This window comes from Panthera tigris, chromosome B1, assembly GCF_018350195.1.
Source record: "Panthera tigris isolate Pti1 chromosome B1, P.tigris_Pti1_mat1.1, whole genome shotgun sequence".
NCBI lineage: Eukaryota > Metazoa > Chordata > Mammalia > Carnivora > Felidae > Panthera > Panthera tigris.
In genome coordinates this window covers 12,478,333-12,550,421 of record NC_056663.1, presented here as the reverse complement: position 1 = coordinate 12,550,421, position 72,089 = coordinate 12,478,333, and positions in this window count along the sequence as shown.

The window sequence follows — 72,089 nt, the reverse complement described above, 5'->3', positions numbered from 1 at the left end:
AAATTGATAAGCTTTTTGTTTTTTGTTTTTTTTTTCCTAAATATCTTCATCCATATGGTGAATGTAGTAACAGTGTCTACCTCACAGAGCTGTTGTGAAGATTAGAAGAATTCTTACAAGTGTAGTATTTAAACCTGTGTGTGGCACCTCATAAGCACCCTCAAAATGTTACCTAGTAGTCGTAGCAATGAGGAGACATTGCTTCCAAATTTTACCAATTGGTTTCTTTTTCTTTTTTTTTTTTTTTCCCTATGACGATCCAACAGGATATCTTGAGATATCTTGCTACTTGGTAAGACTCTTCATGTGACTAGGCACTAGACAACGTGAACTACCCTTGCTAAACCCTTAGCCAGGCATGAGTCAGACAGGGATGAAGCTTAGAAAAGACAGAGCTGTTTAATCTGGAGCTTTACATGATGTTCAGAACAGATTTTACTACTTAGCATGGTTTGACAAGCGGGATAGAACGATCCAGTGCCATGTGTGGAAGCAGACTTCTGCAGAAGCAGAGTTCACAGTGTGCCCGAATTCTTTATTTAAAGTATCCACAGACAGTAAAAAGACACACCCATTTGAAAATCCTAGATTTACAAATCTATTCCCAATCAGAGTACAGGGTTTGTGTATTTCAAACTCAGTGTTGTAACTATTCCCTGGGTGTTCTGACAACCGGTTGGACTTCATCTAAACCCTCTCCCTCAGGTCAAGTTCCAGCCCAGCTCGTTTCAGATGCTCTCTGACTCCTGCAGACCAAACATCCTCCTTGATATAAATAGATTATTAGCTTTCTTTGTTTGCAGGTAATCAAATACTATATGGAGTGAAAGAAATGTGCTAAAGACAGATAATCAGCTAATTGAAGCTTTCTTCACCAAATAATAGAAGAAATTCAAAGAATATTGATAGAGGGAAAGAAAGGAGGGGAAGTGAACAAGTACTTTATTGGAATTAGAATTCTCCATTTGAAGGCGATTGTAAGAACATTATCAACTTGTTTTTGGATCAGCTGCACTTCTTGCCAAAATCAGAGATAATTGAGAGGACTCTATGGAATTCTCACTCAGGCATTAATGTGAATTTTTATGTTCTTTGCAAGTCTCCTTTGAGCTGCAGTCAACTCCTCCAAGATAGAAACCCACAAACTACCTCTTGCCCCCTGTTGATTTTTCTACTTCACCATCTAGTCCATCACTAAAGAAAATAATGCCTTTCATCTACTAAATGAATTTGATGAAACCATTGAGAGCTTTGCTGTTACCACTGTCAGCCATGGGTCTTTTTAATTGCCTAAAGTACTGACAGCACAAAGAAGAAGAGAAACACATTCTGAAAGCTGGAAAGAAAGAGTAAAGGAAAATCAAAGCAAGAACAGATATGCAAGGGAAGAGGGCCTGGGAGAGAGGGGTGAGGGTGGGGGAAGCTGGACACATTGCTATCTCCAAATCTGAATACATTCAGTCAACACTAATCCTTGCTGAAGAATAAGAATAAAGGACTCCTCCTTCCTGCCCCAACAGCAGATTTCACCCATACAGCACTATGGCCAACTGTTAAAGTTATAATGGCCATTCTATTTGTATGCATGTATAAATAACTATTCAATTCTTTTGACAAATCTACAAGGTAGGTACTATTCTTGCCCCATTCTACTACAGATTAGGAAACTGAGACACAGAACAGTTAAATAATTGGCCAAAGTCATGTCATCCACCTAGGGTAATAACCTCTTAACCATACTTTAGAGTCTTCATAAGAGTTATACCACACTATGAATTCAGGCAGTGGTATTTGAGTATTCACTATGTATGTGATCACTTAGAGTGGCTGCTGCAAAATACATACACACACACACACACACACACACACACACACACACACACACACACAAGCATACATACAAATAAACCCCTCCACCCCCACCCTGAAGACAACAGCCTTATTATCTCAGATGGAAATGTTGTAGGTAAACATGAGAGGAAATGAGAACCATCACAAAGTAACATATGAACAGTATGAACAGATTTCATATCATGTCACCATAAGAAAAGCAATACACAGCAACAGGTTGATTATGTGGAAATTACCGGAGGAGGTAAATTTTACATTAAAATCTTGAAAATATTCTAAAAGAAGTAGTGATCTTTAGAAAGTTAAAGCAGAGGAACTGGAAATTCACAGATAGAAGAGAGACCATATTTCAGGTGTAATCCTAGGAGAAATTCTCATATATTAGCCAGCTTTCTCTCTTTTAATTATTTAAATTTACATAAATAGGTTAACATTTCTGAACCTCAGCTTCCTCATCCATAACATGAAAATCCACATTGCAGATATGATCATACTTTATACACAGAGTTTGTTGTAGGGATTCGGTGGTAGACATAAAGCCCTTAGAATCTCACCAGGTAAAGCAGCTCAATAAAAGGAAATGCCACAGTTACCAAAGGAAGAAAAAAGTGGGCTTGAGTCACACGGGTTCATCTTCCTAAAACATGAAATGTACTGGTCTGGAATACTTTGAAACACAAATTTATAGCATGTGTGGCAACAAATAAACACAAGGATCACCTACTCCAACCATCCATCTGAGCTGTGAGTCCTGTCCTCTCTTCAGCAAGATTTCACCTAACAAGGTACCTTCACTCGTTCATTTAACAAACATTAATGGAGCGCCCTCTATCTTTTCAACCAGGTCCTGTCCTGGAAGTTTAGGATGCAAAGGCAGGAAAGACCAAATAGTTATCTGCCTTCATAGGCTTACAATCTAGGTACCTGCAAGCCAGACATTTAAAAAGTAACTCTGGGGCACCTGGGTGGCTCAGTTGGTTAAGAGTCTGACTCTTGTTTTTACTCAGGTCATGATCTCAGCGTTTGTGAGTTCAAGCCCCGCTGACAGCATGGAGCTTGCTTCAGATTCTCTCTCTCCCTCTTTCTCTGTCCTTCCCCTGCTCATGCTCTCTGTCCTTCTCAAAATAAATAAATAAAGTTTTAAAAAAAAAGTAATTCCTGTTGTGCCAAGTTAGTGAAGGAGACTTAGTGTATATTAGCATCCTAATGAGACAAACCTAACCAAATCCTGGAAGACTTTCTTCAGGAAAAGAATTGTCTACTGAGACCTGAATGATTGTGAAGGTTTTAATGAGGAAAAGTATGTTTCAGGCTGAAGAAACAACACAATAATGTGGGAGGGTGAATATCTTAGAACTGCTGAGCAACTGGAAGGAGACCAGCAAATCTGAATGAAAGTGAACACAGAGGAAAAATGGCGAAAGATGAGACCAGAGAAATTATTGAGGGATCACCCATTCAAGGCTCTCTAGGAATAGTGACCATATGTCTTAGATAGGTTGGGACATGCCTAAGTTATACTAGCTGTCGTGGTATAGTAAAAATTACTCCTTTTACTCTCCAATGTGTCCGGGAATGAGTGATAAATGATATGATTACCCTAACTCAAGAGCATGTTAAAGGCTTGGGACTTAGTTATCCTAAGGTACTAAAGTATTCTCTGGAGATTCTAAGGCTTGACTTATGAAAGAACCACGTTAGGGCACCTGGGTGGATGAGTCACTTAAGTGTCTGACTTTACCTCAGGTCATGATTTCATGGTTTCTGGGATCCTGCCCAGCATTGGGCTCTGAGTTGACAGTGTGGAGTGTGCTTGGGATTCTGTCTCCCTCCCTTTCTCTCTACCCCTCTCCTGCTTGCACTTTCTCTCTTCTTCAAAATAAATAAATAAATAAACTTAAAAAATAAAAAAAAGATCACTTAGGGTTGCAATGTGGCAAAAAAAAAAAATTGGGCAGAGGCAGGAGTGGATGAAGGAAAGAACAGGCTTAAAAACGATTTCTGACATTCATGGGGCTTAGTGGGTGATTAGAGAGATAGAAGAAATTTTTTGTTTCACATTTTAGCTACCAACTGTGCTACCTGCCCATAGTAGAAATATGAGGAGAGGAACAGGTTTGTGATAAGATCCATGAGCCTGACTCTGGCCATGTGCATGAACTGCCAATAAAGCCGTTTATTCCCTCAGACTGGAGATACAGATTATACATATTTTCTATATGCCCAATACACAAAGGAGGTATCTGTGGAAAGTTGTAGATATACACTGAAGGGTCAACATAAAAATGCTAACTGAAGTCGTGGGAATGAAGGAAATAACCCAAGTGGAGAATAAAGAATGAGACAGAAAGATGATTAGGACAGGGTCTGAGGAATACGTACATTTCATAAAGTACTTAAAGGTAGAGTTACACAAGGAGATTGAGGTCAAGGGTCCAGAGGAGGGAAAGAAAAATGCGATAACATGGAAAACCAGGGTGTCAAGGAGGGAGTGGTCAAAGGTGAATGTCCAAATACAAGGACAAAATATGAACAGAGAAGCATCATGGGACATTCCATGTAATGGTAGAAGCGGAGGCTGAGTGGGATGGTGTGAGCACAGGGTACAAGGTGAGGGCAAGGAACACACTCAACTCTATAGAAGAGAATGGTGGGGAAAAAAAATCCAAACAGAATGTTATTTGCATGGAGACTTAGGTCAAGTGAAGACCTTCTGATAGGTCGTTTATGATTAAGTGCAAATGGAAAAATGCCCTAGAAAGGCAAAAGCTGAAGATGCACAGAGGAGATGGGATCACTGAGGGTGCCCATTTATTGAGACAGTGGGTGCGCAAAAATGGGGTGGGGGAACCTTGACCCCTGAAGCAGTGCCTCCTGCACTGTACCAGCAGAGAGGGAAGGAAGGACAGTGCATCAGGATGGTGCACTTGGTGCTTGGGATTTGAAGCCATTTTTTTGTAGGCCTCCACTCCCAGGAAAAATGCTTTCTCCTGAAGCAGAATAATTGATCACAAGAAACAAAACCACCACAATGAAGTCGCTTTGAGTGTCAGTCAGAAAGGGGCCGCGTGCCCTCTGACAGAGCCCGTGCCAAGCAGTGAGCAACTTGAGAGGAGATGTTTCATGTCACCCGTCTTTAGGATCTAGCTCAGTGCCCTGCACACAGTAGGGCTTGGAGGGATTGGTGGCGATGAGCACTAAGAGCCCTGATCATTGACATTCAGTTTGCAGAGGATCCTGGAAGGTCCAAAGATCAGAATTCTTGAAGGAACCAGGCAATTTACAAAGGGTTAGTGGAGAGCCTTTGGCCTTCTAGCTCTAAGCCAACCAGGCTCGGTTCCCAAGGCACTCAGGTATGTTCTCAGAAAGCTTCAACATACCTCCCGTAGCTGTCACCCCATACCACGATTACCAGTTTGCCTGCCCATCACCCTTTCGTGTCCCCAGACTGAGCACCTTGAAAGCAGGGACTTTCCTTGGTGCCATGAATGATACTCATAACTACAATGACCTAATTTAATTCTCTCAACAACATTATAGGTACTAAATTATCCCCATTAAACCCATGAGGGCACGAAGACTCTTATGAAGACATTAAGTAACTAGATCTAAACTCACACAACTTATAAATGAGGGTGTTTGAATTCTAATCCAGGGCTAACTTCAAATTTTGTTGGTCTCTATCAATTACCAGCCCTTATAGTCTTTTGTTATTTTTTTTTCTTTCTTGTTCTTTGTTCATTTTCAGTTTTTTTGGTAAGTTCAATAACTAGCAGCGTCTGGCACAAATGTGACATGGTGACATTACTACATATTTGATAAAACAACAACCAAATAAAGGATGTTCAAGACAGAATCCACCCTGGCCCTCCCTAGGCTCTCACGAACCTCCCCGTCCCCCCAACAGACAATACACAGTAATGATCCAGGAATGTACCATTTAAAACATTTAAAAAATCCAATCAAACTGCATTTCTTTCTACAATGACATGCATTTGGCATAGACGGATCTTTTCAGGTAAGATTCTAGGGATCGATTTTAAAGAGCTAGGTTTTTATACCTAGTGACATGAAAAACATAAAGTAAAGAGCATTACCAGCCTTCTTGGTATTCCTTCCATTGCTGATATTGATAGCAGAACCCGAGCCCTTGCTGGTAATAATTCCCAATAATGGAATGCATAGCCGAAGCTTAAAAAAAAACACCTTTTCTTAAAAATGAGAGACAGAGCAGGATACTGAAATATCACTGCATGATCTTAGGCTTTCGTTCACACTTCTCTCCATTTAATTTATGAAGAGAAAAATTACTGTGATAGATATAAGTTGGCAGTTGTGATCATTAACAGCGAGCTATTGCCCATGGGTATGCAATAAAATGTAGTACATATTGATTCCTTTTAACGCTAACTATTTTGAGGTTGTGATTGAAAATTACTGTTGAATTGCAGATAGCACTAACTGTGCTCCACAAACAATAAATATTGTAAACTGGTTATAAAAGCAGTTAAGGTATTATTATGTTTGTGTCATTAGATTTACTTTACTGACATAAACAGTTCAAAACAACACACATTTATATGTAATGTAAGTACTATCTATTCAACGTACTTTAACAGATAGCACCATGCACAGAGCTTCATGCAAATGAAAGAATGCAGGCTTCTTTCAACTTGACTGAACAACCTCGCTCCTCTGTGAAACTACTTTTCGTATTATTTCGGGGCCACACTTTCAAAATTAACTTCATCGTGCGTTAGAGGAATTGGTCCTCCAAAGAGGGGAAAGAGAGAGAGAGAGAGAGAGAGAGAGAGAGAGAGAGAGGGAGAGAGAAAGCAAAAAGAAGGTGAAAGAAAGGTAGGTTTATTGCCTTTATATACTGTGAAACAGTATAAATTCAGAGTCAAGCATCAAAATGCTTCCAAGCAGACGAGGTCTCTTTAGCAATAGGATGAAATCTACACGAAAGTCGTCCCAACAGCTGTTGGCTAGGCAGCATCAGTCATAACAAGATGGCCCATGGGAGACTCTCAGAGCAGTCATCTTGAGAGGAGCACTCTGGGCCAGGGTCCAGCTCTGCCTGCCACACCCTGTGAGGTTGTGGGGCAAGATCAGAGGCCAGCTTTGTTGTGAACAGCATCTCTGCTAGGAAGATTTCATGGGGAAAATATTCTTTCAGGTGCAGCCTTTCCGGACATCTACAAAGATGCTAAATTCTCAAGTGCACGGAGACAGGGAGAAAGGCTTCCTCAGCGTTTGTTAAAAGTCAACCTATATCCTGAGCTCACATTTAACCCTTCACCTATAAAGACATGCAGTGTTGTTCATCCCACACTCCCGACGGCACTTGAGATACTATCTTAGTCCTCTGCTCTCCTCTGGGCAAAATTCATAACAGGGTGATTTGGGACCAAAATCTTCTCCTTGAGCAGCCTTGCCACGAGGTAGCTTGGGTACCTCCCAAACTGGATTCCCATTTGATATGCCAACATGTCATTCATTTAGCATAACAAACCCCGAAAGTTGTTGACGATTTAAGGGGTGGTACAGCCTTCTTCATTTGAGCAGGGGGATTGATGATGAACATCTCCCTCAGTGAGAAAATACACGTCTCCCCCTACAGAACCCCTCAATTGCCTTAGAGCTTGCCTCTTAAAAATGCAGAAGTGGAAAATTTGGACTCTTATGAACGAACAGAAATGGTAATGTGTGGATGTAATCCATAATTAAAGCTCTCTGAAAGGAAATGCTGGGAAATGATGAAAACATTTGCATAGATAGAACAGCAACACTGATGTATTTTTCCAGTCAGAAGAAGATACTCTACTGAATTAGTCAGGAACTCAAATATAAGCTCCTCAAGTACAAGATCTGGGCTCTGTGCTCTTCATGGCTACACCTCCAACGCCTAGCATTGGACACATAGTGCCAAACACGTAGCAGAGATTTGGAAAAAAGATATTCAAGGAAAAAAAAAACACAGTGTTTTCTAATTTTAGAGGGGAAAAAAAACCCTCAGCACTAAATAATTGTCACCTTTTCCATATGAAATTTGTTGTTTACGGGTATCGCCGCGAAAGCTGATTTGTAGTATGAAGCTCATTTGAGCTGGGTGCCCGTGCATTTTGATATACAGCTTATGAAGACCCCGAGGTCTTCATGTAGGCTGCTCCCTTACCAGCGCCATGTTTTTCCTCAATGAGAATTACTCAATCCCCATTTGCTTCCTGCCAGCTGTTCCATGCTGCTTGACTTCTGAGCTAATGCTGGCTTTCCCACGTTATTACAAAGTATGTTCACTACGTCCTTGAAGCATTTCTTTTGTCCCTATTCAGTCAGAATGCCCATCTTCAGTTGCCCACTTGGAAATTGCTTTGATAACCTGCTGTCAGCCATTCTCTTTACACAACCAACCTATTGAAACTGAATTACCATAAGTATGACTTTCCTACTAGTGTACCGACAGTGCTCTGGGCCCTCATTAATGCAGATCATTTTGCCATTTAATTTAAATATAGCATATGGGGAGAATTGCCTAGGAACTGGATATCATATCAATGACAGGCCTGACCAGAGCTCAAAGAAGTAGAATCCTCTGCAGTCTGCCATGCCCTGAGTTCTCAATTAGAATTTCATGGAAGAAACCAGAATGGTTCCTACCACTGCCAGTCCCTCCTTTTCTCTCTGCTGGTGTTTTTCTAACATATTCTACCCTCTCTAAAACCCTTCTGTCCCCGCTGTCACTTTAACATCCAACAGAGAAGAAGACGGACATGAAACTTAAAAATGCTCAGCATTACAGGTGGTTCTGTAATCAGTCTTCATTCAGTCTTCAGCTGCCCTAGCTTCTTACACTCGAAGAGAAGAGTAAAAGGATCTCATGACCCTTCGAAGTCAAAGTACTCAGCCTGTGCACATTGCTTATGACAATAATTTTACTTCTCATCTCTATTAATTCAGCCATCTATAGATCTTACTTTTATCTCCTTATGTATTTTTTGTGTTATGGTATATGACAAGTTGGGGAAGAGAGTCATAGGATAACATTTAATGCACTAAATATAATATTTAGGGGTGCCTGGGTGGCTCAGGCTGTTAAATGTCTGACTTTGGCTCAGGTCATGATCTCACGGGTCATGGGTCTGAGTTCTGCATTGGACTCTATGTTGAGAGCTCAGAGCTTGGAGCCTGCTTCAGATTCTGGGTCTCCCTCTCTCTCTGCCCTTCCCTCGCTTATGCTCTGTCTGTCTGTCTGTCTCTCTCTCAAAAATAAATGATAAACATTAAAAATTATGTATTTAAGTAGATGCAGAGAGAGAGAGAGAAATTAATGGCAAAGCAATGGATCAGGATTCTGTTGGGAATCAGGGGAGAGAAAAATTAGAGAGGAGGAAAGAAAAGCATATGGTTTCCTGATGTCCACAATCACCTGCTAACCTGTAATAGCAGCCTTCTGGTCTTATTAAGAAGTTAAAGGTGAAAATAACAAATAAAATGAAGATGATCTTGCCTCTTCTCAAATGGGACAGTGTGAAACCCCAGATCAGAGATGTAGATCCTCAGGAATTTTAAATGAAATGTAACACTTTAAACAAAACTTAGACAAAAACCATGGCTATCTAGCATCAGTGGAGAATGTCATTCTACATAAAAACTTGTCACATAATTGAAGGTAAGCATCTTTAAAGCACAACCATTCTTTTCCTTTTAACTGCCTGTGATGGAAATCTTCTTAAAGTGCATGGACATGTCCCAATCTTCTTAAGCAGAGAACACTGAACATAATTTAACCTTTCCTTGCTGCCCTGGGGTTATCACTATGAACATCAGCTACTGCATTTTGCTGTAATATGATGATGCCCTTAGAGACTGAGGAGTGCACATACAAATGTCCAACTTGACACAGAGTGAGTCCGGACTCCTGATCTTTTCGAATTTTAATTTGATTTCATTTTTTAAAAATTATTTCAGGCTTCTAGATATTATTTGCTAGCATCATCAAATGGACTCCAGCTCCAGAAATGCCTTCCACTTGCAATTTGCTGTGGATGGTAAGCCCTACCATCAGACTACGTGTGTATGTATGAACTTAAACACACATAGCACATTTAATGTGTATATATATATATATCTACATGTACATTTACATCTATATCTATATTTATATCTATATTTATATTTATATAAAACTTGGCTCTTCGAGACAGCCTAAAGGGCTCTTATATTCATAATTCCACAGCCTTTAGCATGTGGTTTTGTGGTATATACTTACTCTACTCAGAAAACCTGTTATTTTCTCTACTCTTTCTGATTCTTAACTGTGTTCCACATCATGACTTCTCAAATTTAAAGGAGCACGAGAATCATCTAGGAAATCCTGCTAAAAATCCAGACTCTGACCCCATCAGCCTGGGAGGGGACCCAAGATTCTGTGTTTCTAATAAGCTCCCACGATGGCACTTTGAGTAGCAAGATTTGAGATTTTTTTAGGTAATTAGATAAAGGATCTAGATCAGGATTCAGCAAACTACTGCCCTCAGCCAAATCCAGCCTACCATGCATTTTTATACAGCCTGTGAGCTAAGAATATTTTTCCCATTTTTACATGTTTTGGAAAAAATGAAGAGAAGAATGATAGTTTGTGACACATGACAATTCTACGGATTTCAAGTTTTAGAGTCCACAAATGAAGTTTTATTGGAACACTTTATTGGAATGTGGCCACACTCGTTTGTTTAGATATCATGTGTGGCTTCTGCTTCTAAAGCTGCTACCACACAGCTGAGCAGTTGCAGCAGAGATGGTGTTGCCTGAAGAGCCTAAAATATTGATTCTCTAGCCCTTTCCAGAAACAGTTTGCAACCCATCATCTGGATGATGGCACCTCATATTTGAAAAATACTTACATTTACAGGTGTTTTTGTTTTCTTTGGTCCTGTTAGTAGGTGCTAGAGATTCTATTAATGCAGGACGGCCCTGTACAGTTGAGCAGATTGCTTCCTGCTCAATGATGCCCAGGGGGGAGGAGACTTCTTTAAAATCACACAAGGTAGCATAGAGGCTACAAAAGGCCCATCAGCGATGACAAATAACTCGCTCCAATTGACATGGCTGATAAGACACACCCGGCTAGAGCATAAAGTCAAGCCTCTTTCAACTATTACAAAGGTAATGTGCTAGCAGAATTTCTGTAGTGATATTTCCAATTTTTCCCTTCAATTGTTTTTTTTTTTCAAAATTACTGCCACTCTAATCATTTAGATATAAATGATGTCCTCTTATTCTAATGGCAAAAACATTTTTTTAAAATAATAAAGTAGACCCTAAACCATCTCAACTAATATTTTCTGCCAAAGTTTTAAAATACAAATAAAAATGGAAACAGCAGAATTCACACTTGTTGAGAAACATCTATTCATCTTTTAGATTCAAATAAGATTTATTGCCTTTCTCTCAAATGCTTATTTGATATAAAACAGATTCTATTAAAACCCTAAACCCTGCTTCTTGGATTTAAAGGGCAGCTTTCAAAATAATAGTAAATCTTGGGCTCATCACTTGTTATTGTTAGTATGAAAGAGATTTCAGATCAATTGAAAATATTTGTTTAAATTAGTTTTTAATTATTTAAAAATATTTCTTAACAGTTTATATGGTCTAATAGAATATTTTCTCTTCCATTCTGTGATTTATATAATTTAAACACTATGGTTTTACAAATAAGAATGAACCATGGGAATAACATCATTTCTTTATTAAATTTATGGAAGTAGTTCTGACTTTATGTCAGCCAGGAATGTTCTGGAATTAGTTTCTTTCATTTCCCACTAGCAGAACTAAGAAAACAAGGGAATCCTCAGCTTCAGAAAGGAAGTATGTAGGCAATGCAAATCCTCTCTTATTTCATGCAAATCTCTCTACTCTCCTTTAAAGTTTCATATCAGCTTTACCCTCCTTTTGGATGACACGTTAAAATTTATTTGAAATGTGAATATAAAGAAAGCTAAAATCAGAGCACAGAGAGGCTAAAGGTCTGGCCAATCAAAACGTATTTTAAAAAGTACACTATTGGCAATGTGTTGACAGCCAAATTATTTGTTAGTGAAAATTTTTGTTGTTGGAAATGAGCTGGAAATGTTTCCAGCATTCTCCTATGAATGAGTACTGCAGAATTACCTTAAGGAACTAGTTTTTCACTTAAATGCAGTCAAATACCTATATGTAGGGCCTGTTTCACTTGTACTCGTTTCTCACGGACTCGTTTCTAATGCGTAAGATGCTCTTGATATCCTGCTAGAATTTGACCTGAGTAACTGGCATCAGCACTTCTGAATCTCAAAATCTGCTATATTTTGGCATAATAATACTTCTAAAAGATATGCATTTTATTTCTTCATTAGATTCCTGTTGCTTTTGAAATTTGCATCTTTATTCACTTCTTACAGAAAACCAAGGGCTAATGCCTGAATGTGGTCTCTCTTGGGCTTTTCCACCACTTCTATGCCCAAGTACTTCTGTTCCCAGGGAACTAATTCCTCTGCCTGAAATTTCCATCCTTCTCTTTTTCACACTCGATTCTATCCTGGTTCAAACACTCTATGCTCATGTGGTTGAGACAGATAAATTCTTTACCGAAGTATTTTCTTTCTCCTCCTGGGTATACTGCTAGATGACCAATTAACTCTTGTCATGTTACTAAATTCTGGCCAAAGTAATATGGACAGAAGTGACATAGTCATTTTCAAGCCTATTGACCCTCTGTTCTCCCCCGCCTACCTCCAAAATATATCCCATTTACTTTTTATCTCAACCATATCTGTTGGCTGAATGGAAAGAACCAGAACCTGAAGGAGGGCATGGCTACAACATGGAAGGAGCCTGAGTCCTTATGTCACCACTTAGAAGAAAGTTGCCCAGGAGAGACATTCTTCCAAGAATACCCGTCCTGGACTGTTGTGCAAATAAAAATAAAAATTATTGAGATAAGAAAGACAGTGAGACTATAGTAGTACCTCTTGGTGGATTAAAATGACAAACATTATTATCTCATATTTTCTGTGGGTCAGGAGTTCAGACATGACTTAGCTGAGTGCCCGTGGCTCATGGAGTCTTGTGAAATTCAAACTATAAGGCAGGGCTGTGGACTTATTTGAAGCTTCACTTGGTGGAAGGGGGAGGGTGGCATTTGCTTCCAAGGTCATTCATGTGGCTGTGGGCATGTCTTGGTCCTTTGCTTTGTGGGCCTCTCCACAGGACTGCCTCATGACATAGCAGCTCACTTCACCCAGAGCAAGCATTGAGAGAGAATGAGAGAGAGTGAGCGAGCGAGCGAGCGAGTTCCCGACAGAAATAAATCTTTTTTGAAACTTAATCTGAGAAGTTCCATTCCTGCAATGTTCTATTTGTTAGAAGGGTTTTGCAAGATGTGCATACTAAGGTGAGGATCACTGGAAACCATCTTGGAAATCTAGCTCCCATGTTATATATGTTTCCCTGATTATCCCTCTTTTCTGGAACAGAATTGATCACAACCTTTGCCTTATTGGGCTATGGAAGGAAGTCCAAAGATGCCATGTATGAACGGGGAGAATGCATCTTATATGCAAAATACCAACCCAAGAGTTCAAAGTGGCTGAAATTCAGCCCATGTTTGTGAGTCTTAAACTTACCAAGACACTACACAGGCTAGAGATGAATTAAATGGTGAAATTCTCACTAAACTTTAAATAGAAAAAACAGTTTCAGGGCAATCATTTGTCCCTTTCTGTCTGACACATTGTACTATGACCTGCACTTGGCATTAACACAATACATATTACTTGATCAAAAACAAAAGCATACTTGAAGACACAATGAATGAGTGCTTGACTAATGGATAAATTCTCGTTATTTTATATGGTTACTTCGGGAGCAAAAGTCTTATTTGGGAGGAATTACAAGGAACTGGCTCAAGAAATGCTTGCAAACATCAAGTACTAATTCAGAGCTCCGAGAGCAAAATGTACATGACATATTTTAAAACTCTCAAGTTTTTCAGTGCAGTTCACATATAAAGAACCATTAATTCAAGGGCATTCTGTTTACACACTTTGACTAAAATTGTTGGACCGTAATTTGAAATCATTAAAATTATATTAAAGAAGAACATTCCTCAATAATGTAGAGAATTTTCAGAGATATATTTGCCTCTCATATATGGTTATTTAAGATAATACTCAGATCACATTTTTTTCCCTAATTCACAACAACTTTTATGAATGGATTCAGCCTACTGTACGGGTGATACACAGACTATGGTCAGTTCTAGCCATTTGGATTAACTCCATGGTGATCTATAAGTTGCTTGGTGAATATTATTATGACTGCAAAAGTAACTATCATCTATAAAACTGTATACGTGGGCATGTGTATAACAATGGATTGTGTCTTTCTTTAGTATTCTCTCCATTCACTCTCAGTATTCAAAAGGAGACATTGAACCTCTGTAGAAACATTGATGTTTACAAAGGTCACAGAAAACAGACATTGATGCACTGTCCCAACTACTGAAAATTTCTGGTAGCAGAGATGCAGACTTGGAAAACTTTCTATGTAACTAAGTGTTAAAACACGTTATTGAATTTATAATAGAGCATATTAACAGCATTTTTAATTAAGTAGAATAGATGAAGTTATTGCTAATTTTATTTTCTAAAAACTTAATATTCCCAAACAAGTTTGGTTTTATTTTAGTTGTTGATTTGTAAATATTCACCTATCTTTGACTCTTGAGAAATTCCATTGTGAGAAATTTAGACAAGGATATCATCATTAAAAAAGGCTAGAACTAGGCAAAAATTAAGAAAAAACTTGTACCATTTGGGGAGAGGAAACTCTGAAAATACAGAAACATCTTCTGTACTCTATATCCCTAAATTTATATTTATAATATCATAAATTTGACTCCAAGCAAATTTTTAAAATAATTTTCCTTTAATGCCATTCATATACTAAATAATAAATATTCTTGTAATTGTGCTATTAAGGATCTTAACCACAATACTAATTATGAGGTTATTACCCTTAAGGGCAACATCTGTGTATTTCTACCAAGATGGGAGTGGTAAATTGCCTCGGTTTCTTTTTAAAAAGGTAGGGTTTTGAGATAATGGCGGTAGTTCATTAATCTTTGATTCTGACACATAATACAAGCTTATAAGTATTTTCTGAATAAATGAGTGAATGAATGAAAAGAAAAAGGAATGGAATGAAAGGGAAAGAGATGAGTGAGGGACTCTGTAGGGAATCCAAACTGGTCTGGATTAAATAAGGTCTGTGAGCCAATCGCACGTGAGATGATTTGGACAAAGATTCCAGTAGTCTGAGTGCTTTACTTTTTAAAAAACTTTTACTTTTAACACACTCTCACCTAAAAGAAAAATAATAAAAATCTACTATCTCCAAAAGTCAATTCCATCAGTTACCAGGTAGGAAGCACTATTCTTCCAAACATTATGTAGAGTGTATTAGATTGAGCATTTTTCATATGCATAAACTATATTTCCCATGAACATTACCACCTCTCAATACATTATGTATTTCTGATGATCAATAAATAATGAAGAGTAACAATAACAACAACATCAACAAAGTCCCTGGGGACAGCGAGGTTTGCACTCAGGCAAAGTTCTGAGCAAACACATGGTTTCTGCCTTGTGCCCTGAAAGCAAGCTCCGTTGCCTTCTATAGAACCACTAAAGGCAGTAAATCCCCAAGCAATTGGCCTTCCATCAAAAACAGTCTGTATCCGGTCTCGGGGAGTTCACAATGAGGGACTTTTGGCAACGGCGTCTCAGTTGATCACTTCTGTAATGGGGCAATTATAGTCAGAGAGGTTGTCTGTGATGTCACCCAAGCCCTCTTTTCTACACAGCTGTGCAGACCATCAACTCAAATTGTACCAAGAAGTCAACTGGGAGCCTATTCAGAATATGGGGTATTTATTGGCTGAGGATGAGGAAAGCCTATTTGCTCAACCACAGTGGAATTTATCTTTGTCGGCACTGGGCACGGACATTCGAGCATGTGCAAATAGCAGCACCGCTCCCGCCAAGCAGGCTGTTCTGGGCTCTCCTCTGACCCCACTCTCTTGGGCCCTGTCTGTCACTCCCGTCTCAGAGCAGCCTGCTGCAGGGGTTCCCTCTGTACCTTCTCTGACTCCGTGAACTTGCACATACCAACTTCTCAACTTCTGTGACTGCTCAAATGAAGTTTTCAGAATTTTGATATTTAATCAATATATAAGGATAAAAAGATTGGAAGTAGTGGCGAGGGCCCAGCTGACAGGAGCCAGCATAATATTTTTAATAGAGGTCTTCTTGACTTTCCTTGATAACCTTTGGCCACCTGAGGGACAACTGAGATTTGGTAGTGAGACTTCCCCAGAGCCAGAGACTGGCACGGTGGGGGGAGCCGATGAGGTAAAAGTTTAGGAGAGTATTTAATGCATTCTCGTGATGCCTGCCCATATGTCACAGCTGTTCAAGGAGTTTAGGGGAAGGAGGGCACAAGCGATGGCCTGCGAACAAATGGAGGCTCAAATGAATGGAGACTGTGATAGAGATAAAGAGTGGGTTTGTGGGTGAGGAAGTCAGAAAGGTTTGGGGACAGAGGTTGCGATTAGAGAAGGAGAATCAAACCTTGAATTCTGGAAGTAATTTGGCCATGGATGGTTAGTAGTCCTAAGTTTGTTTGACTCTCCACTCTTCTAACTCATAAGAAACAGGTGACATGGATTTCAAGTAATGAAGCTGGATGCATCAAAGAACAGTGGGCATCAAAGAACATTTCCTTAATCTGCATGTATGGAGGGGCTGTGGGGACCAAACAATAGGGAAAAATCAGACTTCGCCGATGTGAAGAAATAGAATCTCCAAGAACAGGCTCAAGTTCGCCATACAGCTCCTAAGAAAACACGTCCGGCTCTTATGAAATGTGTGCAACTATTTGATTGATACCAGATTGAGCATTACTTTATTATGAGAGGTCACAATCAATCTACAAATGTTAATGTTTGTGTTTTATTTCTGAAAGAAAAAATAGTTAAGTATTTTACATAAGCGGATGGAGGCAGAAGTTACAGAAGGAGAGTCGTACCCAAAAAAAGAAAGAGGCTATCACCATCAGGTGAGGGGAGAGGGAGGAAAAACAATCTGGAAAGCAGACATATGACAGGACAGGAGGACTTTGTCTGCAGCGTGTTGAGATATGTTCCTGGGGCCATGTTAGCACAGCACACAAGTGTGAGTGTGACATGTTTCTAGTTGTCCGGAGTCAGTATAGAGCTTTGGGCCCACGAAGATCTGAATGTGTGCAGTACGGGAGGATTTCAGGGGTCACTTTAATGAACGGAGGGTCACTGAAGGGGGTGGAAGTGAAACTGCCATCTTCTAAGTGCCACACGATGAGAGGGGCAGCAAGCAGGAACGGCTGTGCTGGAGAGGAGGGTAGAAATGATCTGGAAGTGACAAAGCAGAGTGATAAGAGACCACTCGCAAGCCTTCCCACTCCCTGATTTCTCATAGTGGTTGCAGCTCAGGTATGTGTGTGGCTCCAAAAAGACCAGATGTGGGAGCTCAACCCCTTTTGTCTGGAGTGGCAAATTAGGGGGAAGCAAAGCTCAGAATGAGGCCCAAGAGAGGAAGGATTCGTTTTTCATCTTTGCTTTATCCTACTAGCTTGGTCTTGTGAACTCTTTTAATCCCTATGGTTCCTTATTCTCCTAATCTATGTCAATTTCAAAAATATTTCAGCAGGATTTTGTAGATATTTTCTTCTGAGTACACTGAATAAGAATGAGACCTCTAATAAAGTATAATGATGTATTTAGTAGCCATAGAAGTTAAGTATGATAAATGCTTTCAAATAACCTCTCTCAATGGATCAGAAAGATGGAAAACGGATCTCTTAATTATTGATATCCAATGAAACGAACAAACTAAATCCAACAATGAAAACAAAAACATTATATTTGAAACATTTATTTCTAAAGTTCATTGAACACTTATTTGAATAAAAGAGTTAACTGTGACATATGTGCTGGGTATCATCTGCAAATGCCTCACATTATATCTTTGTTGTCGGAACTGACTCCATGCAGTTAAAGTATGATTTCTGTCTTTTTCAAGTAATCGATGTGTACAGTAAAGAAAAGCACATTTTTTAAAAGTTTATTTATTGGGGTGCCTGGGTGGCTCAGTGGGTTAAGTGTCGGACTTCGGCTTAGGTCACGATCGCCTGGTTCCTGGGTTTGAACCCTGAGTTGGGCTCTGTGCTGACTGCTCAGAGCCTAGATCTGGCTTCGGATTCTGTGTCTCCCTCTCTCTTTGTGCTTCCCCTACTCATGCTGTGATTCTCTCTCTCTCCCTCTCTCAAAAATAAATAAACATTTAAAAAAGAGTTTATTCATTTATTTTGAGAGAGGGAGAGAGAGAGAGGAGAGGAGGCGCAGAGAGAGAAGGAGAGAGAATCCTAAGCAGGCTCCACACTGCCACCACAGAGCACAATGTGGGGCTTGAACTCACGAAACTATGAGATCGTGACCTGAGCAGAAACCAAGAGGCAGACACTTAGCTGACTGAAGTCACCCACGTGCTCCAAGAAAAGCATATTTTGATGCATTCCGTATAGATAATAACATCTTGTTATTTTCCAGACTCTTTCTATAAAATATGAACACCAAAATGATAACAACTGGAAAACTCTGGGATTATTTTCTAAATCTAAAACACCTTAGAATTTCAGTTACTCTCTTATTTTTACTGATGAGAAAGTCTGAAACGAGGCTTTACCAACAACCACATAGTTGAAAGCACAAGACTGAAATCTGGGTTTCTCAGCCCCACAGGCCAGGGTTATTTCAGCTAAACTATTGATATAAAGTCTAAGTTATTTATTGTCAATGGCCCTTATTGAGGAGAAGAAAACAAAATGCATTTGATAAGGCAAAATGCACTCATAGGGAACTCTAACTTTTTCTGTAACTCGTAGGAAACTCTGACTTTTTCTGTGGGAAGTGCCTGGTTATTCTTTCAATCCCATATTTCCACTCAGAATGTAAAAAAAAAGAGGCATCGATCTCCTCTGACTTCCTTAAGTTTTAGACATTCAGCAAGGCACTGATAATGTGAAAACATCATTTAGGTAAACCAGGGAGTCAATTTCAGCCTTAATTCTTAAATTACAAAAAAGTCCACAAAACAGGAGGAATCAATCCCAAGCTTATATTTAATCACCAAAAGGGGGAAAAAGTAAGCTGATTCATTTCAGGAGAATAATAAACACAATTATTAACATTACTTCTAATTTGAATTGTCATTTAAAAGCTAATCTAATAATCGCTTTTTGAAATTTTCTAACCCTCACCCAGAGACAGTGGTGCATGTTCACAGAGCATCGGTGGATGTTCATAATTTCTTTAATTACTGAAAAGACATGGGCTATATTCCTAACACTGCACCAGGATGACAGCTAAAGAGCAGATCTGTGATTAAATTGCTCCCTTAAAATGAATGTGGGTTTTGTGAACTTTTCTACCTTTCTGTAATGGCTTATTTATGATGATAAGTAGTAAACATTCAATCCCTCCTGCAGGAAATTGTGCATCCATGTGCTGAAATATGCATTGTAGTTGAAAGTAAGGATGTGACTGAGTAAAGAGAAATCAGAATTCTCAAGAACATACCTTCTTTGAAGACATTAACATTATTTATGTAGAGGTGTCCCTTCATTAAATTTATAAAATGCTGCATCATTCCAAATAATTCACTATGCATAATTCTTTTCAGTATACCCAACTACTTTTAAGTGGTTATGTATTTATTTTGAGAGAGAGAGAGAGGGAAGGAGGGAGGGGGAGAGGGGGGAGGGGGGATAGAGAGAGGGGGAGACAGAGAGAGAGAGAGAATCCCAATCAGGCTCTGCATTCACTGCAGAGCCTGACGTGGGACTTGATCCAACGAACAGTGAGATCCTGACCTGAGCCAAAATCAAGAGTTGGAGGCTTAACCAACTGAGCCACCCAGGCACCCCAACTATTTTCCAACTATTAATGTATTACCATCAGCGAGTCCTTAAAGAACATAGAAAGGACATCTGGGTTTTGAAGTAGCTCAAGAAGAGAACACAAGTATCTATGTTTCTACAAATCCCTGATGCTGTTTTAACTGAGCTTATTATTTCCAGTTTTAATAACGTTAATCGTGTTATGAGATTAATGTTAAGAATGCTCACCTGTTTAACATTCATTTGTATTGCTTAAACGTGACCGAAACATAATTACTGACGTAGGCAAAAAAAATTGACCAAAAACACTCTAAATTCAAACAAACATGAGGATGTTAATAAGTGCAACCTCCATATCCAACTCACCAGTCAAATCCTTCTAGTTTTTTTTTCTTCCAGAACATATCCAAAAGAGGACTACGTCTTGCTGCCTCCACTACCGCAGCCGTAGCTCAAACCACTACTATCTTTTTCCCAAACTATTAGCAGAGCGATTCTCCACATGGCAAAAGGAGTGAGAGCTCACTTGTCTTAGTTTGTGAACATACGCTGTTCAATTATCAGGGATTTTGCTAGCCAGTTGATAAACACGGCAATTACTAAAAATCAAATAGTATGCACTTTTTTAATCAAGTTGCACTAAAAACAAAACAGTTACTCAAAATTCACCACTTCATTAGTATAGTAGTATATTTGAATATTAACCAAGCTCTTAAGATGATTAATGTCAGTATGGTGTGAATCGTATACAAAAATGGGCTACTGAGAATCTCGCCCCAACTCCATATCCAGTGATGTCACATTGATAGCTTAACATCAGCCATGATGGTGAACTTACGCCATTGATATTGGAAAATGCTGCAAGTTACGATTTGACCCACAGTTCTGTTGATGATCTGGATCGAATCAAAGTAATGGGAAAATAATAATATAGCCTATGTTTATAACAACGACAAAAAATTAAAGAAAAAAGTCCTCCCAAAGCTGCAAAATATTATGTTTCAGCAAAACGGCTCTCATAATAGCTGAAAGAGCAAAGTTCCAACATGCGTCTTTGTTGTTTGAATTTCATCTCACTCATTACCGTAAATAAAAATATCAGCTAACATTCATGACAGAATGACATGTCTTCTGAGCACCTATTGTATTCCCAGAATGTAACAGGAGCTCACAACGTATCTCTTGAATGAATTGATTAATGTAGCCTAACATCTCCTCACTCCCTCTCCTCCCTCATTTCCTCACTGAGGCCAGTAGTATTGATTATCATTGTGACAAAGGAATCAGGTTGAATGATGGAGTCCTGCAAATGCCGGAGCCACCAAGGACCTGGCCAGACACCTCAAGGCCTTTGTCACCTATCATTTCTGCACTTCCTGCACGACAATACCACTGCCCCCAAACCATCATCTCAGGGCATTTCTAGCAACTCACTGGAGAACTTACCACGAAAGACGAAAATGAACCCGAAAGGAGCACTGTTACCAGAAAACTTTTGGGGACCTTCCAAATATGATGATTGTATATCTCCTTTAACACTTAAAAATCATAAATGCAAGTCTGTGGTGCAGATGCTATTAAATTGTGGATGCCAATTAAAGTTGAATGGTTAATCTTCACTAAAAAAGAAGTGCTTCATATACCATGCAAAATTATCTGCCACAGCATTAACAAAAACCGATTAGTTAACTAGCTAAACAGATTAAATACAGACTTTCAAGTTTATGGGGAAATGAAAAGGCCTTAACTTTAATAGTATGGAATATTCTTTTATTTAAATTTTACGACTCTTCATCCAGTTTCATTTAAAATGTCAAAATTGTAATGGTAGTGACATTCATTTTATAATAGTGTTTGAAACATATGCAGTAAAAGGGGTTGTAATAATAATACTACAAATTACATGCTTATTTTTCCAGATCATACCTAATAGACTGTAATATCATTTTCAGTCACAGTTCACCGGAGTTAAATTTAAAGCATAATATTAAAGTCAAGGTTCCTTCACATCTAATTAGACATTAGAAACCAATGTGGCCAGGTCTGCATTCTGTTAAATGTATGCAAATAACCCCTCAGAGGCAATAGAACCATTTAACAAGGTAAAAGTAACCCACTCTAAAGGTATACAATAAATTACTGTAAATTTACCTTCAGTATTGTGCAATATGACATCTCAGTTGCTGTAGGACACGCTGAAGCATAAATTGTAGCCGGCTTGTCTCATATCGCAAAATATTCAGGACAAACATAGAATATTTTATGCTTAGAAGCCTAACTTCTGGAAATTATGCCAGGAGTGAGGCAGTTCAACAAAGCACCTATCATTGGGGTATGGATAGCACCACTGCATATCTTGGCAGAGTCATTTATTTTCAGGAGCAGCGGGGAAACATTAAAAAGAATGCATTTTGTTCATTCTTTGAAAAATCATATAAATACGTCTTAGCTATAGACTGTATTTACAGGTGAGAACTGGATTTTTTTTTTTTTTTTTTTTTTTGTGGTGGTGGAAGGTTTTGTTTTGTTTTGTTTTCCTTAAGCCCATCCCCACGAATGGTTTTGCTGTATTCATTCACAGAAATGTATGAAGTATTTCCCTGAAGTTCCATCACAGAAGATCATAGTTAGCTTTTTCTCTACTTCTGCTTTTCATCATCTTGTTAAAAAAAAAAATGGCATTGGGAAGTAAAGGTGATTTTACATTTGCTGGCCTGCCATACAGATTGGCATGCTGACTGACATTTTCCAGACAAAGCCTTTTGATTGGCTCTCCATGGACCAATCAGAGTCATGGCCTGTCTTTAATGGCCCTTTAGCCACATAGGGGCCAGCAACACAGTGTTACTTGAAAAAGCTTTTATTGAATATTTCTGTAGTAATCCAAACACAAAGAAAATCATCTTTTCTCTTAACCATTATGTAGGTAGACACTGAAATCACTGTAATAAGGACTTGGTAAATATAAATTTTTAGAGAGTACAAAAAAATCAGTACCCTCATCTCACGTATTACATTAGACCTTTTTAACATAGAACTTTGGGTTTTGTTTATAAACTGCAAATGTAATCACTTGAAAGTAAAGAGCTTAAATAGTGGTCATCCACTCTCCTGGTGCCAAGTTTTGAATGTATCAACATTTTCAGTCTTCTGTAAATCAATTGGTGACAGAGGAACTTGTTTCTAGATGCCTATCATCATAAAATTGGGTCAATAGAAAGGTTTGGGCACCCATTGGCCATGATTCCTTTATAGCTGAAAACCAAAACTAAAACCAAACAATTGATATTTCTGTAGCCATTCACCCACCAAGGCAAATCCTGCCCACAGAATATCCCAGATTCTTCATATCTATTATACTTGGTATAGTGACAGATCCAGTTTTAAACACATTGTTCAGAACAGGAGGTTGACCTTGGTGGATAGGAATTTGGTACTTTAATGAGGTAAATTTCCTATCATAGCTACAATTGGCTTAGCTAGAGACAGAGAGAGAGAGAGAGAGAGAGAGAGAGAGAGAGAGAGAGAGAGTTTTGCTAAACCAAATACAATACAATTGCTAATACAATTGAAAATAATTCCAACTATAACTTATGTTAACTAAAGATCTTTACCATTTTTCAAAGTATCTAAGAGAAAACATGGAATGTAACTTTATATTTTGCCCATTGAAATGAGTGAAAGAACTATAAAACAAACAACAATACACAAAAAAACAACTAATTACTGCTATTACTCATCAGTGGGGATTTCCATGCTAACAAGGATTTGGGCAAGGATTCCTACACTAGGTAAAATAGTACTCTCCATATCACTTCTGCTTCCATTGGGTCTTGATTTTTGTTTTAGAACAACCAATGTAACAAATGAATTCATTTTAGGATTTATATTTCGCCTGGAAAATTACTGCCGGATAGATGTAGGAAGTAAAAGTGCTATGGATAAGATTTAAAGAGAGAGCTACCTTTGCAAAAAATATTTAGTTCTGCATATCTAAGCACTTTCAACTTGCTAGCATTCTGGCACATCATCACTTCTCCAAAAGAACAAGGATACTAACATTAACATTTGCTCTAACACCTGATGAGCTGGACATGTGGGGAGCCTTAGAATCTATTTACTATTCCAGGATAATATATGGAAGCCTGGGTATAAAAGAAACAGTGAAAAAGGATGCCTGATTCCTAGTGAGTATGATGAGTAAAGCAGAAAAGAGTCTGAAGAAAAAGGAGTTATAATAATTGCCAAAACTGCACCTGTACAATTCATTTTGTATAATAGACCCAGATAAATAGGCAATATTTTCCCAACGGAGGATACTGCTTTTCAAAGCTGTTGATAAGAACTGAGAGACAATTGTGATGTTGCTTAAATTTAATGTATTGGTCAGAATACCAAAATACAGCTGATTCTGCAATATTCATACAGGGCAGAAATAAGAAAACTCCCTGGTTCCTGATCCCCATTCCTATTCTACCAGTAACTGATGCTGCCCACCCAGTATGACTTAGCACCAAGGAGAGAACATAGGACCTGGGCAGTTACTATTATCTCTCTGGATCGGTTTCTTTATTTTAAAAGAAAGAGGAAGAACCTAGCTATGGTTTGAGGTCGTCTTTTGTTTTAACACCTGATTATTCTAGTAGCTAAGGGATCACTAATTCAAGAAACTGGATCTAAAACAGTAAGGAGCTTCAACAGAGGAATCTGGGCCACAGTAATGTGGCCTCTTTAGATAATATTTTTGTAAAGAATTTTAAAAGAGATTTCTATGAATGGCTTAGGAAAAAAAAAACAAAGAGCTGTTATTGGCTATTGACAAGAGCTTGTTTTTTGGTTTTTTTTTTTGTTTTTTTTTTTACATTACCTTTGTATTCATTTTTTGATCGTGTGGAGGACCAGCTATAGAGTAAGTATAGATAAATTTCACTGCAATTCCCAAACCGTATTTTAGACTATAGTTGCAACATTTTTCTCTGCAAAATCTTTTTCAGAGCTGATAACATGTGGAACAATGGATTGATTTTAAGGCACAGCTCTTTGTTTTCCAGGGCCCTCCCTCTGGCAGAGCAGCCAAAGAGCCCCGTGGAGGGGTGGGGGAAGGGATGACAAGCAAGGAGCTCACACCTTTCATAATGGCTTGTGAACAATCAAGAGCTGATGGTATTAGTGAAAGGTTATTATTTGAATTAATCATACAAGTTTAAAACAACTTGGCATTTCAAAATGTTTCTAGGTAGGCGTAGTTTCCAAACTGCAACTGCCACGGAGTGTAGTACTTGGCATGCTGGGAGGGGTGTGAGTCTGCGTGTGGAGGGAAGGAGGTGGGTGAGTGTCTGGAATGCAGCCTCTGTCGTCCTTTAAGGGAGAGTCAACAGGGACCTGGGCAGCTCTGCACAACTTCATGCTCCCTTCTACTCCATGATTTAGGAGCGGGGAAGGAAAGGAGAGGAGAGAGGGAAGAGAAGATAAAGGAGGAACAGAAGGATGGAGAGAGACAGAAGGAGAGAGGAGGAGAGGTACCCCTGAGATCTGACTGTAATTCTGCGCGAACTAGTGATCCAAGCAAACCACTTGCTTTGTTTTGGTGACAGTAAAGGAAAAATGCAATGACATTAAAGCTTGAAAGGGCGGACAATAGTAGGTGAGGCGGGTGAAATATAAACGCACCTTATCAGGGCACCTGAGTGGCTCAGTCGGTTACGCATCCGGCTCATGATTTTGGCTCAGGTCGTGATCTCACCGTTTCTGAGATCAAGCCCTGAATCAGGCTCCATGTTCAACACAAAGCCTGCTTGGGATTCCTTCTCCCTCTCTCTCTCTGCCCCTCCCCTCGTTCATGTTCTCTCTCTTAAAATAAATAAACATTTAAAAAATAAATGCACCTTCTCTCTCTCTTAGAGGCTGGGTAATGGTTTAATGGAACAAACATTAATTGAGTACCCAATGGGAAACAGGCACTGTTTTGATCTATACACTAACCGAGGTCTAGGGAATGGAAAGATGGATACGACAGTCTCTGACACCGAGGACCTTATACTCTAGAGGTGGAGACAAATATTTTAACAAACCATTTTGATAAATTATGGAACCTGTTATCATAGAGTCGGCCTAGGTTGAAGTAGAGGTGTGCGGGAGATCTTTAGCCTAGACCTGGGAGCCTATGCTGGAGCTGAGCCTTTCAGACTGAGTACACAGACAGTAATGGTGTTGGCAACAAACTAAGCACCAAGGGCACAGGCTCAGGGGGGTGAGGAAAGTGTGCTGAGCGCCTCCTGGCCACTGGAGCGCGATGTAGGTTACAGCTAGTGTTGGGACCAGGGCTGGAGGGGTCAACAGAGCCATTTCATGCACGCCTTACAAAGGGGTTTACACTCGATCCTTTACTGATTGGAGCACATTCAAGTGTGCTAGTTACAATGCTATATGCACATTTTAGCTTCTGTAAACCTAGTTTAGAACAACCATTCTGGGGAGACGGAAGCAATAAAGATTTTCAGAGCAAAGACAGACATTATACCTTGCGCCTCATTCAGACCATTCTAAGAGCTCACCAGCCCTGGAATACCCACCAGTCTGCTCTTACCTCCCTTTCGTTCCCCTTACTTTCCAAAACAGTGAGGTGTCACCATTGGTAGTTATAAATGGTTTGCCCAGCATGTTCAATATCAAATGCTAAAGAGGATACAGAAATTGTAACCAAGGGGTCAGTGATGAATCACCACAATTAGAAATGCGTGCATGTAAACTTGGATTTGTGTGTTTTGGTCCCTAAATTAAATAAACTAGAGAATTGAAAGTAAAGTTAATACTTTAGATGCACTTCATTAGGCAGGGATATTAATGACAAGGAGTATAGTTGTTTTTTGGTTTATACGCTTAATCACAAAATTTTGAGATGGAAGCATAATTGCGTTAATGCTTTTTTTGTACATAGGCCTTGATTTTAGTGTTTTTAGTAAAGGTACATTAATGTCACCAGCCCTCCAGTTACTGTCTGATAAGTCCATGAATAATAATAAAAAAAAGGTAATGATAGTTTGACAGTCCTATATTTTAGAGTCGATGGAGTCATCTATTGTGATGAATTTACAATTTCTTAGAACATTTTAAAATGAAATAACTCAAAGAGAGCAATATTAAATATGTAACTTCAGTTGTTTTCCAAGGCACTGAAAGGGAATGAATTCCTAGAAAGCTTAAAATGACTGTGCATTTCTGGGGCATTGCATATTTAAGGAACAATCATTTCTAGAATGTTACTATGTGTGTGTGTTTTCTTGCAACATATACTTTAAAAAGGAAAATATATCAGTTGTGACATATACTGTAATATGAAGAAATGACTATTTGGTTTAGCAATTTAAAATGTACTAGCAAATGTGGTGGAAGAAAAGGAATCCCCAGAAATGCAAATTCTTGAAAATGTCAAATATTTCTGAACTCAGTTTGAGAAGTAACTTTTTAAATGATTTTAAAGTCTACAAAACTTCTCAGGAACATGTACCAAGGCTGGAGAAAGAGGAGCTCTCTTCAATATGCCTTTTACAGGTTCTATTAGGCTGGCTTCCTTTCTGCCTCTATAATAGTTCTCAGTCAACCGATCCATATTTATTTTGCACCTTGATTATCTACAAACCAGAATGAACAACGTTGGCTGAAGGCAGACAGAAAAACATTTGCCGTGACTCAGATGTTTATTTACACAATTAAAAAGGCTACACGTTATGTACACATTCTTAATTTAAATCTGATGGACAGATTGTTTTTTTAATTGAATGTTCATAAATGTACACTTAACACAGTTAAGATGGGACCAGTATCTTTGTGTTGAGTGGATGAAATAACTTTCTAATTTGTGCAGTTCATAACCCCTTGCCTGCCCAGGCATAATGATATTCTAGACAAGAAAAATGATCAGAATATTAGGATGTCAAAAGGCTTAGGCTGTCATTATATCACAAAAATTAAAACATCTTCACTTAAACTCGTGTCTGTCACACGATTCTTGATGGAGTTGCCCTCACTATTTCCACTGGGATAAGGCTGATCCTTTTTATTTTGCCACAAATACCACTTCTAGGAGGTTTTACCGCATTGGCTTAAAGCTGGTACACGCCTCCTAGGTATCTCTTTACAGGAAAGCTCTTTAGGAAGGAGGTGGGCTTGTTGTTGTTGTTGTTGTTGTTGTTGTTTTTGTTGTTTTTCTGGTTTTGTTCTTTTTTTTTTTTTTTTTTTTTTTTTTTTTTTTTACATTTCATCACCAGTTTTGTTTTGCTTAAAACAGCAATAGGAATAGTAGAAGTCCCTGCAGCCTGCAGCCGATGTGATTATGCGTAGTCACCTGCGGTGGCTGGTGCAGAACGTCCATCCACTTTCTGCTTCCAGAATGGAATCTGACTGGGTCTACAGATTTTGCTGACTTTGAAATGGCCACTTGGGGCCACACAGCATATTTAAAGATAATTCGAGTAGCATTGCTAAATGCTTCTTTCACACGGCCAGAGAAAACTGTCCCTTAGCATTTCTCCCCGTGTTGCCCATGACCTTCTTCTATTATGTGTTATATAATACGGCAAAGAATATTAAAAATATGGACTAAAACATATGAAGATAAGGTGGTAATTAGACACGGACACACATACAGCCATCCCCCATTTTCCAAAGGGAAATACATTGCAAGACTCCGCGTGCATGCCTGAAACGACAGATAGTACCAGATCCTATATAGGTTGTTTTCTTCCTATACATACACACCTATGATAAAGTTAGCTTACAGATTAGGCACAGTAAGACATTAACAACAATAATAATGAAACAGGACAATTATAACAATATACTGTAAGGAAAGTTATGTGAATGTGATCTCTCTTGCACACTCTTAAAATACCTTATTGTCCGGTACTCACCCTACTTCTATGATGTGAGGTGATAAATGCCTACACGTGGAGATGACGTAAACGGCACTGGCCTTGTAGAAGCAGAGTCTTCTGCTCCCATTCCGCAGTTGATTGTACGCGGAACTGAAATCGTGGAAAACCACAGACAGGAAAGACTACGATACGTGCACTCAAACATTTGACTGGTGACTACAAGTAATTACCTTGAAAGATATGGGCTCTTACAGGGATTATGCACCCAGCGCTTCTGGTTTTCATATTTATAACATAAAAAGAGGCCTAGTAAATCTTCACATAAACTTTGAAAGGCATAATCAGAAAAACTGTAAGAACAGATTATTTTTATTTACCTTCCGTCTGTTCAGGGTTCTTTGTTTCGTGATTAAATCCCATGTTGACATTGGAAAGGAAAAAAAAAAAAACTTTCTGTTTACTATCACGGAATATTAGTCCCATGTTCTCAGGCAGCAATGACAGTACTTTAAAACTGATTTATAAATCTATCTCAAATGTGTCCGACTCCACCAAAGACAAGTGACCTTTTAAAATAACCATCAAATTCTGAGTTGGAGAGTTGGTGCAAATGTTCTACAGCTGTTAGGTCTTTCTGTCCTGTCTTCAAGTCTTCATGAGTTATGACTTTGTAGAAGGCATATGATTAGCACTGGGGATGTATAAAGGTGACTGATATCACTATGTATACAAATATTGACTAAGCATTAGTGTTTTGGTATAAAATTGAGGAAATCCGTGTTGACAATCGCAGCTCAAACCAAGCAATTAACCTAATTTCAATTATCAAGGAAATATTTAGTATTCTTTTTTCATCTGAAATTGGATTTCAGAGAAACAGGAACCAGTGTCCTATGGGCTACTGCAGAAACACAATCACAAGACAGAAACATCAGACCTCTTTATTTTGACTCCCTTGATATATGCCCACTGAGTTTTACAGACATCTCTCATCGCAATGTAATTATCATTGCAAACTTTTTTAGAATCCGGGTCAAAATGTGGATAGCTTAAAAGAGCTAGCCTCTAGGTGTGATGATGACTGAGAAAATTAAGTAAGCCATTTTAGAATTTTTACTATTAAATAAATCTGTACATAGTAAAGATTTCATATTTGGAAAATCAAGGAAAGAATTTATCAATCTAACTAAAATCTTACCCAGGCAATCGCTATTTTGGTCACGGTCGCAGTTGATCTGTGTTACACATTAAGTCTACTTTGCATATTACTTTTTTGTGGGATTGGAAGTTATAGGCTAAAACACAAGGACATTTTGCTGGGATTTTGCTATGACTGTTCTCTCTCTCTCAATAATAGAATAATGGTAATTTGGGTTGACATTTCAAAACATAATAAAAGGCATTCTTTTGCTCAGTGTATTATAGGACAGATACAACAGTTTCTCACTAATGCCGTGAATGTCTGATTGCAATTATTGTCTGCCACTTTTCTTCCACAAAATGGTTTTTAGTTTACATTTATCTATTATAAATATACACCTAGAAAAAGAATTTTAGCTTTTTGTTGTCATTTTTATTGTTATTTTGAATACATCCTAAGCTAATGAAGTTACTTCCCCAGGGTAAAATGGAGCTAGAAGGCATAACTGACTTTGCATTTTTCAATGTTTATTGATTTATTTTGGTGGGGGGCTGAGAGCATGAGCAGTAGAGGGACACACAGAGAGGGAGAGAGAGAATCCCAAGAGGGTCCATGCTGTCAGTGCAGAGCCCTATGCGGGGCTCAAACTCAAAACCTGTGAGATTATGACCTGGGCCAAAACCAAGAGTCAGCTGCTTAACCGACTGAGCCACCCAGTCGCCTCGTTCCATTTTCTATAATGTAGGAAAGAGCAAATATCTACATTTTGAATAGTATTAGAGTTTTGCAATAATCAGGAAGAATATTTATACTAAAATCATAATGCCATAATAATTGATAATACTTACAAAACCAAAGAGTTAAACTGATTCACTACATATATGTTATTTAATCCATCTCACATGCCAAACATAGAGTATAGGATATGATTCTTGTTTGCAATCTTACTATGGTTCAGGAGTAAATCGAGGTGGGTGTGCATATTCAACGAATTTTAACCTCTACACCGGTATCCTCTTACATGGGTGTAGTCAGATTCTGGTTGTTACTGAAGTTGCTCCATCAATAAAGTCACTAAGTAACGCACTCCAGTTTAAGATCACAATTCCTGGACTTTAAAGTTCAATCATTTGACCACTCCCACCACGACCATTCTCCAACTGTGTCAAGACCCCAGCGCGCAAAATCACTACCTGTACCCTGGGTGTCGGTTGCCTTCCTGACTTTGCTGTTCCCTCTATCCAGGCGATACTCTATTACCTAATCAATAAGCCTTTTGCCAATGACCTAAATAAGCTTCCTTGCTCCCTCTTATCATTGCATGGTGATTTCTCACACTTGGATGAACCCAAATACCCCTTTTCTCCATGCCTGCCTCCAGGCGTCTGAGTTCAAGTGGAGAAGCTCACACAAAACAAATTATGGACAATTTATTAACAGTTCAGAATTACCAAATCCACCAGGATTGGTATTCAGATGAAGTCAGGACACCCAGACTTCATTATACTGTCACTGCTGCTTAAGAATCCTACTGCATTTTTCTGCTCATTTCCCATTTCAGATCTTGTTGACTCTCCCCCAAGCTGTGATTACATCATCTCCTTGACTCATCACTCCCAGCAGCTGTTCAGGCCACCAAAGTCCTGGAGAAAATAGAAGCCATCAGATGGGAAATCATTCAGCTTCCTACTGTCAAAAGTCTAGTTGCATTTGTAACCATTTTTCCACTCATTTTCTCCAGTAATGATAAAAAAAGGTAGACATCCTCCAGGGTAAGGTCAGTCAACAGCCCTCTGAATCCATCCCACCTCACCTACTCAGGAAACTTCTACTATTCATTACCTCCTCTACCACCTGTATCTTCACCCTTTTGTATGTTGGGATCTTCCCATAAACATAACAAAAGTACTCGTCTCTTTCTGAAACCCCCTCCCTCATATTCTACCTCACATCCTGTCTCCTTTCTCTATTTATGGCAATACTTTTATGTTAGATACATTTTCTCACCTTCCACTTCCTGTTCAGTTTACTCCAATCTGGCCCCTGCCTTCATCACTGTACTGTAATGGCTGTCACAGAATGATCCAAAAAGGCTCCTATCACTAAAATCATTGGTTGTTTCTCACACAACATCACATTTTTTTTAACCTAAACTCTACCCTCATTGTGGGGCTCAAACTCATAACCCCAAAACCAAGAGTCACATGCTATGACAACCGAGCTAGCCAGGCACCCCACTCTTCATCACATTTAGATTTTCAGGACTTTGACAGTCTCTCTGTCTGTCTGTCTGCCTCTCTCATTCCTTTCTTCTCCAGAATTTTAGTTTCTTTTTCTTTGCTGGTTTGTGTTTCTCCATCTTGCTAGCTGATTCATTTTTGTCTGCGTGGATTATGCTCCTCAAAGTTGTAGTTCTAAATACACATAGGTGCACATAGCCTTCTTTCCTTTCACATGTATTTCCTTTGGACAAGTATACACCTGCCCATGGCTTAAATTGCCATCTGTACCCAGATGACTCCAAACTGAAGTCACAGGCACGGATTTTCCTCTGAGTTCCAGATCCACATATATACCTATTTGACATCTCCACTTATATATTAAAAAAATTTTTCAAACTTAGCACATCCAAAATGGTCTTGATGATTTTCTCACTAACATCAATTCTTCAGTGGCACCAGTCTCAGTGCATCTAACTTACTGTACTCATACGCTGGGAAAGGAGTCAACAGACACCCAAGTCTAATTCATCAAAATAACTGTTTATCACTAAATGCCCTGAAGTCAAAGGCCCCTTCCACTGCCATCAATAATCCCAAATCCTAATCATATTCACAGAATGATATGCTTAATATGATCATTTCAGGAGGTCTATATGAATTCATTACGGCTTTTATTCAATGAATTCTCCACAATACAGATGCACATATATTTTTAACACACAATGTTAGTCTTCAATAACTCCTTTTTTTTTTTTTTTTAGAGAATCATATATTTAATATGGCCCATGAGGCACTAAATGATCTGGCTCTGACTCCCATTTTAACATCAGATAGAACCTCTTTCCTATTGCTTTCCACATGCCAGAAAATTGGCCTTCTGGTCCTCCAACTGTTCATTCTTTTTTTTTTTCCTTTCTTTTTTTTTTTTTGTTTTGTTTTGTTTTGTTTTGTTTCCTGGACTTTGCACATATTGCTTCCTCATCTGGATTATTTCTCTCATCCCACTTTTCCCTAATTAACTCCTTCGAAGTTTAGACATAACATTGTCACTTGAGACTTATCTTTCTATTCTTTCCTACTCTGATCTCCAAACTGGTTCAGATATTCTTGATTATTCCATGGCACCATTCCCTATGTAGATAGATAGATAGATTATATATATGATAAATAGATATAGATACAGATACAGACATAAATATAAGTAAAGATATAGATGATACAGATACAGATATATAGATACACAGATAAAGATATACACGCACATACATACTCTAATTCACTAAAATGTTGATTCAGGGAGTAAAGTGGTTGCAAATATTTTGATCACAATTACGACCCCGTGTCTAGGGCTGGTGCAAAATATGGAATATAGAGTTGTTGACTGAATGAGTGGATGGATAAATTGACAGGGGTAGACTGATATTGATTGGTAGATAATGATACTTAATGTGCGTTTTCATGTGTATATTAAATATTCTTATTTTTGATAAATATTGAGCACTTTTGGTTTAATTTGGTAATAAATTCTTAAACATGTTTGTCCTTTACCTCTAAAGCTGGTCCTGGAAGATAAGAACATATTGAGTAACTTCCCAGAGCTTAGCACTGAGTTTATTTCATAAGGGGTAGTCAGTAAATGTTTGACGAATAGATAGCAATGGGTAAAAGAGGAGGTAGTTTCTAATATTAAAAACAAATAAACAAACAAAATAATTCAGTGGACAGTCAGTTGAATTTGTAGAGGTGGAGTGAGAGTAGAGAAAGAAGGGTCACTACTCTTCTGCTTAATACAATGAAAGTGAACAAACAGGAGGGGCTTAACATATTCAAGATTATAGTTTGTTTCACACTAATAGTCTTCACTCAAGATTGCTATTCTCCAATAATGTTGAAAGAAAAAATAAACAATATTAAATGAGAGTGTATTTTTGAGAGAGGTAGAGGGAGGATGGATTCTTGACATAAGGGTCTGGTTACTGTTGGGTATTGTAGGATCTCTTTCTCTGAAGACTGTTAAGAATTGATGACAGTTTAAGTATAGTTCTGCCTGGAGCCATAGGAACTAATTGGATGACCCTTCTACTTATCAGTTTCCACTGTGAAGAGTGCTACAGAATTCTCCCTGGAGATGGCCCATAGCAACTAGGACGAAATAGTTACTTGTCCGGGAACTTCAATAATCAAATGCCATGAAATGCATTCCAAAGAAGAGCTTGTTATTTATCACTAATATTTGAAGAATCTGGAAATATTTACTTTAGATAATTTAATCATCCTTTATAGCATGTATTAAGCTGTCATTAGAATTACAGCTATTCCAGTCCTTAGTTCGACATGAGACACTCAACTATTTGTGGAGTGGCCACGGGGTATTTATCATGGCATTAGATGCTTGGAATTAGTAGTCGCTCCTTCAGAATTTTTCAATTAGCAGGGCAGGTAAAACCAGTAAAAATAAAATCTTTACAGACATATAGGTAAAAGTAGTACTATGGAGAAGCGGAATCATGGGGGGAGTGAATGTGAAATTCTGTCGGCACCATGAACAATGGGAAATATTTGTGGAAAAAGTAATGAGGAAAAGGCTTGGAAGCTATAGAGAGGGGAAATGATATGTTTGTCAGAGAGAAGGGGGAATTTAGTTACCGTACTTGGAAAGGCTTCTAAGACATCTATTTCCAAGAGTGGGAGAGGAGAGCGTATTAGCAGACAACAAGCTGATGGATGGGATTAGTGGGAATGGAGGGTGCAGATTTGGTTTATATGCATTCAGGAAATAAACTGATCCTTTGGGAGGTCTGTCTGGGATACTTTAACACATGCATCTAGTATCCTTGGCTAGGTTACAGCCACTGTTCCCACGAGCACTGTTCCGCCCAATACTGCTTATGTCAGAGCTTCTGTATTGGCATAAGATCAGATTCAGGAGAATCCAAAACCTGGGCTTATAGGTCTGTTCAGCCACCATATTCTGTTTTAGCTGTGTGACTTGAGGTAAGTTACCTAAATTTTCCAGGCTTCAGTGTCCTCATCCATGAAGTAAAGGTGTTGAACTAGACAGAGGTTTTCAACGGAAGCAGTAATGCCCGGGGGTGGGGGTGGGGGTGGGGGGGCTTTTGAAAATTTGCGGATATACAGTTCTTGGTATAACCGTGTTTGGGAGTGCTATAATCACCTAGCAGGTGAAAGCCCGGAATGCTATAGACCTGGCAATGCACGTGACACTGGGGATGGAGGAAAAAGCCTCACATTGGGTAGGACATCCTAGTGTAGATTTTCAACAGCGAACTCCTGTTTGTAATTGCCCAAGCCCATAACTTTGGTTGATTATGAACACAGAATACTTTTTTGTGAAGTTTTACTATGCATAGATATTTCCAGGAGTGCAACGAGTGTATAATAGAAGACTGCACTCTCTTGTTTAGACTTTTACTAAAGCTGCTCACCATTTTAGACAAGCGTAACATCAATGGTAATGTTGCTCATGATATTTGAGCGATACATTTATACGATTGCACTTATAGCTGTGCCTCGTAACTGTGCTCCTGCGGAGCTGTAAGATGGAATGAATTGGTGATGTCTTCTCTTGTAGTGGCACATGAATGAATATTTGCATACTGACATATTAATCCATTACAAATGTCCTTCATTTCTCCCTTATATTACTGAATTACACTGTTGTTGTTGTTGTTGTTGTTGTTGTTTGAAATGACGATTACACCCAAGTTCTATTTTCTATGAATTCCATTTCACAGCATTTTTGTACAAAAATGTTTGGTATAAAAGGGAGCTTTCAGTCTAATAGGGGTGAGAACCAGTGGACTGGACAATCTCAAATAACTTTAAGCTCTCAAATCCATGGGTTTATAAGTTTTACTTTGATCTGCAAGGAAGAAGAAACTCTTAAATGATTTTCACTTGTGATATTCAATTCGGCGTCTAAATTCTAGAGGAGAAGGAGATTAACTGAAGCAGACTATATATTTATTTTACCATCTTTCCACTTAGTTCAACTGAGATGAGAGATGGATGTATAATTGGGAGATCAACACTAGTTGACCATCCACTTCACATCAGGTACTAATAAGAGCTCCACAGAAATGAGAGAATATGTGTTGCCCTAAGGACGTCTTTTAGAAACAGACTTCACTCACAGACAGCAGATTTCATTTTAAGGAAGAACTGTACTTTTGTTCTAAAAAGTTAAAATGTTTCCTATTATACGAACATTCTGTTTAATATCAGAAGAGGAAGTAGAAAGCTATAGCATAATGATCTTTCAAAGCACATGCTACACTTCATTATTCTCACTGCTTTGACATCTGGATAATTCCCCTCTCCATTGCCTCCCGTACGCACACACATAGACACCAATCATTAAAGTAATTAAGTCAGGCAAGACCATACCCCCTCTATGGGGATGATGTTGAAAGGTTTTCTAAATACGATGGCATACAAATATTTTAGTAGTATAATCAATAAGTTCCATTCTATAGGGCTTTTTAATTTGCACATGTCACTCCTTGAGAGTAAAGCACAATACAGTTGGGCTTTTACAGTCAAATGGCTCAATTTTTGTTTCATATTTCACCTCTGAAATATGACCATGTACTAAAACGAAACCTACAGGGCAGAAAGGCATTTTCCCGTTTCGCAAATGAACCAGAAGCGTGAGCGTTTGCCAGGACCTCTAGCAGCTCTGTGCTAGGCATTTCTTATCCCCCCGTTAATGTGACCTTCAGATGACAGAACTGGATCAAGAATAACGCATGTTGATGGTACTTGTAAAAGTAACGGAGCTGCTGGAATAATGATGAAACTTGAATACATAGCAGGTGCCGTGGGCGGGACAACAGGAGCTAAAGTTTTCACTCTAAATGTTGCCCTTAGTGGTGTGTAACTCGCAAAAATTATTTGACATCTGTTTTCCAATGATTCAAATAACACAGTATCATTGCAGCAAAAGAGCCACTACAATTGAAGGAAAAGTATAAGAGCCTAATAATGCTGGTTCATGGTATGGTGCCATCACTCACTTCCCTGTCACTTACTCACATATACTCACTGACTCTCTATGCAAAATAATGTTAGTTGCTAAGAACGATAAAACAGGATGGCCGTTGAGGAGGGCACCTGTTGGGAGGAGCACTGGGTGTTGTAATGGAAACCAATTTGACAATAAATTTCATTAAAAAAAAAAACAGGATACAAAGCTTTATTTACATTCCCAAAGAGCTTCTGTTGAGTCTAAGGAGACTGAAATATTCAGAGGAATGTATGCTTACTCCTTTTCATCTCCACATTTGTCCACTGAGCAAGGAAAGATGACTTCAGTATTTGGAATGAAGCCTTCCAAGAAGCCTTCTGGGAAGAGGTAGCCCTTGAACTAGACCAGGAGAGAAGATTTATTCCAGCAAATGGCATTCCATTAAGATAGAATTCTGTAAAATCAGGACCTCCAAAATGTCTTCTGGAGAGTAAGGAATGATTCTATTTGATGCTTTGGTAGTGTATTAGAAAAGACCAGATGTTAGGCTGATGACAATGCAGAGAGGGATGGAGAAAGGATTACAGATTTGGCTTGTATTTAGTAAGTAACTAAAATCTAATAAAGCGTGTGCTCACAGAAGATTTTTAGAAAGACAAATTAGCATGGCAAATAGGACACTTCTGTTCTCAAGTCTGTGCTCTGGGATTAGTAGCTGAATAATTCTGTTATTTGGTCACATCCTAATCATTCCCCAAACCTGAGTAAACCAACAATCATCCCATATTCTCTCTCCCTCTCTCTCACTCTGTTACTTGCCCCTCCGTAAAAGACTATAGCTTTGGAAAGGACTCTATTATTACCTGAGAGATTCACATGCTTAATGACAATTTCAAGCAAAATTCAACCCTGATTCTACCTTTCTACTCACAACTTACTGAATCAAGCATGATCAATTCACAGTTTTTCCAGAGGCTTCTGAGTGGCCAGCAGTAAGAGCTCTGCCTCACAGGGTCCAGAAGGACCAGATGACCAAGCAGATTCTCTCTTCGAGTGGTTTCAATAGGAACACTTACAGTTAATGGGCAGCTGGGGGCAGAGAAGCTAGAAAAGAGAGAATGAGGTCAGCAGAGGAAGGGACAGAATATTTATGTATTTATGTTATTTTTTATTTACTTTTGAGAGAGAGAGAGAGAGAGAGAGAGAGAGAGAGAGAGAGAGAGAGAGAGAGAGAATGAGCAAGGTAGGGGCAGAAAGATTCACAGAATCTGAAAGCAGGCTCCAAGCTCTGAGCTGTCAGCACAGAGCCCGGCGCTGGGCTCGAACTCACAGACCATGAGATGATGACCTGAGCCAAAGTCAGATGCTTAACTGACTGAGCCACCCCAGTGCCCCAGAATGCTTAAATACACAGAAATGGAGAGGCAGAGGGAAAGAGGAGACAGAAGTTGGAGGGGGGGCAGGAGTGGAATGATCCACTAGGATAATCCAGTAGGTCTGACTGGCATCCATTGCAAGGCCCGCCTACAAGGTCAGCCCTTGACTGGCATCCGGACACTTGGATTCTGAGAGGGTTCCCACCACCCAAACGCTCAAGAGTCAAGAGTGCTCACTGTGTAAACAAGACAGTTGATGCTGAACACGTGCTATCCTTCTGGGAGTTGGGAATCTCGGTATGGCTCTGGCAGCGGCTGCCTGTGCGAACATCCTCCAGTAAAATCTGTAGCTCCGAGTCCCTATGAGCTTCTCTGGCAGATGACATTTCACACATGTTGTTGCAACTCATTGCTGGGAGAACCGAGTGTGTCCCCTGGGACTTTTCTGGGAAAGGACCCCTGGGAAGCCTGTGCCTCGTTCTCTTTAGATGTCACCCTGTGCACCTTTCCCTTTGCCAATGTTGCTTTGTACACTTTGCTCTAATAAATCATGTCTGTGTGTGTGACCATAGTCTGAGTCCCATGAGTGCCAGTCAGACACTGTATTTGGGGGTGCTCTTGGGGCCCCCGACACACAGAACTGTTACAGTCAGGTATAAATCAATAGGGAAACATCCATTTGCATATGTCTGTAGTTGAGGGGAAAAAAAGCATAATAAAAACAGATTTGGATGCCAATAACTGGTGCTTGGTGACAAAATATTGCTTAGAGATTTGTGGTATCCTGAGTAATTCTGAGTGACTTTCAGTCTTATTTGGGGCTTCATGAAGACCACGTAGGGATTGAAATCTGACTTTTTTTGTTGTTTACAATAAACCCCTATTACTTAAGATAAGCCAAACATGGCTCTAATGCTTTCCTAAAAGATTATAACAAATGCCCAAAGCAAATCATATAGTAGGTAAAGTGATTGTGTGACCAATGTAGGTTTTCCAATGTTAATACAGCTTTTGGTGCTGTCTGGCAAAGGTAATGTGTTTCTCTCTCTCTCTCTCTCTCTCTCTCTCTCTCTCTCTCTCTCTCTGTGTGTGTGTGTGTGTGTGTGTGTGTGTGTGTGTTTGTGTGTTTGTTGTTGTTACTTTTTGTTTGTTTGTTTGGTTTTGGTTTTTTCCCCATCCTTATTCAACAACATTTTGCCTTATGATGGCACCTTCTAACTTTAAGCTTGAACCCTGTTCCTATGATTCTTGGCAGAGGAGCTTGATCTCCTTAAAGAAAATGAAACAGGGGCACCTGGGTGGCTCAGTTAAGTGTTTGACTCTTAGTTTAGGCTCAGGTCATGATCTCATGGTTCGTGAGTTCAAGCCCCGTGTTGGGCTCTGTACTGACAGTGCAGAGTCAGCTTGGGATTTTCTCTCTCCTCTCTCTGCCCCTCCCTCGCTCGTCCTCTCCCTGTTTCTCAAAATAAACAAATAAATAAACTTTAAAAAAAAGAATAAAAAGAAAATTAAAAAAATAAAATGAAAGCCATTAGAGGGACATCTTCCACCTCCAAAAACCCTAAAGGGGCTCTATCTAACTGTCTCAGATCCAATTCCAGGGGAAAAATTATATCTCTTCCGCTCCAGGTGAAACTGAGGACTTAATTTCTACGCTGATCTCCCTCTTCTCCTCTCGTCTAAGTTTTGATTCTCTCCATTATTCCCTCTTCCCCAATAGCTTTTGTCCGTCCTCTCTACAGCATCTTTCTTCCATGTACACAAAACATTCAAGGCTTTTTCACCCTAAAACAACAAAACGATAAAATGGACAAACAAAAAGGACACTCTTCATTTGACTCAAGCTATTACTCTACAGAATTTTTGAGAAGAGGCTCATACTCAGTCTTTACTGACTTAAATCTTACTCCTTTCTTGGCTTTTGCCCCACAGTTTTATTCAAAGACCCACTGAATTTTGTAATCCAGTCCAATGGCTTCTTTCAGTCTCAGTGAAACCTGTTATGATTCCACGGACTACTTTAATTCTTGAAATTTTCTTTTCCCATCCATCCCCATCCTCATTCTTTCCTTTGTTCTCTCTGCCTTCTCTCACATCCTCAGCAGCTTCCTCTGTCTCTTCTGCTTTGTCTCACCTTGCATTCACTGAGGCCCCTCTTGGTCCTCCTCTCTGCCTACAGGCGCCACCTTTCTGTGCACCTACACTACCCAGAGCACCCTACACCCCCTCTGATGACTTCCAGATTTCTTTATCTCCAGAATATTCTCACTCCCAGGTTCCAGGCCCATCCCTCCAACTATTCCCTGAATGTTTGCACTGTGATCAAAACTTCAGGATAACATGTCTACAATTAGATCCAATATTTGGCTCCTAAGATGTATTCCAACTCCTTTATTTTTGATTTAATTACCGATATAACATCTACACTTTTCTAGGCTAGAAAATGAGAATATATATTCTCAACCTCTTCCTCTTTCTCACGTACAGCCAAACAAATCCCCGAATCCTAAAAGCACCCCTGTTCCAATCCTGGAAAGGTCTCTCCAACTTGCTACTCTTTTCATTGTTCCTGGCGCGTCCTTACCGTATGTCCTAACCGTTATTTACTTAGGAAATTGCAGAAGATTTCTTTCCTACCCTTCTCGCCACTCTCACTATAACCCTCTCTCTACAAAATCATCAGAGTTAGTATCCTAGAAAAGTCACCTGGAGCTTGAGCTTTCGAATGAAACCATGTAAGTTTGAATCCTGACACTATCACTGTCTTGCCACGTCACCTTGGGCAAATGTACCCAACTCTGTGTGTATCTTTACTGATAGAACTGAATATTAGTACTGGCTACAAAGACCAAATGGGTTAACAAACATAAGGCGTTTACAACTGCGTCAGGCACGTAGTGAGTGATCAATAACTATTATATTCACCCATAATATCACATGATATTCTTTATCCGAAAAGCTGTTACATCTCTTTTGATACCAAAAAAAAGATGCCACATCTGAATGAAGCTTACTGTGATTATCACAAAAAGAGTAGCTGCTTCCTTATCTAGCATCTTAAGATACATGAGCTGATGTTGTTTGCACAGAGTACCCCACACCATAAACCACGGCACACATCTTCTCCAATAGAATGCAAACTGTAGATCCGACTCTGTATTCTCAGAATTAATGAATGACTGAATGAGTGAAAGCTTTGACGTAGACCATTTTATCGTGGTCCAAATGAAGCATGACATTTTTCTGAAGGCCTTGTGATAGATAAAAGTATCAAAGGCAACTTAAGATTAAACAAACACATAACAAATCAGAATGTAGAAACGATCCCGTGAGTATTTAGAATGAATACACAGGCCTTCTCTCAACCTTTGGGAATTTACGCTGTTAAGTACAGACGTTTCCAAAACCAATGTTAAAACTACAACTGAAATACCAATGTAAATAAATGTTTATTGAGTACCTACTGAGTGCAAGGTGACTCAAAAGATTTTTCTCACAGTACTAAAAATACAGTTGGATGAAAAAAACAAGAAATAAAACTTGAATAAAAGGCAAAGAGTGATAAAATAATTGCCTTAAGAATGCTCTCAGGGGGGTGCTTAGGTGATTCAGTCTGTTAAGCATGTGACTTCGGCTCAGGTCGTGATCTCACGGTTTGTGAGTTTGAACCCCCCTTTAGGCTCTGTGCTGACAGCTCAGAGCCTGGAGCCTGCTTAGGATTCTGTGTCTCCCTCTCTGTCTCTGCACCTCCCCTGCTCGCACTGTTTCTCTCTCTCTTTCTCAAAAATAAACAAATATTTAAAAAATTTTAAAATAACAATGCTCTCAGACTCAGAGAAAGAGTGGAAGGATAGATCAGTACTGAGAAGAAACATCAGGTCCTGCGTATTTCATAGAAGAGTCTGATGTTTGCTGAAGGTTTGGAGAATAAGTTTGAAAAGAACAGAAGCAGATGATAAAAAATGGCGTCCCAGAAGGAGAAAAGAACACATTAAAGAGATATTAGTATAACATGCTTACCATGTTTAAGTCCTACCAGGGGTTTGGTGAGGTAGGAGAAAAGGCTTGCTGTGAATATTCAGAAAAGAAGGTAAAAGAATGATGGTGTTATATCGGGGACATCAATCTGGGAGCAGGTAAGAAATATTATCAGGTATCGTACCTGGAGCATCCTTGCATATGATTCACTTTGGAGCCACCATAATTGATGACTGGAAGAAAATTTACTGAACATAATCTGTAATGATACTCCCTAAACTTGAAGGCAAAAGAAGGTTGGCTAAGAGAAAAACAGTTTAGATATTTTGGGGTTGTGCTTTAGAGCACAAGATTGACAAGAGACAATTTCACTGAAAATAGAATGGGCACTGATATTTAAGCAAAGCATTCAAAATTACATCCCACTGACGGAAGAAAGGCAGGCACTAAAAACACAAACTCATAACATGAAATGCTCACAGGGATAGTTAGCACTACCCTCCAAGGGGCTGGTTTATTCTGTCGGCCTCGCAAATTTACAGTCAGTGCTTCCAAGCAGTAAATTCATTAAAACCAGGAAATTGCTTAATTAGTTTAAAGTGACAAACACTTCTAAAAATAAATGTTTGAACTACATGGATTCCAAACAAATTTATCACAATCAGAACTGGTACAGTACACCTATAATGACTACAAAATTAATTCGCAATAATAACATTGTATGTTTTGTGGTCTTTGCCCCCTTTTAAAAAAGAACCTACTTCTTTAAAAGGCTGTTGAGTTTGTACTCATCCTCACTCCCTATGGTTGTATCATTCTGAGAGCATGAAGACTTATTTCCAACCTGCTTTGTCTGTTTCTTTCTTGACCGAATATGTTTAGAGATGCGAGTGTGGATTATGAAACCACAGGGATGCTGTAGTGTGTTTTAGGAACCTGAGACCGCCTGGTCCAATTGCAACGTGTTAACATTACCCAAACTCAACACTTTTTCTTAATGTGTATAAAAATCTACACACTTAAGGTTCATTATGGGCTACTTGGCCAGAGAAATTCACACCTTATTAATGTACTAAATAGAGGGTAGTTGTGTTATTCCCATGGACATTTGTTTTTGAAAATTAAAAAGCACGTGAGTATGAAATAGTGAAATGTTATTACCTTCGAGGATCTCCCCCCTACTGAAGCCTTCTGTTCTCCTGCCATAACAACCCACACCTTTCAAAAGAGCTTGACCTTACCAGCATCCTTTCAATTGGATTTGAAGTAGCAAATATAGCCAATGAGATGCTGATTCAAGTCTCTCTTGGTACACAAATAATGACTGAGGCCAGTCTAGAGTAGAGGAGACGATGATATCCTAATGCTAAGAATAACAGAAGTCTAGCATAAATGCAATTAGTATATTCAATTTAGTCTTCCCCAGAAGGTTTAGAGAGAGAGAAAAAAAAAAGTGTTGTGTCTTAGAAGACTCCTAATTTGTCTCAAATTTAAGATACCATTTTTACGTTCTTCTAGGATCACCACTGGGAAGCAGAGCACGGCCAAAGGAGAGGACAGGAAGCCATGAGGTTGTAACAATTTGCTTCCATTCCCATCCCCAGAAGTGTTTCCAGTGAGAGGTTGCTAGCACAGATCTTGTCTGATAGTGCCTGTTTGTGAAAGGTACTGAACAACAGCCACACCAATAATTTGTGCAACATAAATACCCAGTGGATTATATCCACATCATATTAATAGGATGCCATACAATTTAAACCTTACAGCAGTTTGTGTAATACTTCAAGTATTGAGTTTTAACTTGGGGATATATTGAACAGTCACTTCAATGATTCACTTGCACACAACATACATGCTTTAAAAAAGATATTGTCCTAATTGGGTTCTAAATAGTTATTTTAATATGTACATTAATTGTTTTCAAATTATAATTGTGTTCCTAAAATGGCATGCATTGTCCACATAAATACCAAAGAAATTCATTATGATCACTGTAATTTCAATGAACACAAAGTGAATTAATGGTGATTGGCATACATATAAGAAGAAAATGTGTTACTCACTAATTGAAGTTTCCTAACTGGAGTTCATTTTGTACTTAATTTATAACAATACAATTCACAATAAGTTTTATTATTTATTAAAAGTTTTTGAGAGTTTGGTTGCCATGAAGCTTTCAGAGGGTTACTTTCTTGACACTGAATTTCAGAGAACACACGTATATACCAAATTTGTAAACTCACCAAGAATCTCTTAGCAAATATAAAGAATTACTTAGGAAAAACTATTCCTCTTGGAATTATTTTTTATGCTCTATGGAAACAAGGAAAGACAAATAAATAGAACATGTTAGCAGCTCTCAATTTTAGAAAAAAATTATATATTTACTTACCAGGAATCTAGAAGTCAAAAGAATGACAGTCCATGGCCAGCCTGCAAATTAACAACAATAAAACCTGAGACAATATTATCTTACTCAGACCACTTAATCGAACAAGACATAAAAATAGGATTGTATGATTTATGACTCCATAACATATAGTTATAGCATTGATGATGCTAAATAATAATGGTGACTTAATATAATTCTTGTGTCCAAAGATTAACTGGGGCACACCATAAATCTTTTTTTTCTCTCATTTTTTAAAGTACCGTTCTTCCATACACTAAGCAGTTCAAGCTGTCAATTTGCTCATGCGCATGCTGAGAAAAACAACTAGAGGATTCATATAATAATTGAGAAGAAAAACGTAGAATTGTATTCTGAACTAGCATGGACACATATTCAGAAATTCAATTAAGATCATAGGAAAAATGGGGAGGCTGTCGGTTGGGTGTCTGACTCTTGATTTCAGCTCAGGTCATGATCTCACAGTTCATCGGTTCGAGCCCCGCGTCAGGCTCTGTGCTGCATCAGGGGGGAACTTTCTCCCCCCCTCTCTCTCTGCCCCTTCCCCACTCATGCTTGCTCTCTTTCTCTCTCTCAAAATAAATAACAGACTTAAAAATTTTTAAAAAGCAGTCATAGGAAAAATGACTGGTGTCATCACTGTGGTTTTCCAGCCAATTTTTACAAGTCATTGTATCTGGATTTGTCTACAGCCTCTCAACAACCGTGGACTGATGGCGCCTTTGTAGTGTGGGTTGGTGTAAGCCACTGGGGTGTTGCATTGATGTTAGCTCTGCTGTTCTGACTCTCCACCCAGATGCTTCAATTTTGCTTCAGTGACTCAGAGCGGAGTCTGAATGCTTCAAACCACGGGTAAAAAGAGTTATGATTCACGCAGTTAGAGTTGCAGTGAACCAGCATCGCCTGTACTGATTTGCAATCCTAGAACTGGTGGGAAAACAGCAAGGTGGTCTTGAGTGGGCTTTCAGACGGCTAAGGGCAAAACGAAGCATGCATGAATTCAGGTGTTCTCTTTCGCTTGCTCTCTTCATCTTTTCTTTTCTATGCTAAATGGCTCAGTGTACAGTAACTTTTTGATAAAAGATAGAAATTCTATGAAAGGTTTGGTATTTTCATAACAGACAATCTTCTGCCGAGATGTTGTCTATTAGCCATTTGAATGTGTCTATGCTTACACAGGTACAATGTTCATACCCTTATGTTGACCTAAATATATCATCAGAAGATTTAACATTGGGTTGTATTAAATCTTGTGTCTCTTTTATCCATGGAAGTTCCTATGAATGTGCTATACACAAAGCAGAACCGCAGATCTTTAATCCAGGAGGAGTCTCCAACAATAAGATGAGCTTTAAAATGGATTGCAGCTTTTGTGCCAGCTGTGTGTCAAGATACTTGACAGAGTTAAGTAATACAATTGCAAAGTTAAATAACAGAAGGGAGAGGCATCAAGAGGCAAAGAAAAGATAGAAAATTCGTGTTTTCAGATGAGATCTGTGAGGAGGAGGGGCGTCGTCTGAGTAGGGAGACATAAGAACCCTCTACAGCTAAAAGAAGCTGAAGAGAAATTGATTTGGAAAGAATAGGGGCCTAATCATGGTGTTGAATAGCGCATTCAACAATGAGCCTGATTCTTGGAAATGCTGATCCGAAGGTGGGGCCAATAACTCCGAGAATGACACATGCTGTAATTTCCTAAGAAATAGAGCTACTCCTTACCCCTAATGAGAACAGTCTCCACGGCACAGTTTCAGAAGTGATGTCTCGAGTAGTAAAATCGAGGCAAGAGGTGAATTGAGAATCTGAAGGATACATGAAAGAAATACAATTTCAAGAGAACAATGAAAACAATGGGAACATGCCAGAGATTGGACACAGTACCATGTCAGAACATGCGGATAATATGACTGCCTGTCTCTGGTGGAAGGCAGCTTGACTGAGCTTCATATTGTGCAATTAAAAAGTCCCTGAGCTAGGGTGACGATAAAAAAAACAAAAACAAAAAAACCCAAAAAACTTGCAAGTGTAGACAATCTGAAACTACTGCAAAAATAAGGAAAGGGTGACTCAGTGTCAGCATATGCTTTAACGAGTATCGGGTAGAAAGTTCATAGATCTCAGTGGCATCACTTTTGACACAAAACCTTGGCTTTTACCACCAGATGTAATGGTGATCTGAAACAGCAACCCAGAGCATAAGGCAGGTAGGTGAGTGGTGCAGTGCCCCACGCGCTGAGGGTGTCCCCACGCTCCGGGTGACTGGTGGGGGTGGGGAGGGGTAGGCGTGAATGGCCACGGAACTCTCAGCTCTACATGCCAGAACATGTCATCAGCCCTCCTGTAACTTGTTATAAGTTTCTTGTTCTCAGGAGTTGTACTTCCAATTTCCCATCACACCATCTCTTGCCCTCTTTTGGCTTCCTTTCTCTATGCCTTCTGTAGACGTTTCTAGCAGCCTGTCTATAGAGTTGGACCGACCAATCTCTTCAGAATAAACCTTAGCTTTTCTCAGTGTATTCTGTTTCTGCATGCTAAGAAGATAAGTACTGCTTCTTGATTTTGTTCATTACACCACCTTCTCACTGGCCCAAACCCTCTAAACACCCTTCTCTGGCAAGCCCCCCTACATACACATGTCTCTTCTCTTCTGACCAGTCTGCTAAACCATAGAGAAGGAGAGAAAGGAGATATAGCCTATGTGTGGAGACCCTACTTAAATAAATCATCCTCGGCCAATACTGAAAATTATATACACATACACACACATATACACACATACACATACATATATAATACACACACACACACACACACACACACACACACACGCCTTGAATCAAACATACTCCAGGACTCCACTTTAAATTTTATTATTCTAGAATGAGGCACTTGGAAATTAGTCTATCTAAGTTTACATTTTGTTCCAGAATTATATCACCTAACCTTTTGGCATGTAAGAAGTGATTGAGTAGGAACATTTGTGTAACTGAGAAAAGAGCACGATAATCATTCTGAGGTCTGTTATTTGTCTCAATTGCTTATATTGTTTCCATTTCTTAAAATTAACAGAACGGTGTCTGGCATCGACCAAACATAGCTCTGACAAACAGGAAGACTTGACTGAAAGAAGCTGGCGTGTGGATCAAGCACGGAATTCATCAGGGGCAACAATATTTCATAATGTGCAAAATGCACGTATTTCATTGAGATGGCATAATGCAGCCTGACTCCTGTGTTTTGTGCCCATAACTCCTTTGCCTTAATTTTCAATTTTCAATTATTCTTCTTAGATTCCAGCCTCCTGTGCTATCCCTTCACACTATGGGCCTTTACAGAGTATCCTTCCCCACCCCTATTGTACTTAGGTAGTGGGTTTACCATTCATTCATTCACTCATTCATTTATTCATTCACCTTTGCATGAAACTTTGAATTAGGCAAGTGAGGTTGATAAAGGGCACAGTGATATTTTCCGTTTAAATAATAAGTTTGTAATCAAATTATAAATCCCAGGGTATTTTCTCAAGAGAAGTTAAAAAAGGACAGACTATGATTGCATTCCAAATACATTATATAGAGCTATAGAAGTTAAGAGAAAGTAGGGACCATTGAGATTTAGACTAGTCTACCCATTCAAGCAATACAGACTATATCTAGCACTGTTCCAGATGCTGGGTATATTGAAGTTTAAAAAAAAAAAAAGAAAGAAAAAAAATGTATAGCTTTCAGTTGAAGGGACATATGTATAATGTTAGATACAGAACACTTTTTCCTTGGATAAATACCAAGGAAAAAAAAATAATGCAGGTGAGGGTAATAAAAATAGGTGGGGAGAAGTTTCCATTTTAGATGAAATGGTTAGGAAAGTTCTCATTGAGAAGATAGTATTTGAATAAAGAATACAAAGTGAGAGAGTGAGCCACACGAATATCTGAGGTAAGAACACAGAAAGACCTTGAGATGAAACATGTCTGCAATATTAAAAAAAAAAAAAAATCTAGAAGGTCAATGAGTAAACAAGGAGAGATGAGTAGAAAAGTTTGTAGAGTACTGAGTCCAAGATTATCAAGAGGCATACAGGTTATAGAGACAATGCTAGCTTTTGCTCAAAACCAGATGTCTTTGGAAAGTGTTAAATAGAAAGTGACATGTTCTGAGGGGATTACTCTACATGATGTTTTGAGAATACTTTGCTGTAAGGGAAGAAAGGACAGAATGAAGAAACTATTCTATTAGTCCAAGAAAGAGCTGATGGTGGCTTGGAGTAGGGCGATAGCCACAGAGTGATTAGAAGTTTTAAGATTTTAGAGGTATTCAGAAGGTGGAACCTAAATATTCTACTGACTCACTGGATATGGGTTGAGAGTATAAGAGGTATTAAGGAAGAAGTCAATTTTTTTTTTTAATTTAAGCCATTAAAAAACTAGAAAGGTGGAGATACCTCCAACTGAATCAAAGTAGACTGAATGAGGAGTAGGTTGGGTGAGGGAGTAGTGGTGAAGTTCAAATATTAATTTTGCCTATTTTAAGTTTTTTAACTAAATAGTGAAGTAAAGATGTCAAGTACACAGCTAGACACACAAATGTGGATTCCAAGAAACGCTTAGGAATGAAATATAAATTTGGGAGTCATTGGCATCTAGAACCCATGATCCTGGATAAAATCAACAAGAAAGAATGTAGACTGAAAAAGAATAGAGATCTTGAGATTGAGCTGAATAAGCACCCAGTATCTCACATTAGAAAGAAAAGGAATAATCAAAGAGATCTAAAGAAAGGTCATTCAGAGAGGCACTATAAGCCAAGTGAAGGAAGTGTTTTAAAGAGGTATGAGCGATCCAAAATGTCAAATGCTGCTGATAAGTAAAATGAGGACTGAGAAGAGTCTCTTCTATTTAGTAAGGTAAATATTGCCACCAAAGTGTGTTTTCTCTTCTTTGTAAACTCAATACTGAGACTTGAACAGACTTGTGGTTATAGAAGTAAAAGACTTTCCTGTTCAGGAGTTTTTCTCACTATAGACTACCTGGTTCTGTTTAGGGCACTACTGAACCTAAGACTATTTTAATTGGCATAATGGTGGCAAAAATCTTACTGAGATTGGCAAAAGATAAACTGATAAAAGATTAATTAGAATCAGCCAATATAAATACTTAACAAGTATAGATTTTATGTATATGGAAACCCAGATGAGGGAAATAAGGTCAAAGTAGATATTATAAAATGGAAGAAATAACAACTGATCTTGAAACTGATAGTGATGAACCTGCACAGGGAGAAACACTTATGAAAAAGCAGTAAGAAGAATTGGTAAGTTATATACTTGAGTAAAAGAGAGGATATAATTTTGCATATCCTTCAATTAGGAGCTTGGATCTCTAGAAACAGGAAGAAAATATCACACAAGGGAGTAAATGACAGTAGGTGAAAAATGGCACAATGGGAGCTTATGTAAATTCTCTTACTACTTTCGTTTTCTCCCTGAAATAGAAAAAAAAAATAAAGGTCAATGATAACTTAGGAGAAAATAAACCTTGATATGTGGGGTGAGAATAACAACAAAAGAGAGGAGTTCATTATAATGGGAAAGCAGAAGACGAAAGTCTACATGGACAAGGCATATCCAGGAAACATTGAAAAGTGAAGTTTACTTGGTCTGCAATTCTTACTGGAGAATAGCAAGAAGTAAGGTAGATAAATAAAGCTTAGGTTTATAAAGGGTAATTGAAGAGCAGCATGGATTTCCAGTGTGGGAACTATTAACAGAATAGTTTTGGAAGCAAAATATCTGGTCCTAGGCTCGGCTTTGTTACCAGTTTCCATATGATTTCTCTGAAGCTGGCTGGATAAAATGAACTTCAAAGTCATTTTCAGCTTTGCAATTCTACGATGTTACTGAAATTACTCTCTAGCAATAGGAAATTACTCTGTTTTTTGTTTTTGTTTTTGTTTTTTTGTTTTTTTTTTTTTGAGGAGTGTTGTATGTGTATTGTAATTGTTATTTGTTCCAGCACCATTCATTCTCCTTCTGGTGGAATCATCCTCCTTTTCTACTGGGGGATCCTCCTCTTCTACCCTCAGTTGGTGAAGTTCACAAGGGAAAATGGCGTCCCTCAGCTCTAGAGGAGAGTGTGTGACCCACATTGGCCATTCGGTACTTCTATTTCTCTTGCTATGGTTGTGTCAGGAATACGCATATGAATGAAACCGGGACAACAAGGCCCAATCTGGGATTTGGGGTGAAATTAGTGGAAACAGAAGTTCTCTTTCTGCTGAAACTGAACTGGGTGAGAACTTAACCTGAGATTTCAGTAGTCATCTAGCTATCACAGGGAAGATATGGAAATTGAGCTTACAAGAAACCTAGATAAGGAAGGAGTCAATTTTTTAAAATTCTTTTTAATGTTTTTATTTATTTTTGAAGGAGAGAGACAGAGCATGAGTGGGGGGAGGAGCAGAGAGAGAGGCAGACACAGAATTAGAAGCAGGCTCCAGGCTTTAAGCTGTCAGCACAGAGCCCGATGCGGGTCTCGAACCCACAAACTGTGAGATCATGACCTGAGCCAAAGTCGGACGCTTAACTGACTGAGCAACCCAGGCGCCCCAGAAGGAGTCAAATTTTTGATGGTATCACTTGAACACCTGCATCCAGATGCTTCGTACGCCCAATCTCTCTCTGAGCCTCCCAAAACTACTGCCTTCCCATTTTTTTTCTTTTGCTTAAGCCAATTTGAGTGAGGATTCTATCACTTTTAGCCATAAGAATTCTAATTAAAACAAAATGACAGAAAAATGGTTTCAATAAATAATCCAGCATGTAGAATGGAAAGGAGGAGGTCAGGATAGATGGAGAGATCTGATAGAAGGATCACAATAATCCAGGCACAGAGGGACAGGGTCCCCTAAGAGATGTGGCTGCAAGAAAAGGAGCTACATTGTAGAAATGTTGAAATGATTCCAGGACTGGATATAGGACGTATCACAGATGACTTAGAGCTTTGAATTTGTGTGAATGGAAGAAGTGTCAGTAGCAAGGAGAATCAAGTTCTGAAGAAAACGCCAGACAACCGTTGAAATCCAGGAGGGAATCTATGCGGGAATAGCTATGGTATAGTATGGCATCCATGACCAGTGGTCCAAGAAAACCACTCTTAGCTACTTCGCAAATTAGGTAAGATCAGATATACAGAATCATCTTTTCAGGCTCTCCATGGATTCTAAAGAAGAAAGATAGAGAAGAGAAGGGAAGGCGGAGGAATAAACCTTTTACCAACTTTCAACATTCTTAAGATAACTGGCATTTAAACATGCTTATTGCCATAGAAATACAAACTCCTATACTTCCTTAGGCTTAAAAAAGTGTCAAAAAGGAGTATCACCCTCTTCCAGCAACTTCTCCAATATGACCTAGGAACAGCTCATGTCCACAAAGATCACTTTGATCAGGTTACTATCCTATACACTCAAAATGGGTCTTCAATATCTATCTGAAATAAATCAGATGGAGAAAGACAAATACTATATGTTCTCTCTTCTATGTGAAATAAATAATAAAGAAAGAAACGAATCAAGTTCATGGATACGGAGAACAGATTATTGATTAACAGTGGCTGGGGGAGGGGTGCGGGTTGGAGTGGAATGGGCGAACTGTTGTTTTGTTTTTGTTTTTAGTTGAAGTAAACTGACTTAAAAAATGGAGTGTCCTTAAGAAAAAAAATAAATCAACTCAAGTCCCAACTCATCTGTCTGGCTTTGAGGGAACTTGTGGTATGGCCTCATTTTGCCTTTAAAGCGTCCCGTCTCATATTACCACCTGCTCCAGTCCTTTCCATCTCTTTGCGCCCCTGAAATGACAAAGTTACTCAACACCCTCGGCTTGGTTTCCTACCTGGAGAGGAATCCACGAATCCAGGGATCCAGGAATCCACCTGGAACCAGTGGTGGTTCCAGAGTGCCGGGTATGACGCCCGCTCTGCCAATTCCTGGGGGTATTATTTCATTTCTCTCTGACTTAATTTCCTTGTCTTCAGAATAGGTATAATAAAAGTAACCACTATGGCAGGGAATGACAATTAAATGACAATACACACATACGCAAACCTAAAATCCTGCTGTTCCCACAGCAAATGTTATGCAATCACACGTTACTAATATTTTGTTTCTTCTCTTTGCCTTGCTTCATTCAACCCAACAAGGCTCACCTCCTGTGTTTACTCAGTTCTGTTCCCTTACTACTCTAAAATCATTAGAAAGGCACTCTCTGAGGATGTGAGTGGCACGTTATTTTATGTAGTGTAATCTTTCTCTGCATCCACCCAACGTAATTTGTGAAATCCCTGTGGACGGGCCCTCCTATGAAACTTCGGTGTTTCTGGAATGCCCTTCTTCTTTCTCATTTTACACTGTATATTTGGTACAAAGCATTAGAAGGGAGGATTCTTTCCTAAGAAGGAGGACAGAAATCCATAGGAGTTCAGGCTAGGGATTAGGGTTAGGTTTCCCAGTGAATCTGGGTGCAGGAACTTTCACGCCTCCTGCCCCCATGAGCATGTCCGAGATTGTGCCAAAGCTTGGTCCTCACATCTGGAGGAAGCTGAAAATTAAGACGGAATCAGGGACTGAGGCAACAGTGACAGTGTTCGGGAATGATACAAGCCTGCTCTGGGGCAGCTCAAACCTGGAAGGGCTGCCAGGAGTGTAGTCTCTAGAGTGGGACCAGCAGGAGGTGCCAAGAACATTTGGGCAGCTGTGTAAAGTGGTCTGTGCCATTTTATGTGGATTATGCGCCTTGTAAAACCTGGGTTCAGATGTGCTTCATCCTAATGGACAGTGTCAGCTTTCCATCCTAATGTCCTAAGTCAGCATCGCTAGAAACTGCTGTTACTTATTCTAGGGGAATGACATGGGAAAGAAGTTGGCCACAAGGCATTTATGAGCATCACCTCCTCTATCCCCTGTATTGTAATATGAAATGTAACATACAGTTACAAAAATAGCAAAGCACTTGACCAACTATGTTCCTTCAGTGTTTGCATATCTGTTACTGATAAGTATGGAAGAAAGTCCAAAATGTGCAGAAAAGATTCACTGAATGATTGGTGTCAGATCAGAAATTCTCACTTCCCTTAAGCAATCTTTAAAAAAAGATTCTCCCTCCCATTTGGGGGAGATGTCCAGGATATAAATTTATAGTTTCTGTATTTTTGGACAGCTTAATGTAAGACAATCATAGTATACTGGAAAGTATACTAGCCATATTTTAGAAGAGGAAAGTTTGAATCCTAATTCTGCAGAACACTAGCTGGGGGTCCTTTTGTGCGTCAACCTATCGGTCTTAGTCTCGGTTCCTCATCTGTAAAATGCAGTTCCTATAACTTACTACATGCACATGTGAAGGTTGAACAAGGTAATAAACATGAAAAACTAAATACTGCAAATTGCTGTTCAAACATGCAGCATAATTATGTCCCAATAATTAGGAAACACGTTTCTTTTCCTGCTGAAACCTAGTGGTTTCCACCCTACCTTGTAAATACAATAGCTTTTTTTTTTTTTTTTACGTTTATTTATTTTTGAGACAGAGAGAGACAGAGCATGAACGGGGGAGGGGCAGAGAGAGAGGGAGACACAGAATCGGAAGCAGGCTCCAGGCTCTGAGCCATCAGCCCAGAGCCTGACGCGGGGCTCGAACTCACGGACCGCGAGATCATGACCTGAGCCGAAGTCGGACGCTTAACCGACTGAGCCACCCAGGTGCCCCTACAATAGCTTTTAAAATAACTTTTCAGAAGTAGATTAAATAGGCCACTATTTTCTGTGGGAGAATATAGCATAGTGGATAAAAAAATTATAGGGAGACAATAGTTGGAAGCGTGGAAGGAGACAGACTAAGCGTCAAATCTCAGCTCTACTATGATTACTAGATGGCTTTGGGCAAGTTACTTACCCCAACATTCACTGACAGAACAGTAATAGTACAGATTCTGGGTTGTTGTGACTGAGAAGGAGGTAATCTATGTAAAATGGTTAGAGTCGTATCTGCTGAGTGGTACCATTTACTTTTACAGGTGAGAGGTCAGGGATGCTCTAGAAACCAATCCTCATGGAAACAGACATGTACATGAAGCCAACTGGAGACCAACTGGTTTGAGATCATTTTAAGTCTTTAGGTATTCTTCATAAAACCCAACTATGTTGAGCATTCACGAAACACCAACAAATTAAAAGGGATTTATTTCCTCACTTCTTCCAAATATGGATAAAAGCCCTTGGTTCGGTAGCAGGAAGGAGGATTAAGAAGATAGGGAGCATAAGCAGACATAGGAAGGGTGCTGCACAGAAAGGCTCTGAGTAAGGGTAAGCAAATCACTCATAGGAGGTGGAGGCAGGGAGAGGTAGGCATGTGGGGAAGAAAAAGAAAAATGTCCAAAGGGGAAATGAGAGTTGATAATCAACTGCAAAATGACTTATTCTGAATGAGTTAAAATAGTATCAAAACAATAATCTGCAGGTAGACAAATGCACCCTATTTTGTAGATAATTGGGTATATAAAACTCTGCTAGTGAAAGCGAAAAAATGGGGGAACCATTGTTTGCTGTATTAAACGTACACCATGTTATAAAAACCGGATTAACCTTAGGGTGCTTTTAAGATCTCCGTAGCTTATTACAAATAAAATTCAATGGCCAAAACTGTATATGCATACACACTTTCTAATAATGTTTGCTACTGAAAATAAGTGATATTATTAGTTTTCCATTAATCCAAGAGTCACAGAAAATAGTTCTGTTGAACTGTATGTCTCTCAGATACTTCATTGGCTTCTCTTCCTCCAAACGTGAAAAGAACACTGCATGTGGTGATAAAATAGCTGAACAATTAGCACTTTACATTTGGTAAGCCTCACTATTCTAACCTGAAAGACATGCCTATTAAAGTATCTTGTAATCGTTTCACCAGTTCATTTTGAAATCACATGATACTTAGCAAAGCAACTTATAGAGCGTTGTGGTGGTAGGTTGTGCTGCAATAGCCAACAGGAAGGAACAGTGCAAGAGCTATTTTGTTTTAAATTTTTTCAATATTTATTTTTGAGACAGAGACAGAGCATGAACAGGGGAGGGTCAGAGACAGAGGGAGACACAGAATCTGAAATAGGCTCCAGGCTCTGAGCGGTCAGCACAGAGCCTGATGCGGGGCTCGAACTCACGGACCGTGAGATCATGACCTGAGCCAAAGTAGGATGATCAACCGACCGAGCCACCCAGGCACCCCCAGAGCTATATTTGACTTGGGGCAGATCGCTTGATCTTGATACAGGCTCTTTTCTTTATTAACTATCTGCAAATTACTTTTATACATAACAACCCGAAAGGAGTTTTGTGAAGTTTATCAAGGTAATATTTATAAACTTCCCTGAAATCCCCAGCTGAAAGACAAAATGTCATGTAATATTACTTGTCTAAAAATGAGACCTTTTGTAAGCCTTCATTATAATTTTAAATTCACTTCTATTAAGGAATGTGAATCAATCAAATATAATGAGCAATGACTATTTGCACATTATTAGTTCTTGAGAGCCAAGAACTGAGCCATACACTTCTTTTTTCTTCTTCTACAGCATATAGCTCTTAAAATTGTTGATGACAGGGCGCTTGGGTGGCTCAGTTGGCTAGGCATCCTGCTCTTGGTTTCAGCTCAGGTCACAATCTTGTGGTTTGGTGGGTTCGAGCCCCACATCAGGCTTTGCAGTAGCAGCATGGACCCTCCTTGGGATTCTCTCTCTCTCCCTCTTTCTCAGACTCTCCCCCTCTCTGCCTCCCCCCACCCGTGCTGTCTCTGTCTCTCAAAATAAGTAAACTTTTTAAAAAATTGTTAATGGTGACAGTGAATATTATTAGGACACTAGTGGTAGCAATTGCAATAATAATATGATAATGATCTGGATCATGGCCTACACCACTAATCTTTTTGGGCATTATTAAGCGGGAGGTGGGGGTGTCATTCATGGTTTCCTGATAGGGTTCAAGGCACAGGTCAGCACCAAGAATAAGTTAGCATTAGACTTGGCTATGTTCAAAGAAGCCAGTATCTGAAGAAGGAGCACAGACAGTAAGACTAGGTGACAAAAAGTCACTTGTACAAGCATCAGAATCCTCATCTATCCTGTGTGGTGACTGAATTAATTACTCTGTTAGTCAATTAATTAAGTTTACTTATTTATTTCACCTTCACAACTGATGGTGCAGGAGGCCTGCCCTAATTCTGCTCTTGAGGTATAATGCCCAGGAGGTTCAAGTTTCCAGCCCTTGTTAATAAAGTCTATTTTTATTACTAAGTACAATTACCTTATTTAAGATCCAGGGGTATCCAGTTCAAAACAGAGTTACCTATGATAGTTGTTTTTGTATTTTTTTAGAAACCTCCATTCTGTTTTCCATAGGAGATGTGCCAATTTACATTCTCACCAATAGTACACAAGTGCTCTATTTTCTCCATATCCTCGCCAATATAGGTTCTTATCTTTTGGATATTAGCCATTGTCACATCACAGGTGTGAGGTGGTATCTCATTGGGGTTTTGATTTCCATTTCCCTGATGATGAGTGATGCTGAATACTTTTTCATGTACCTATTGGCCCTTTGTAGACTGTCTGGAAAAATGTATATTCAGGTCATTTGCCCATTTTTTTTGATTGGATAGTTTTGGGTTTTTTTGTTTTTTGTTTTTGCTATTGAGTTGTAGAAGTGCTTTATATATTTTGGGTATTAATCCTTCATCTGATATACGGTTTGCAAATATTTTCTATTTCATAAGTTGCCTTTTCATTCTATTGATAGTTTCTTTTGCTCTGCAGGAATTTTCAATATTTAGATTGTGTAGTAGAATGAACGTATGATTTACTGTCCAAACCAAGGCACTTTGAAGAGTGCAAAGGGGTATGAGTATCAGGGTTGCCAAAGCAATAGATATACTGTCCTGGGTCCAACAATTATGTATGGTTACCTTGATTACATGTCTTTCGATGGCAGGAGAAAGTGAGCCCTTTGCTACTCTCTCCCAGTGTTAAATGAAAGTGGATTTTATTTATGTTCTTGAATAATTCTTTCTAAATGGACTTCATAATAATTGAATCACATTTTAACTGCACCAAAGGATCTTGCTATTTAAAGGAACTGTATGGCCATTCCTATTGCAAATTGCATAACGGTAAGTGATTATCCCCACCCCAAATTTCTCTTTCATAAGCACTGTTCTATTACCTAGTTCTCAGCAAATCTATATAGTACTTAGTGCCCTCATAGCTGTGCAAAGGATATATATTAACTAATTTTGTGACAGAATGTTTGTAATCGTCCTTTACCCTTTCCATTCTCTAACATCCCAAATCTCATCTACCAGTAAATCTAGTTGGACATTCCTTTAAAATATATCCTGAATCTATTTCCCACCTCCCAAAACCAAGGGACCATTACCTCTCACTTTGTCGACTCCAACAGCCTATCATTCTGCCTCACCTGCAGACTCTTCTTCAGAGATTATTTTGATCACAGATCACATCAACATTCCTACTTGAAACTATCGCATTGAGAGTAAATTACAAAGTTATTACTAGAGTCCATAAGGTTTTACCTAACCTGACCCTGGCTGTATACCTCTCAGACTGCACTTCCTCTCCTTCCTGTTCACTAAAGCCAGTCCAGAATGACTCAAGCACACTGAGCATGTACCCACCTTAGTGCCTTTGCACCCGGTATCCTCCTTATGCTTGCACAGCTCACACCTTTGGCTTTATTTCTCCCCTCAAATCTCAACTCTTCCGAGAAAGCCCCTTAGGCCATTCTATCTCAGAGTTACATCTCCCACTCCCTCCCCTGCTTTATTTCCTTCATTGTACTTACTCACCTTTGATGTAGTAGTATGCAGATTTGTTTATCTTCTGGTTTTCTAAATAGGACACAACTTACATCAAGATAGAGGATTCTTTTTTTTTTTTTTACTCTTTCTGAAGCATTTACATACAGTAAGCACCCAATTCTAATTTGTTGGAGGAATATATAAACAAATGAATATGTGTAAATGTTTACGTATTAGGTCAAATCTCAAATTGAAAAATTCAAAACCAAGATGTAGCATTCAGTCAAATCTCTTTCTCATTCTACCTTTTGCATTCTAAATGGGAGAAAGGTGAGAAAAAGGTCAAACAAGAAAGTGGAGTTGTAAACCAGTGAATGCAGAAGGCTGAAGGCAAGAAATAAGAAACTACAATTTGTTGTAATGCTTTAAGGAATCAGACGGTTCTCACCCAATGCGTTGTTTTTTTAAAGAGTTGAAATCTCTGCTTTTCAGCTCTGATTAAAAGATGGGCTTTCTGCCATGCCCTGAAGTTCACCAGATTAGTTCTTTGTTGGCTAATGGAAGGCAAGGCCGTCCATGAGAGAGGGCCCTCCTTGGAAGAGCCCGTCTCTGGTTCGCTGTAGATGGCAGCTGAGAAATACAGGAGCAGTCCTCCAGCTGATCACAATCGCCCTGAAGTTGCCCAGGGAGGAGGCTGATCTCTAAGTGGTGAAGGCCCAACCATTTAGTGCTTTATAGACCATAGACTATTGCACTCAGAAGCAAATAGGCAGGCGGTACTGACTGCAAAGTACCGATGGAATGTGTTCCCGCAGCTCAATCCACACAGTAGTCAAACGACCCCCCATCCCGCCCTCGCTGTAGCTTCTGGATATCTTCCAAGGGAGAACAAGTTGCTTAACCCGAACAACAGTGTGAAGTTACAAAGCCCGGCGTCGCTTTCTGAGCTAGAGGTGTTCTTACTTCAGGGCCAGTCTTGGGATGGGAATCATGGAGGTTCATACCATTTAGAAATTCGTTTTAATCACGATGCCTCCCTGCCAAACAGTAAAGTTATTGATAATGCTGTAAACCTTCCAAATAAATTTGGACAGTTTTGTCTTTTGAAAAATCCGAAAAAAACAGAAATGCAGTTGCTGTTATCTGAACATCTGAACAGAGTTTTCAAAAGACCTTGACAGACGGTTTTTACTAAAAATCCGGTGAAGCTTCCTTTTTAAAATTTCCAAAAGTATATCATATCTTTCTAAATAATACGGGGTTTTTATAGTTTGCCTATATATTTTGTATCTATATTATTCTTTTTTTAAAAAAATAATGTTTATTTTTGAGAGAGAAAGAGAGACAGAGCATGAGTGGAGTAAAGGCAGAGAGAGAGGGACACACAGAATTCAAAGTAGGCTCCAGGCTCTGAACTGTCAGCACAGAGCCTGACGTGGGGCTCGAACCCATGAGCCGTGAGATCATGACCTGAGCTGAAGTCGGACGCTCAACCGACTCAGCCACCCAGGTGGCCCCTCTGTATTATTCTATCTACGGCAGTGAGGACCACTTGGTGCTGTGGTAATATAAGCATGACTATAGCAGTTCATTAAAACGGATTCACTTTCCCTTTAATTTTTGAAAAGTTCGAAATGATGCCCTACGAAACTGGGCTGATGAGAAGGGTCTGTTTTCATCCAGTCCCCAGTGCCCTGTTCCTCAAGTTTGGAAATATCAGAATCTACATGTAGCAATAATATCTTCCATGATCTCATGCTTTCTGTGCATAGGCTGCTTCTGCATATATTATTTCACTTACTACACACTTGATCATCACAGCAGCTTTGGTACCCTTATCCTCAGTTTGCAAAAGAGGATATCAAGACTCAGGGAATTTAAGTCACGTGGCCAAGATGTCCGATCAGTGGCAGACCTGGGACCGGGTTGCACATCTAGTGCACAGGGCACGGCGCTAGACTGCTGTCTGGTCTCCTCACTGTTCTGTGTCACCTCATTGCCATTGTCCACGGTGGCTCCACACATGGTTTCCCCAGCAGGGCACCTATGTAGGAGCAATGCTGTATCTTACAGACCCCGGCTTTTCTCTTATAATCAATTTATAAATGGCCTCAGGGTGCCTGACCAGCTCAGTGGGTTAAGTGCCCTACTCTTCATTTCTGCTCAGGTCGTGATCTCACGGTTCCTAAGATCGAACCCTGCGTGGGGCTCTGTGCTGACAGCATGGGGCCTGCTTGGGATTCTCTTTCTCCATCTCTCTCTGTCCCTCCCCTGCTCACACTCTCTCTTTCTCTCTCTCTTTCTCTCAAAATAAATAATAAACTTAAAAAAAATGGCCTCAAATCAGAACACAGATTAAATTGTCCGAAGATATATAACATTAGAGTTTTTTTTTTTAAACTCTGAAATATGAAGAATATTTTCTAAATACATTCCTACCTATCTCTAAAATTATTAATAAAACAAATAGTAAGGCATAAGCAATAAGATTACTTTTAGCATAGCTCTAAACAAGTAAACATCTAAGTGCAACAAAGATTCAATGGTTTAAGCAAGCACATTCTTATTTCACGAATAACCTAGCTTTATCAATAAAATATTTGTATCTGAGTTTTTTAGATGCATTACTTTAGGGAATAACCCTCCAGAGCTCCATGGTCCCATGTGGCCATCAGTAACCACAGGGAGCTCTCAAGCACTCCAAATCCAGAAGTGCTATGAATATAAAACACACACCAACATTTGGAACTTTGTACAGAAGAAGAATGTAAAATATCTCATTAGTAATTTATATGTATTGAAATAATACTTTAGATGTCTTGAGTTAAGTAATACGTATTAATAAACTTAGTTTCACCTGTTTCTTTTTACTTGTTAAAAAGGAGCTGAACTAGGGAGTATTACGTTAAGTGAAATATGTCAAGCAAAGAAAGACAAATACCATATGATTTCACTCATATGTGGAATTAAAAACGAACGAACAAACAAACAAGCAAAGGGAAAAGAGAAGGGGGGGGCAAACCAAGAAACAGATTCTTAACTATAGAGAACAAACTGACGGTCACCAGAGGGGGTGTGGGTGGGGGCTGGGGGAGATAGGTGATGGGGAATAAGGAGTGCCCCCGGGGAGGATGACTTATGGAAGTGTTGAACCACTATACTGCACACCTGAAACTAACATCACACTGTATGTTAACTGACTGAAATTGAAATTAAAAACTTGAAGACAATGGAATAAAATGACATAAAAAGCAGCTCCGAGGAAAGTGAAAACTACACATGTGATATACCGTGTTTCCATATGGCAACGTTGCTCTAGCAGATATCAAACACATGACTTTCGTTCTTGCTAGAGGATGAGGTTTCCGTATGTGAAACAGCTAGAGGTGGGAGGGTATATCTCTCTAAGTAACAAGTGATTGGTAGAAAAGAAATAGAGTCTCTGAATAAGCTCAAAGGAGGAGAAAATCAGCGTGTCTAGACTACGTGATGTTAAGGCCTGCCCGTGAGCCTTCGGACGCGCTTCATAAGTCAAAGGGAGAGGGCAGAAGTGCTGTCGGGGTCCAGGTAAGGGAAGACAAAGGTGAAAAGATGGTGAGACAACGAAAAGCTGACTTTTCTACGAGCACAGAAAGGATAATTCCTAATAAGAAATTCGGTATTTTTTTTCTGATTTTCTCTTAAATTATTACTCAAATGTTGGCAAGTTAAATATGCAACAGTGTAGGAAGCAATTTGACCTACGCTTTCCACTCCCGAAAAGAAACCATGTTTATTAGCCATAGCTGGAATTCTCTCTGCCTGTTACTCTTCTGAGTTCAATTCCCCCTTTATTTCTACAAAATCACCCAATCTGAAACATCTTTGCAAATCATTACGGGCTTTCGGTGCTATATGGCTCATCATTCCATGCATTTATCAACATTTCTGCAAGTAGAGAGATAACCCAAGGACCCAAAAAATTAACACTTATAAATTAATCACCGATTCGAGCTTGGGTTATGAAATCAATCAGAAAAAGAAGTCATTTTTTTTTAACTTAAATGAAAAAAGACATACCCAGATGAGGTGTAACTGATAATCTGGCTTGTTTCAGTACGAAAATGTGCTAGAACCGTATGTCAAAGAGAACACCAGAAACATAATCCATAACGCAGGTTTTGTTTTTAAATTTGGAATCAAAATGGTAGAGTGAGAGCTGGGCTTTATTCCACTCTGAGAAAGTTGCCTAATTTATAGAAAAGACCAAAGTAACGAAGTTGTTTCTGGGTTATTGCCCTCTTAATCTTGGATATTAATTCAGGTAATGCACCACTACCACCATCTTCTATTTAATTATTTTTATTTATGTACCATTAAGCTCCATTTTCTTTACTTTCGGAGTATAAAAAAAGGACAAACCCGGGGTATTTGGGCAGGTGCCATGGCCTCATTTACAATCCTCACAAGACCGTTTTCTTGGTGGAGAATACAAATGACGGCCTGTGACATTCTTTAAAAGCAGTTTTCACTTCTTTAATTAGGAGTTTCAGGCAGGACCTTCTACTTGAACCCTTCACATTTTCACACACTCCTGCCTCACTTCCTGGCTGCTTCTCCCTAAATATGTGCTGAGTACATTCTTGATTTGCAAGAAAGCTGCTTTTGGGCTTTTCCTAGTCTGCTATAACCCCTAGGTAATTACAAAGTCTCTCTCTGCAACAATAGGTGAACCCAGGAGGAATTCGGGAGCTGCGCCTCACATGTAAAATGGTACTTGGACATCTCAGCAGAATTTGCTTCCCAGGGGCCCCCAACTTAGAAAACAGTCCTGTTAGAAATGCCAAAACAGAGGAGCTCAAAGGTTATGATGACAATAACGTTGTGTCAGTGGAAAACAGCGGTTAAACAAAGTAGGGCACACCATCTTTCAGTGGAATGTTTCCTGTAACAGTGGAGAAACTCTGTAAGAGGTTCAGAAATTCCAAACTACTTAGCACTCCACATACAACAATTTCTCACCTTAATACATTTCAAGCTGTGGGGAATTTCTCCTTTCCTTCCTTCTCTTTGCTTTCCTGTAATTACTTGTATACTTTTTCTCTCTCTTTTCCTCTTTCCCTCCAGTCACTGACATGAAAACCGTATCAGAAATTCCTTAACACCACAAACTGAAGAACATCAAAATAATATTTGGGTTAATCACTCTACGTTTGGCTATTTGCAGTTTATCTTGTTACTACATGACAGTCATTAGACATAATTATTGATTTGGGTTAGAGTTTTACAGCGTAGGTGTGCTTTTTGCTTTTGTTTTCTGTAAATTACAACAAAACATGCAATTCACAGTTATATTTGAGGAATTCACATTAATATTTGAGTAAGTTTTTTAAGTTCTCACTCACCAAGATACTTTAAATGCCCCTGCCCGGTTTTATTCCAATGGCAAATCCACGATACATTTCCCACAGTTTTCATGGAAATCAGTTATTGAGATATAATATGTAGGGTGTGAAAAATGTGTCACTTGCTCTGTGACACTAAGGTAAATTTAAAATCGTTCCGTAATATAATAAAGGGACTGCCCTAATCAAGAGAGTGGAAAGCTAAGAAATGCTATTTCATGCTTTTTATATATGCATTTTTTTAAATCTTCTCAATTAGGCTGTGAATTTTTGAGGAACTGATTACTGCTCTTTTCTGACCCATCCTGCCCAACATCTATGCACTGAGCCTCATGTAAGATAGCTACCCATTTCATGCTTTCTAATAACAGTAGTAATATCACATCAATGTCATTTCTAGGTCATTTGGAAAACCATACAGAAAAATGACAAAATCAAACTTTTTAAAGGGTAGCAGATAGGTGGTCAGGAATAAACATTGCTGAGGGGTTTATGGAAATGCTTTGCTTCTGCTTCACTGTGGGATGAAGTAAACATGCAGAGTTTTAGACAGATCGTGCGTGGAGACAGAATTCAACTACATCTTACAGTCTCAATAATCTTTGACAGATAAACAACACGTCAATAATACCCAAAAGAGTATCGAACTACATGAGCACATACAGGGTTGGAGAGCTAGGTCTCATGTGGTCCTTTAAAATCCCCAGAACTTCCAGGCTACCATGAAAGATTTTTCAAGGAATCAGAAAATAAACTGCGGGATGGGCACTATAAGTCCTAGGCTGATGTGTGTTTAGAATTTACCCAGATTGTAGATTCTAAGATTAAAGAAGATCTAAGGTATAGTCCCTATATGAAGGGAGAGGAAGTAAAGGCCAGTGACGGGATATCCATCAGTGATGGGATATCCCACAGTGACGGGATATCTGTAGGGATTTCCATCCCTACAGACGGATATGTCCGTGTTCACCAGATATGAAGAAAACGATATGGGCATAAATCTCAAGCAAACACAGAGCTGAGGAAAGAGTTAAATGTCATGATTAAACATGGAGTAATATAATGTAAACAGCAAATCAGAACGATTCACTAAAAGCACTTATACACTCAACCCAACCGGTTTTCAATAAACCATTCAAGAGGGGGAAACGTACAAAGATATGTTTCCATTGGCAAATGCTTGTTAAATCTCCTAAAGTAAGTTTTTGCCTTACCTCCTGCTTCTAAAGTACTCAGCTCAATCCAATAAAGTGGTTGAGGTGGGAAAAAAAAAATCAGCTCCTTAGGTCTTTGTAAACATTTCACTTTTATTTTTAGGGGGGAAAAAGATTATTTTTCAAAAACTGCAGGTGTGAGGAAAGTAATATTGAAAGTCTCCTGTGCACTGTTTCATACCTTTACCCCATCAGAGAACCCTTGGACTAAAACAAATTGGAGGAATAACACAAACCTTATAGCTTCGGATACTCAAAAGCTTATTATAGCTGAAAATGAGTAAAATATTACAGCAACCAGGCCTATTATGATAGAGAACAGATCTACCTTGCGCTCAAATGTGAAAGTCATCCCATTATAGCCCCCAGAGGCAAGCAGATGTGTGCTCTGGCCTTCTACATGGGCTCCCATTTAACCCACACTTTAAAATATCACCGTGTCAATTTTTAATTAAAATTGCTAGTTACAACAATTAAAATTTTTGTGAGAAAAAAATCTTGAAATAATATGGAGAAATAAATTGCAGTCACTATACCTTCAACTGTAAAGGTCACAGTCTCTCCCGAAATCTAATTCAATTTTACACACTAAACGCTATTCCTATACTTAGCCTTCCCCAAACAGGTAGTGAGATAGACTCTCAGTTTACCAGAAATACAAAACAAATATCTAGTGCTAGGTTTTAAAATGAACTCATGTACAAACGATATTTTTTTTCAGACTGTCTACAAGATGAAAAGTAATTGGAACCCGTACGCAAATGTGGATCTGGGTATTTGGGGCAGCTAGGCTCCCAGATGAAATACAACCTTAAGATCCTTTTTCTAACTCCTGTACAGATGTTATCTTTGACTCCACAAGGATAATTTCCAGGTTTCAGAAAGAAATGTCTCTCTTTGGTACATTTCTTACACATACAAACATACCCACACATACTTTGCCTGACATAAGCATAGAGATAATGATAGGAAATGAAGCCATTTACTCCTCAAGATTACCTAGTCTGTGGTAGGTACTATAAGGAAAATAAAAGTAGTAAAGAGCCACACTCAAGATTAGACCTTAAAAAAAAAAAAAGTCTAAGTCAGTGGATTGCTAATGTTGCTCTTGGTTTTTTGTTTGTTTGTTTGATTTATGAGGGTCTTCCATCCATCTTCATTCTTGATCTCTTATTGAATCGAATTTTGTTATAAAGCCTACTCAACATATTCCAATAACAAAGTAACAGAGGTTCTACTAGTCTCCTTTATAAAGCTTACTTTCCAATAATTTATTTTTTGTAGAGTTTTCCTTCACTGGGGTCTTTCAAGGTTTTCAAAATTGTTTTGCACATGAACATGAAATTGGATCTTGGACCGATATGAACAGTTTTCCTAATTGTGTCATGTTATTTCCTGCAGGTTGCTAGAGGTCAAAGAATGGTGGAATTGGGAGTAAATTCTCAATATTTCAGGTTGAGATGAGGAAGTGGAGGCTTAAAGGAACTAAATGATTGTCTTAAAGTTATGAACAGAACTGAAAATACTTTTCAGTATTCTTTTGAATCACCAGGCCATGTTTATTCTTCTATATCATACCTCTGTTTATGGCAATATTTCAAAGAAACACAATATATAATTTTATCATTGCTTAATTTGATGATAAAGCTGTATTTACATTAAGCAATTATTCCTTCCATGTGCCGGGGTAGATGCTATGCTATGCGCCCCTTTGTTACAGTTTTCCCTGACGCGCACAAAACCATCTCTCTAATAACCAAAAAGAAACTGATCTTTAACATTAGCTTTGATTGAAAACAAGAAGAAATACAGCACTGCAATCACCATAAATCATTTCTTGAATATTTTACTAAATTAATATCATCTACAAACTCACTTAGCACCAAACCTCATCTACATCATTGATAAAGTCATGAAGGGTAAGAAATCCGACACAACACTGGAACTGCACAGTTGCCACCTTATAAAGTCATAGAAATACTTGGATCTCTTTGTTTACCCCGTCACCTACTATGTCATTGGGATAAAACTATGCAGTTGCCTATTTATTTGACAAAATTTTCCTTGGTATTCACTTGCCTCAAGTGACTGATTTACTCCCAGGAAACTGAGAAACCAGGGAGTAACAGGGACAGTGAAGGTAGCTGTCCCTACTAATACAGATCTCGGGGATGCAGTATGGGCTTGGAAGACATAAACAGGGTGAAAGGTCAGAGCCAGAGACTTGTGTCTCCGCATTTCAGCCAAGACTTCAAGTGGAATAGGGATATTGAGTCAGGACCAAGGGGTTGAAGATCAATGGAAAACTGGCTTGTTACAGGGAAAGAAGGATATCTGAGCACGTCCTTAAGACACATGAATCTGTGGTGAGTCTTTCTCGTGTTTCTAGGACAGGTTGGTGGGACACTGGACTCATTTGAAGCCTCTGGGAAGGCTACTGGGGAAACAAAGAAGAGTAAGACACTGGTTACTGTTGAGTGGTCAAGGGAAGAAAGTGTGGGGAGATATTCCGTAAGCAAATGGTGATAGTGTGAGGTATGTGCTGGTAGATATATGTGTGACAGTATGGATGCATAGAAGAGGAGTGAAAAATTGTGCCAAGGAGTATCAGTTTCCATTACCACTGGAAAAAATTACCACCAATGTAGTGGATTGAAACAACACAACTTTATTATCTTACAATTCTGGAGGTTAGAAGTCAGAAATAGATCTTACTGGGATTAAAAAAAAAATCAAGGTGTTAACACAAGTGCATTCCTTTTGGAAACTCTGATAATCTGTTTCCATGCCATTTGCAACTTCTAGGGGCTGTTCGTGTTTCTTGGTGTGTGGCCCCCTTCCATCATCAAAGCCAGCAATAGCTGTTTGAGCATTTCTCGTATCATATCACTCTGACGAGGCACTCCTGCCTCCCTCTTGCACTTATAAGGACTCTGGTGATTGCAATGGGCCCAAACAGATAACCCAGGATTATCTCCCTATCTCAGGATCCTTAATTGCATCACATCTACAAAGTCCCTTTTGCCAGTGAAGGTTCTGGGGATTAGGATGAAGACATCTTTGGGGGTAGGGACAATATTCTTCTAGTCACAGTGTCAGAGGAAATGAACGTGACCTGAGAAAATTTCTAATGAGATGGTGGTGGTGGAGTCTCACAGGATGAGCAGGAGATTTCCAAAGAGGTAACGAACATGATGGAGACAGGGCGAAGATGGAATCTGGGCAGAGAGGGCCCCATACAAAACGTAGACAAAAGTCTTTTCATCCATTGCTTTCTTGTTAAATATACAATCTGCCACATAAGCAAACTGTTCTGGTGTTCCTAGTCATTGCACTCACTGCCGGATTTGCTACTCTCCTGGAGATTTCCACAGATTAATATCATATTTCTGTAACTAGCTGAACGCCGAGGTTAAACTAGCCAACCTATTCAAAAGGCTCACTCTTCTTCCCTTTCTCTTTCAAAACACATACAATATTTTCCCTTGTTCAGAGCTCAAACATCTTTTCATCATTCACGAGGACTAAATGCCAGAATTACAAATACTGCCGAAATCCGACCTGCCTCCTCCTTAAATCAACAAGGTTCTCTGTCATCTGGTCCTGCTGAGTGGATACAATCTATTTACATTTACTTTTCGTCCAAAGAGTCAACATTCTTCAGTCGAGGGCGGCGATATGTGGAAGCACATCAGAAACAAATAACAAGATGAGGGGCACGATTTGGCAAGCCCGGGGTCCTCCTTTCCGATCATTAACAACGAACCGTGAACAAACAACTGCCTTCGTTACACAGCCGAGGTGTAGGGACCTTCTCGTCAACCCCATGCCTCAGCCACACTCACAGAGGCCAAGGACTGTCCTGAAACGGAATCATTATGGCTCTGGGGAGTACCGGTAAAGCTGCCTCCGGCGCGTAACCCCGAACCACTAATCATGCTCCAGTCCGAGACTGATCTGAGATGTCTAGATGGTTCTAGGTTAGATTAGGTTGGCTCAATTTTTCTCCGACGGTTCAGCAAGATATCTGAATCTGAGAGTTACACAGAGCTTTGTTATCATTTAGGGGTCTCAGATCAAGCTAGATAATTGCAATGTTCCCCTATGAGAGTTGATATTTTGTGACAGACTCAAACCTGTCTATTCTTAAATATCCCTCAGGTATGAGCAAGCCACAAATTTAACTAAACCTCAAAGGTAATGTAACTAACCTCAAGGGAGGAACAGTGACAATGAGGTTGGGGTGGAGTCCAAATCCTTCCTATTAAACATTACTTTTCATAGACTGTGGTTTAATGTTTTTATTGCAGAAAAAAAAATCTACTTGATATATAGTATTTAAGAATATCTTTATGTTACCTTTATATAATAACATATTTCTGTTTCTTTTGTGCTTTGTCCCCCTAAATATGTCCCTACACTCTTGTGCTATTTTTTTTTTTTTTTCGATCTTTCCTCGGTGACCTAGCCTAATTTCCAAGGATAGCTGCACTCCCCCTTGCTTTTTCAGATTGCTTATTGCCCTGATTTTTGCAAAGTTTGTGTTTTTCTATTGTTTTGGGTTTTTTCTACGCACTAAGGATTTGGGCTATAGAAGTTTCCCTAAGGAAGCACAGTCCCGTTAGGAATTGTTTAACAAATCATCCAGAAAAGATGGCAAAACGTAGCATATGATTGTTTACATCTCCTCACCATTCAAGGCAGTGTCAAGGAAGGATTGAGGAAGGCTAGATATTTAAGCAACAGCCAGGGGCGCCTGGGTGGCTCAGTCGGTTGAGCATCCGACTTCGGCTCAGGTCATGATCTCACAGTCCGTGAGTTCGAGCCCCGCGTTGGGGTCTGTGCTGACAGCTGGGAGCCTGGAGCCTGCTTCGGATTCTGTGTCTCCCTCTCTCTCTACCCCTCCCCCGCTCAAGCTCTGTCTGTCTGTCTCTCTCTCTCTGTCAAAAATAAATAAAAATTAAAGAGAAAAAAATTTATTTAAGCAACAACCAGTATTTAAGTTGTTCCTGTCACAGGCCAAGTACTGTGATGACAGCGAGGGATCGAAGTATGAGATGAGAGTGAGAGTTTTAGGTATGAGTGAGATATGGTTCTTGCCACAAAGGAAAAAAAAAAAGCCCAGAAAGGACAGAGATATGCAAATAGTTATAATGCAATGTGATAAGTGCTTTTACAAATGTATGAACTAACTCCTTTGGGAGCACAGATAAAGGAGCAATTAATTCAGCCTGAAGGAGTTCAGGGAAGCTTCAGATAAGAGGTCACATTTCAACTGGGCCTTGAAAGAAGAGTAGGACTTCACCAGGGATTTAGGGATATTGAAAGAGATAGAAGGAGAAGAGGAAAAGTAGGTAACAAGTAGAAGGATCAGCGTAAACAGGGGTTCACGGAAGTTCATGGCTCAGTCCCTGGAACACGTTCAGTTCCAATCAATATGCGTGAATGAATGACTCATGAATGAATAAATGCTTGAAGATTTGGCTGTCAACCTACTACTCTCTTGTGTTCAAAGTGTGGTCATTTGGGGGTAAAAACAGACTGTAATTGTGGCTGGTTGCATAATACCCATGGTGAATATTAGCCGGCATTCCTCCGCTACCGTTACCGTGACTGGGCGTACAGGCCCTCCAAGAAAATCTCACCCTTTCCCCTCCCTTTTTTTGACAAGTAATGAGTGGAGGCCAAGGAAAGGAATTGCAACTGTAGTATTCCTTAGCTTACCACTGTGGCCCCTTTCTGTACCACGTGGCCGCTCAAGTGCAAGGGTTTAAGAACTAGATTTATAGCCAAATGGTTAATAACTAGCTAAACAGGGAAGAGTGGGCGGAGCATGTCAGGTAGAACAGGAAGTAAACATTCCTCTGAGAAGAGAACTTGCAAAATCGCAGTGATGGGTGGAATGAAGAGGAGAAGTGCTCCAGAGGGCTTAACCAAAAAAGCCAGACTCCGCTTTTCCTTGGCACACAAGGTGAAAATGCAGGTCTAAGAGGGATGAGAAAATGTAAAGCGGTTTAACTAGGAGTTTGATCTGAGAAGATTTGGGTTTAAAAATAAAAATCACTCTGCCTCAGGAAGGCCTGTGGATTTGGAAATATGTGTGTGAGTGGTATTCTGATGGATACTGAGTCAGGAATCTATGGCCCTTGTTCAAGATGTGCTGATAGCTTGGAGTAGGTAATGGCAGTGGAGTTGAAGACAAATGGACACATTCGAGGAAGATTTAGAAGGTAACATAGAAATTGTAAGCCAAATTTTACAAATTTAAGTATTTTAAACATTTGCAGAGAAATATGTAAATCAGTCCAATTAGGGTATTCATTGGTTCCTGCATTTTTCAACAAATATCTACTGAGCACTAATTACGAGTCAAGCAAAACAGGCCAACACACCAAAGACACAGCTAAAGCCACATAAACAAGATCCTTGATCTAATGGAATTTATAGTCTGGTGGGTAGAGAAGCAATAAACAAAATAACTCTATGAGCAATCGTTTCAAAAGGGGTGTTGAAAGAGAAGACATCTGTGGCCACCTGATTACAAGAGGCCAACCATCTAGGAACAGACCAAATATATTCTCATTGTTGAGTTACATTTCCTACTAGATCTTATCATCTTGCTAATCTCTCCCTTTTTTGAAGATTCAAACACTTTTTTCAAATATTTGTCTATGTTCCCCATTCTCAGAATTTCAAAAATCAAGAAGAAAAATATATACTAAATGGTTCTCAATACCACTACATAAATCCTTTC